Source organism: Dreissena polymorpha, chromosome 12 (genome assembly GCF_020536995.1).
Source record: "Dreissena polymorpha isolate Duluth1 chromosome 12, UMN_Dpol_1.0, whole genome shotgun sequence".
Lineage (NCBI taxonomy): Eukaryota > Metazoa > Mollusca > Bivalvia > Myida > Dreissenidae > Dreissena > Dreissena polymorpha.
The window spans coordinates 50,813,394-50,885,482 of NC_068366.1; the positions used below are offsets into that span (position 1 = coordinate 50,813,394).

At 31.9% G+C, this 72,089-nt stretch overlaps 1 protein-coding gene and 2 long non-coding RNA genes across 4 annotated transcripts; all 3 read left to right on the forward strand.

Moving 5' to 3' along the window:
- The first annotated feature begins 16,247 nt into the window (after positions 1-16,247).
- Positions 16,248-34,922, forward strand: LOC127852599 (neuropeptides capa receptor-like). Its single transcript, XM_052386550.1, has 5 exons — positions 16,248-16,459; positions 32,034-32,104; positions 32,851-33,372; positions 33,775-33,906; positions 34,666-34,922. Exons 1-5 carry the CDS (start codon positions 16,248-16,250, stop codon positions 34,920-34,922), a joined length of 1,194 nt encoding a protein of 397 aa, XP_052242510.1.
- Positions 34,923-42,145: 7,223 nt separating this feature from the next.
- Positions 42,146-43,994, forward strand: LOC127854316 (uncharacterized). 2 transcript variants are annotated; one of them, XR_008037025.1, is made up of 3 exons: positions 42,146-42,346; positions 42,647-42,740; positions 43,163-43,994. It is a non-coding gene; the product is annotated as an uncharacterized LOC127854316 (long non-coding RNA). The 2 variants fall into 2 exon arrangements; XR_008037026.1 differs by having other exon boundaries at positions 42,146-42,740.
- Positions 43,995-55,889: 11,895 nt separating this feature from the next.
- Positions 55,890-63,327, forward strand: LOC127854028 (uncharacterized). Its single transcript, XR_008036878.1, has 2 exons — positions 55,890-56,019; positions 62,195-63,327. It is a non-coding gene; the product is annotated as an uncharacterized LOC127854028 (long non-coding RNA).
- Positions 63,328-72,089: the final 8,762 nt, after the last annotated feature.

Genomic DNA, 72,089 nt, shown 5'->3' on the forward strand with positions numbered 1-72,089 from the left:
TAAGGTAAAAACAATACAGTATTGTTGAAAACAGTGCCACGATAATTCAAATCGTTTACACCCATTATTTTTTTTGCAGTCGAAGTTCCATTGTTCATTAAATAGCAGTCTGCCCCTCTTTCTGATAAACTATGTTTTGTCTTGTCTGTGTTAACCGTAAGTACCAATATTGGTTCGCACTTCATCTGGCAATTACTCATTTGGAAAATACAGTTCAAGGTCATTAAAGAAGAATGAAAACACAGTAGGCGAGATAACCTCCCCCTGCCTTAATCCAACTGCATATTAAACAAAAATCGGAATATGTGTTACATGGTTTAACACATGATTTTACTTTATGATACATATCCCGTATGCTTCTTAACAATTTACCTTAGTTTTCGGATTTGAACAATTTCATACAAAGGGCATCCCGATAAAATTAGTCATAGCATTTAAACATGTCCACAAATATAACATAATGACGTGTATTTTGGTTCAGATATTGTGTGATAACAAGGGTATAAAAACGGCTTCAACGGTTGATCTCCTTTTCCAAAATCCGAGCTGAGCGTCCGAAATGCTATTATTTTCGTTAGAAAAAGATTCAATCCGCTTGTTTATTACAGTGGTAAAAAGCGTAGACAAACAGCTTACACGTGTTTACTAGCATTTTCAGCATCCCCCTTTGTATGTATAGGCACAATTGCCCCCTTAGTCCACTTATCAGGAAAATACCCCGAGTTTAAAATAACGCTAAATATATCAAACACATGAGATCTTTAAATATATACGCTTTCTATAAAATACCCATTTAGTAGATTATCATAGCCACATGCTTGACCTGATTTCAAGACCTAAAGGCATTTAAAATTTCGTCAGTGGTGATTGGTTCTGGGAACGGGACATCACAGTTATTAAAATTCTATGAGCGACAAAATGTTTCGCCCCGTCATTTGAACATTGTGAAACATCATTACTTAGTATAGAGAAAAAGTTATAAAAATCATCATTTGAAATGTTTTTACTCGTTCTATTCTCATTATTTTTTAAATGCTTTGAAACCTCTCTAGATTTAGCATGCTTTAATTTCTCTAAGTCGCAAAGGTGTTTTATTTTCAAATAATTGTTACTTTTATTTATTGCAGATTTATATTTTGATTCTGTTCGCAAATTAAATATCTACTCTATTATGTTTTGCTTTAAATAAATTGTATCAGAGCTTGTAAATATATTTTTAGATTGAACACACTAATCACCGCACTAGTCCGCATTCTTGACATGCGCTACATCGTTATACATTCGTATGTAAGGTATGGTTTAAAAATAATGGATCGGCTACTTCACGCATAATGGTTGTAAAAGAGTTCAGCAGTGTATTAATAGACTTCGTGTTTTGTAGACTATTACTATGGCTTCAGGCCAATTTAGTTAGTTCGGTTAGTCAACTAATAATAGCACTTCTGAATTTATCCCGTTCAGATAGATCAAATTTTATTTTCACATAATTTCCACATATTTCTTCCGGATAATCAAAATGTACATGTATCGAAAAACTATTTGGCGTATGGTCGCTAATATATGTTAAGATCTTCAGCCATAAAACTATACATTCGCTACACATTGCATTCCTGTGTGATCAACTTATCAAATTTCGATATGTAGATCAAGTGGACGTAATTGGTTAGCACTGTCTCAAAAATGCATTTAATTTTGTCTAAATAAGTCTCTGGATGGTATGGTATTCACAATTCATCTGAGAAAACTAATCAATATTTGTAACGCATTTTAGTCCGATTAAATTTGGAAAATTGTATAAAACATTACTGTTCATACAACACATAATTGACTGAATGACTTTGATAAAGGTTTCCGATGATTTATGCATACTACCAAAAGATGAATGAATATTTTAAATTAAAATACAGAATACAAGCACGAAAGCAAATTCTCTCAGCACAATGTTTTTATTATATATCATACTTCAATCAAATACATTTTTCAATTCGTTAACATCTCTTTTCACTTATTGATGCTACGTTTCCAAATCTTGTAAAAATGAAGGTATTAAGTTGACAATTGTTTTAACGTTAGTTTTCTCATTACTCAGAAAGGCATTATTAAGTTGTACTAGTGTGTATTAATACATTGCAATTACAATTAAACTCACGATCGCATTTTGAAAGTTATGTTTTAGTTTTAGATAGGCCATTGCCATAGACGTACTACAAGAATTATAACGAGCATACAATGACCAATGCACGCAACAATGTTAGAGCCTTGCTCAGCTGTATGAACTATACTTAATTACCAATGTAATAGCTATTAAACCCATTAATATTTGAAATATTGTTTGAAGTAGGCAGCTTTTCTTTAATCATAAACCACATTTAAGAATTATAACAGAAGTGCGAACGTTAAAATTGATGTTTACGCCAACCATACAAAATACAACACGAGTTCAAATACAACATTACGATATATTTTAAAGGAGTAAAAATTTTGAAAAATAATAAACTCACACAAAAGTTCTGAAGAAATAGTGCACACCAACAACAAACTAACAATTTATACAGCCTTATATAATTTTGTCTGAACTGTCAAAGCTATGTAAAATTACATGTTCACAGTTGGGTAATACCAAACGTACTGTTTATATTTTTAATATAAAAGTGTATACGGTATCGATGAAGAGCCAAAAAGAGCTTTATTGTGCAAATATTAAGTTCACGTACTCAGAATGTAATTATTAATACGTCTTCTGCCGTTAAACAAATACATTCCCTTACTCACCGCAGATATATAGAGATTACTTATTATTTTAATTAACGGTGGTGTAGATTTGTTTTTAACAGAAAAGCAGGTTGTTCTCATATTATTCTGTAGTATGACACAAATTTTGTCTAAGATCCTCATGGCATATTACCACATGGTAGGGCAGTAACATTTTTGTATCTATATCGCGTCAATGCGAGTACGATAATTGGATAAAAAAATAATATCTTAGATTATATTTTAAGATCTGCTGAGAGCATAGACATAATAAAATCTGTATAAGGAAATGTATGGTCATAAGTCATTAATTCATTTAGAAACTTTCACAGCTTGGCTTTTGACAGCCACCATTATATAACTAATTATTTTGCTTGTATCTATAAAGCCGTGGGATAACGAACAAAGACGTTTTTTTAGGAGGTTCGTAATTATACAGTACAGAAAGGGTAATGCCGAGGAAAATGTACCATTGTTATCACAAACACTAGAAAGTTATACATTTAAAGCGAGTCTGAATAACAGAACAAGGATACTGGACTTCCTGAATGCATATTTTAATACTCTGCGTTGTAATATTGCTCATTAAAAAAAGGTCAAATACTAAGATTAAGGGAATTAAAATTAATGACAAAGAATGCAAATTGTCACAATTTGCCGACGAAACTTCTATACTCCTTGATGGCTCTGCATATGCTCAATGAATATTTTGATTGGATGTCACATTTTACAAACTACCCAGGGCATAAAGATAATTTCAACTTATAGGTATAAAGAGATAGGTAAAAGTCAGTTTATTTAAGTGTCACGACAACATATTAAAGTAATACCATCATTTACATTTTCATTACACGCATATCCACGTTGCGCTTTATGTCAATGCACGATTAAATGCATGTTACTGTGCAAAAAATATTGATAAGTACTTGCGTAAAAAGTTGAACTAACTTTACATATTGGTAACATTGAGTCTTCAATTTGTCATATTATATTAATAAACATCAAATTCAATGCCTACATTTAGTAATGTTTTTACATTAGATGGTACACAAATACCTATAACATTACATTGTGTACTTCTGCTACATAAAAAGTGTCAAATGCGTTACATGTAAGATGATATACATTTCAACTTCAATCAATTGATGATTAATTTTCCCTAAACAAAACACGCCTCAAAACTGTCTTAAAATGTGTAGCGTGTGTAAGGTTAAATATTTATTGGAGAACACATTTGAATTACTCTAAGGTTTGATTTTTTTAAATTGAATATTGATATATTTCTTATCATGGAAAAACTGCGTACGATATAAATAATTTAAATTGATCTTAGACGTAACATATCTTCATTTAATGAGCATGGTTCGGTTATTTGGATTTTAATTTGTATATTATAATGCGTTCCATGAATTTTTTGTTTGTGTATCCTTATGTTGATCGTATGCGTTACATACGTTAAATATTTGTAATTGCATAATTCAAGTTTTCTTGACAAGTTGTCCGTTATGGAGGCGTTACAAACATACTTATTATATAAAATCCGTTGCAGCGCTAGTTTCACAATATCAAGGCGAATGTCAGTAGTAAATTATGAGAACGACGTGCGGTCTTTCAAGATCGGTTTATGATGCGAAACATAATCACAATTAATCATTACTAAATGACATAGTACGAGTTATTTAAAATAGAATGTGTTATCAAACAGCATGCGATAGAAGGTCAACAATTTTCTAAAAAAACAAACAAATGTGGTGATATAGCATAAAATAATGAACGCATTAATAAACCATAGATCATGAAGATCTGGAAGGGTTTCGCAGAAAACAATCAAAGTACTGACAGTACTGATGTGACGATGCTTTTGAAGAGGATGGATATAAAAGCATCAATTTAAGTTTATCTACATCACCAAAATTGTGTATGTGAGTACGAACATTTTGGGTACGAAACAAAAATGGGTACAAAAATTGTGGGTACAAAAATTATGCCAAAAAAATGGGTAAAAAAATGTGGGTAGGACAAAAAATTTGGGTACAAAAACATTTGGGTACGAAAAAAATTGGGTGCGAAAAAATTTGGGTACGAAACATTCTGGGTAAGAAAAAAAATTGGGGGTACGGGGAAGTAGTACCCGTGGGGAACTTGACCCATTCAACGAAACTGGGAGGCGGGTTACATTCTCGATCAAATATAACAAGAAATATCTTTAAAAAGATATTCGACGTGTATTTTCTGTACAACTTATCTTAAAAAATGTTCTGTTACAATAAAACGTTTGTGGGTTATAACATTACGTATTAGCAGATATATTACACCATGCTCTTTAATTTCACATGTATATCATACCAAACTTTATATTTCTTTGTTTTCTTTCCTTAGTTAATGATGTCAGGTGTACGGACGTGATTTCACATAATTTTTCTCTTTTGATTATTGTTTTTCCTCTAATTCAATAAACTTGGGCATGTTTGTTCGTTAAGTACGGCAATAATTTCATGGTGATTCCCGACAGTAGGTATGAGAACATAGTCGTAAGAGTACTTGAATACGTGAGTTCGCCCATGAACACATGGTAAGGTTGACTAAATCTCCGCGATATGACCTAATATGTGTAAAACAGCAAACAATATACAACAAACGAATGAATTATCAAACATAGTATGTGCACTGATGTGGCTCTGTTTGAAATGTTTATTAAATATGCAAAATGAGAAAGCACGCATAAGAGCGAGTTTTATAGAGACGGCTATTATGCTGTTTATATACCATACTCGCTACAACGTTTACAAATGGCAGGTTTAAAATAATTCGTTTTCTTTACACTCATGATCGCGTTAAACGTTAATTATACACGTTTTCATTCGCAATTTATTTACAGAATCACTACAAATGTCAAATACAAAACAGAAAATGCAAAGCTGTTTCATTGATCTATAAACATATAATGGATTGAATATAACTGATTTAAAATTAACGTTTTCAAACTATTATTAAATATTTTTCCCAGAATATGCTGTGCTATTTATAGCTGAGCTTCTTTTACCTTTATCAATGATAATCAGCGAGGCATGCCGATTAGAAAAATCGAGCTATCTCAATCGGACTGGCTCGGTCTATTACATAGGTCGCCATTGTGAAGATTTTTTTTTCATGGTATGATAACTTAGACGAGCTGCTTCGCATCATCGTCAAAAACCAATAGGTTAGGTGAAATAAATACTCATTAAGAAGAATTGTTGTCATGAAAATAGTTGCATGTATTGTCCCTGGTAAAACAGCTTAAGGATCAGTCGAACTTGTATGGCATGAAAGTATAAACAAGGGATTGGTTTTGATTTAATCACGTTTGTTTAAAATGCCATACAGTAATCAATACATCATTTATACATAATAGTATGAAATATACAACGATAAAGTAAGTTCTTGTGTGAATGAAACAACCGATGAATATATACCCACCAAAAATATTTATACATATAATAGGTTTTGTACATGGATAAAATTACGTTACAATAAATGATAATAATGGGCTGCCATCTATTCTTAACAATCTATTCTGTGTGTGTTTATAGGACGAAAAAAAATGCTTTTTGACACTAAAAAAGATAACACTAGCGTTTTAAAAGAAAAATCAGCTCGCATTTCAATAGCTTTATAATTTTCAATGTGATAGTTTAGTTCAGGAATGGCTTTATCTTTATAAATTATATCTCAATAAATTAAGACACATTATATAGATCGCAATTGTATATAACTGATTGATTTGATTAACACAGCCATACTGCTGGCTTCCATCAAATGGTGTAGTCAGATTTATTGTGAATGATTAACTTGGTGAACAGCGTAGTGCATTATGTGAACCTTTGGAAAAATGTTACTTCAATACACAAATAATCGAATATAAGCTTTAAGATGGGTATTATTAATCAAGGATTGATAGGCAGTTTTTAAGACGAACTAATGACTTGGTGTAAGTATACGTACATCAAACCTGTAAGTTGATGTACATGAAAAAGGAAAAAAAGCAAGGTTTGTAGTACTAATTGTGTAATTGCACGGGCATTTGAACTAGGTTTATTTTAGAATTTCTGGATTATTTTTTATCAGTGCACACTACTTGTTATCCACATCTGACCCATAAACAAAAGAATCATTCTTAACTCAGAACGTGTTATTAATACAATTAGAAAATTAAAAATAGAAAAAGTAGTTCCGAAAATTTGTTATTTTCACCGGTGAAAATAACAATTTGTTTATTTTCACTGCTGTGATTTCACTGCAGAAATGTCATATTTTATCGTTAGGTATAAACGAAACGGGTTTCCGTCCATAATCATATCTTATAATTTTCGCTTATCTGGTTAGGGTCATAAAATCCTGTAGATGAATGCTTGAGGGCAATGTACCATTTCATTTGCGTTATTAAGTAAATAACTGTGTATTCGGGTAATAAACCCGAAAGTATTACAGTGATATCGCAAAAACGAAAGAGTATATATTATGTTTCAGTTTTCAGTTTTTATATACCGTCATACTATTAGGTAAAACACATGATTAATCACAGAAGAGTTGTACTAAAGGAAAAATTTTATTTCATTTTCTCGCACTCATAAAGTTACAACTCAGTCATTCTTTCATGCATACAACTTTTGAGTACATGTATTTAATGGTAATTCAAGTGATATATTTGTTTTATTTCATTGTACTATTTCAATTGTAAGTGTACGAGGTAGATTTTTATTTATGTTTAAGAACATATATAAATAAAAACTACCTATTTTATTAATACTATAAATTAATATGACATTAGAAGACCGCTGTCACTTTATTCCATCATATATGACGAATAACTGGTATACTTTTGCGTCACTTAGATCTACATGTGACGGCTTTGAACCCCGTTGGATTTATCGTCAAAACTTTACGGGTAATCCAGTGCAATTATATTTCTAAAGTTAAATATAATGTAATATTGACCAATAAGTGTGATAAATAGTGAAAGAGTATGAACCATATATATATATATGTATTATGATCTCTGATGGAAACTATATGTGATATATCTGAATTTGTTATTAATTGTGTATGTTGATTGTATTGACATGTTATGTGCACAAATAAAATTGTTATTATGTTTATTTTAAGTAACTTTAATTATATTTTTAATTACAAAAGATGTTTAGAATAAGTGTTGTCAATTAATTTTTAAATATGGGATATTAAGAGCATTTGTTTAAAATGACATGAAAATAAATACAGTAGTTGTTTCATGTCATAAATAGTTAAAAAAATGACATTTCTCTTGTCGGATTTTCATTCCAAAAGAATTTGTCAGACAAGAAAATCGCATTTTCTAACAATCACAACGATTTGATTAGAACAAAACTTACTATATATTTATGTAAATGTTACTGTATATGTCATAACTTTAACGGTATTAAACTATCTAGACGCTAAAGTACATCGTTTACATTCAAGTGTCATTAAGACAATATCGTGTATCTTTGAACGCTTTAATGGTTCTTGGCAAAGTGCTGGGGATAATTGCATCAAGAAAATGAAATGGAAAGTGATGCTTTTCTATTCTATAAACGTTTTTGCTACGAATACCACAAATGTATTATATTTGCGTTACATCCGAACGATGAAAATTGACATAGAATTGTCATTTGACGTCACGTTTATTTGAGTGGTTCCTCTTTATAATTTATAAGCTTCTTAAAAATTTATTTTACAACTATATTGCACAGCAATAAGATAAAAAAAGCAAAGTATGTACAATAATTCGATTATATTTTACATTGTGTAAGTGTAAGTTTTCTCTTACGTATTGCTCTTTTAATATTTGCCTTTTTTCATTGCCCTACTTGGTGACTTATACGGTTAGGGTTTATCAGGTTGTAGTTAACACCTAACTTACTCACTTACAGCATGTGGATTGATATTCGTGGATAGAACATTCTTTTTTTCATATTTTTACCAGCATTTTATACGTCCATTATTTTTCCGTACGTGTATAGAGACACATGGCTTCAAATATATTCAACTGGTAATTTATCTTATATGAAAAATGTGAATTCAAACAAGCAATATACTTTGAAATTGAATTACGCAAACATATAAATAAATGATTGATTATCTATAAATTACAATACCAACGCTCACTTTAATAATAAATCAAAGTGTAACATGCCATAAACTGGTACTTTAATAATTCATGATGGCCCACCTAAGTGTAACGCAACAATCAGTTAAACCGAATTAAATCCATTTGGTGACCACGTGTTTTCTTTCGATCTAATTTATTCGAAAAACAATCATCACACAAACAAAACAACAACGAAACAACGTCAAATGAACAACGTCTGGTAATGGAAACTGATAATTAAATAATATATATCATTTGGTTGTTACACGACAAACCAACTTAAGGTCGAATGTCATATACTCTCTGAAATTCTGGCACAAGGTATTTATAAAAAAAAATAAGGTTTCATCACGCTGATTATAGCTCTTTGGTGTTACATGTACATTACTTGTTGTTCAAAGCACACATAGCTGGGTTATGTTTTTTTTAGTATTCATGATATACTCGAATAAAAAAGTTTTTCTAGCAATAATTTTAGTATTGGTATTTACCTAAGTATTTTGTTTAAAAAAACTATATGTCTACGCTGTTAAATCTGAATAACTGATGACATAAATTGACACTCTGTCTCAACATCATTCTGAATATATGTTTTGAATACTTGATTTTCTTTTTTTGAATGTCATTAAGTGTCTGTTTATTACAAACATGGTATCATTGACATTTGTCATCCTATGTCATTTTAATTTATTGCGACGTTTGTATAATTACTTGTTTTTTTTATGTCTTGTTGTTTAAAATACTATTGATAAATATGCATGAGAAATTTACTACAAAAGCCATTTTTTAAATCCAACATTTAAGCATAATAAATATTAACTTGTTTAACACCTTTAGTATATGCTTAATGATAATTAACATTAAGTGGGAACTAATAGCATATCTTGCCTTTATTTGTTCTTACTACCGTAAATCGGGCTTATTTATTAATATCAATTTAATTTTTATTAATTAAGCTATGATGCATGTCATGTCACACTTCATCGTAGTCAATCATCAAATGGAAGAAAATATGAATAGCCATATTTATAATATAGTTACAAGTCATTAAAATTCATCAACACTTAATACTAAATTATAAAATATTAAAATCATAACACAAATTTTGACTACATTTTGTATTATAAGTTTTTTGTTTAGCAAATCTTGCAAAATTGCATTTTTGTTCTCTGGCTGAAACTTTATATACACATATATAAATAACACAACGATCATTAATTACAGTATAATGTGTTTCACACATTTGCGAATTCTAAGACACACCGTTCTAATGACCTCATTAGTGTTTTGATCCGAATAATCAATCAAAACGAAGACACGTCGAACAATAAGTATTCCCAAATTTTATTGTCACTTATTTGTTGACGCATCAGTTAGAAAACTGACACGCACCAGTGTGTATAACGCAGATTGGTTCTCGCCCACCAGCTCACTTGAGCCTGAAGTTGGATCGTTGGATATTAAAGTGCAAGTCCCATGGTTTTATGTATCAATAAAAAGTTGGATATTGAAGTGCATGTCCCATTGTTTTATAGATCAATATTAAAGGCTGAATCAACTGTTTCTGTCTAGTAAACTACGGTAAACGTACTGTTGTCAATACATGTATAACTGTCTCCTATACCTTCGATCAGTATTTCAATGCTATTTTTAAGTTGATGCTTAACATCATTTATGCCAATAACTATGCACTGACATTAATATAACTTTGTCAATTGTATTTATAAATGGAAGATATATTCTCCCTTAACATCTCTAATAATGTTTATACCTAATAAGTTTTTGTGTCAGCATTCTTTTGAGAAATGTTAACTAACAGATATTTGAGTTATTTCCCAGAAACAACGCTTTTAGACAAAATAATCTTTTAGAATAATTAACTTATCATTGCGTACCTGTTTGGAACACCCAATGCTTCATAAACGCCGAACTGTCGAAATTCTTATGTAATCTTCAATGGGGTACGTGCACATTTAAATATACATTCAGCGTCTTGATAAACAAAAAGAACTTTATAATAAAGTGAGCAAAACACGTCACTTTATAATTGTCTCTGAGAACAAAAGCATACCTATCTCAGATCCGGTACAAAGATAAGCATGTTATATTGAATACTTGTAACGATATAAACTAGTTGTAAACATATGGTGATTTGTAACATGTATACCAGACTACCAGAAACTGATAGAACAACTGCACATGGAGCACAGCATCTATGACAAAAGATAAGTTAGTTCACTTGTATACAGGGCAATCTGTTTAGATTGATATCGTGTTTTGATTTAAAACTTTAAAATTCATTTATTAAAATTAGGGATGGCAACGAATACCGATTTTGGTATTCGAATATTCGGTCATCCTTCCGAACGAATATTCGGATATTCGGTCAACATCTGTTGCAAAAAAGTCAACTTTGTTTACCGTACCATTACTCCAAGAATTCTACTTTCGTTTTTACCGGAAGTGCACCGGAAATGACTAAATATTGACACAGCATTGCCGTCGATAATTCGAAGCTGATTTTGTTGATTACTTTTTATTGTTAAAATTGAATGACAAAAACTGTTTTTAAACTAATAATATTGTACATTAACAATAGAACGAGAAACATAATATTACATGACGACAAAATAATTACATGACAAAACAGAACTTAAACGAATTATGTACATAGCCGCAACACACTTTGAACCTGTTTAACAGACTAAACAGTCAGTCTTTTAAAGTTGCCACGTTTAAAAGTCACTTGGATCGGCGACTTCTTATCGGATGTTGTCGTGAAATACTTCCAAGCATCGGAAGGCGTAGGTGGCATTTTGCTTGGACAGAGATTTACTTTGTGCGTGTAGCAATTATAACATTTTCAATTAAATTAGGGCGTACTACCAAAAACATTTCTTTAAGTATAATACCTGATTGAATATTGAGTAATAAATTAAAGTTTGGACCATACGATACGCAAATACTCGTTAGAGGTTGATTAAATTATTTTCTAAAAGCTCTTTTGATTGGAGAACGTGATTATAACCATACGATCTCTTTGTTTTTCACACCAAGTCGGCACTTCCTTCACTCATTTAATCTTGGATCATTTTAAATGTAATTCGAGTTATTAGATCAAGACGGGTCGGTGGTTTAATTGCCATACGGTCTTATTCGTTTTTACACCAAGTTGGTTTTTCCTTTACTCATTTAATCTTTGATAATTTTAAATGTAATTCGAGTCATTGGATCAAGTGCAGGTCGGTGTTTTGATTGCCGACGCGATTTGCACCTATCATAATTTTGACACAAAGTGTCTGTCTTTGTTAGGCAATTAGCGGGATTTATGACCGGTATACTGTCATCACCATAGCGACGCATTATCGCGCGTAGCAGGAATAAACATTATGACACGAGGAACAACTTTTTTTAACAATGTTTGAAGCAAATTTCACGAAAACAAAGTCTTTGAAATTACTCGATTTTTTATTTTTTCTTCCGAATATTCGATTCGGAAAACTGTATCCGAATATTCGGTCTGGGACCGAATATTCGGATATTCGGATATTCGTTGACATCCCTAATTGAAATGTAAAAAATAACGAATTTGTTTTGCTTTCTTGTTTTTTGCCTTTCTTGACAGTATGAAAGAGGGACCATTTAATAATATTGCATAAAGTCAAGGCAGTCAATAATTAATCATTGTGTATTCAGCGTCATGATGGCACACACATACGATGAATTCCGGATTTCACACAATTGCTCCTCGAATAGTACAGACTAATCACTTCCTTAAACTTACTTAATTGTATTATTGCATTATATTTGATTGTGTCATGGACGGAAATATTCCCGCTTTAGCGGTAAATTCATTTTACGAAGGCTGTCTAAGCGAGGATATGTACATTCTTGATCTATTAACACAAGCTATAAACTGTGATTTTCATATACGCAAAATGTGTTTTAATTGTTCCCCTTTAACTGACCGTCCTTATGGGTCACATGATTTATAACAAAGTCTCTTAAATATTTAACTTGTATTTCAAATGATCCGAGATAATTCAATTCCTGCCCATCGGGTCAGAACTGGAAGTGCCTGAGTGTCACATAATATATATACACTATAATAGTGAGACAACGTAAAATGATCTTCGTATTGTAAGATAATTTTGCTGGCTAGATACCAAGTTTGTGCAAATATAACAGTGGGGTTAAATTTGGCTACGATGGGGTTTGAGGGTGAAATATGCTTCTAATACTACTTCTACCACTAGTATTTCTACTACTACTGTAAAATAACACAATTAGAAAATGTAAATAATAAATAAATTCTTAGCGTATCTTAGCGATTATTTTTGTATGTATGCTCAATATTTCCAAATATATATATTAAATTGTGCCACATATTATATTTAATTTATTAATTTAATGCAACGCATGGAATTTCCGTAAACTAAATCACTATGATGTCAAGCCATGAAAACTGCCATTTATTGAAGTGAAAAATATTCTCAACGACGTACTCGTTAAGTGGTATTCCCTCCATTAAATGTAATGCAAGTATAACGAGCGTCTATTTTTAACACATTGCTTAGAATCTTGATCGCGAAAATTAACCACAGGGATCTTTTTTATATGCAATAGTTTTACCGCATTGAAGACCTATACAAGAAACAACAACCTAGTAGCGCGGATGTTGATGTCAGTTGTATGCGTCGGTTTTTTGCATGTAATGTCGGACCCTGTTATTAGAGCTTACGTTTGAAACGATGTTTTGTAAAGCATGGACACATCTTACATGACAAATATTTATTGGAGATCTCCGGAGCTTCAATCCGAATGATCTTGAAGTTTGTAAATACTGCAGCTTTACACACATTTAAACAACAAATACACCTGTTAAGCGCAATGTCATATTTGAATGATGTTATTAGAAGATCAGATGGTTTTTATTCTGAACTCAAATATTTATTAATACATAAATAAATAAAAAGTATATATTTACTTTCAACTATACGGTGGAATAAAATAGGAGAAGACTTTATTTTTTATTTAAATTTCTAAAGCTCGCCTCATTGAAAGAGTACAATAAATCAATGTAATAAAAACTGTTCATTTCAACGATGATTTGACTGAAAACTAATGAACGATTGTTTCTACTATGCGTGTTCATAAATAATAACAAACATATTTTGTTTTATCCATATAATAACATGTACAAGTATTCTGATTGACGAAATATTCCGGATCATGTTTTGTCTATTTCTTTTTATAAATTCTAGTATCTTGTGTCTAATTGCAAAATGTTCTTGCTCTTGATGGATAATATTAAAGATTATGTAAAATACTAAAAGAATAATAATTTCAAACTGAATATACCGAGCACACGTGTTTATGTAGAAGATACCGAGCACACGTGTTTATGTATGAAAACATCAAGCAATTAACCATTTAACAAATTCAGAAAATTGCAAATAAAAGCGCAGAAAATGAATATAGACATACATTTTTTTATGTATTGTAATACATTTTATTGTAAGACAATAATCTATGTTAACTGAACATCCCCTATTTCAGACAAAGTTATCTTTAGTATAAATAATCTAATGGAAAATAAGTGTTATCAAATAAATATTCAATTCGAAAAACGTTAAAATAAAAGGATGAACTATTCATTGTGTAGCGTCGCTTGATCAGACAAATTAGGCATGTGTACCGTGTGAAGCTATTCCCCCGATACATGTAAGAAAGTTTATCAGAGCAACAAAACAATTTTAGAAACACAATCAAACCGACACTCAACACCATAAATCAAAACACACTTTCTGGACGTCCTCTTACATCATATTCGGTATACTGCAAAGGACATACACTTTCCGCCTACCGTTTCAGTTTTTCGTAAGTTTTTTTTTCTGCCAGCGCTCGTATTGTTCCTTGTCACTATCGTTTAGACATTTTAATCCCTCTTGATTTAAGTAAACGTCGCACGCGAGCTTACGAAGCGTCTCCGATAGCAAGAGAGCGGCCTTGTCGGGTTTAGTTATTCATTAAGAACGCCGTCATAGACTGGTTTGTGAAATCAGGCATTGGCGCTCTTCTGAAACAGAAGCATACTCAGGATCCCCTTGAAAGTAAAGTCAGAATTGGAAAACAACGCATGCGAATCTGATCTCTGATTGCGAAGATTGCTCAGAAGAATAAATACGTGCAATTCTGGATGTTATTATTTAATCTAATTGGTTAACTAAATGCTGTCGTCATCTTTGTTTTAATTTATTGTGCAAATAAGTTTAATTATGTTTTGCTATTAACAAGGATCAAAACCGTGGAAACTGTGCCATGTTTGTTAATCAGTTTGTTAGTAGAATATTCACATAATCGTATTATAACTATCGACAATACGTTTCGAAATGACTGTTAATGCTGGATGTTTACATCAAATGTAAATAAATAGTAAAAATGCGTTATTTTTTCGGACAACATTTCAGTTAATTTTAATATTGGAAAATCGAATCAAATCTGTGGATTGTGACAATATCGACAAAAGCGTGGTACATTTAACATATATGATCAAAGTCATTGTTTATGGTAAACATTGTATGGTGGAAGGGCCGTGATTGTTACGAGGAATAAGGAGTGATAATTAAACCAAATTTTAACATCGGATTCATATTTATGATGCTATGTGAATACTTTGAAAATTATGAAATTTCGCGCTTAATACTTATATATGTCACCGGAATGGTAATTGAAACTTGCTAAATACATTTGAGAATATTTAGAGATTATACCGACAAAACATATTGTGTGAGTATTATTAATTTGTATATATAGATTTTCTCCTTTATTCCATTCAGCTTATTTAACATTTACAAATGTTTTATAATTAAATTGAATTTATTTAGTATACATAAGAATTTGTTGACAACTGATGCTATGCGTACGGTGTTTTAGTAAGATCTTAGATCTTATAACGATATAATATTTCATCGTTTTCAATGATACCATTTACGCAACACATACGAACGAAGGACGTATCCATAAATTTAAGCCATTCGATGACCTTTGAATTCGGCGCATATCGCTACGACTGATTGAGATTATAACAATATACAATTTTCGAGCGATTCTGATAAGTTTCAATTAACATTCTCCTCGAAAGTGATGGATAGCTCACAGACGTGTTAGTGATTTATGCGCTCTGGGAAAATAATTCACGTACGTCACCCGTTTCCAATTAGCAGCTATTTGGGTATTTTAATGTTTAAACTGGTCAACATGTGTGCTATTCCCTTTTCGACATAAATCTGGAAGTTCACTCCCAAGTTTGAAATATAAACGAATCTAGGGATCACAATAACGCTTAATGGAATCGTCACTAGAAAACGTTACGTCATCGATTAGTAACGTTACTACTGTTAACGTCACCCTGTCGGACAAGGAGCTGTTGGACTTGAGGCTTGGTGACCGACATATGTCGACGGTTGCTCTGGTTGTCCTGAACGTCATCTATATTGCAATATTCGTCAGTGGTATGCTGGGCAATATATGTACTTGCGTAGTGATTGCAAGGAACAGGTATGTTTGTTTTCATTTATGCGCAAATTGTATAGAATAAAGAACTTATTTTGATATTTTTTTGCACATTCACCTTTATCTTTATTAATTCAGAAATTAGTTTAATATGTTCTTTTTGTCGGTTAGTACTAACATAATTCAAGTTGAGTTGATGACAATGTAAAATTGTGTAGAAAGACATACATATTCAGTGTCATTAAGTGTAATAAAATCGAAATTGTTCTGACACTTTTCTCGGAATATTCTTGATTCATTAAAGCCACAAACCTTGCCTCTGACTTTGAAATGAAATGCATGTTAATCAATACATATAGATGCAATTTGAAAGTGTGCAAAATTGTCATTTAAACTATAGCCTATTTAGCAAGTAACTTATTATTTTTCAAACGGTACCGCTTTTAAAACCGAAAGTAGGAGTTCTAGATGTATACGTCCATTTCAACAAACGCGATTATTTTTAAGTTTTAAAGCGCAAAAAGACGGATTCCTACCTTGTAACCACCAGATATATTCTTATTGGCATAGATAAAATATGTTTCTTATTTTTGCACAAATTTACCATGCCAAATAATGTGTGTGACTTTAAAACAGTGTTTTGTAAACGAACACCTCTTATAAGTATTTCGCAAGGGTTCGGATTATGTAAACTGCCATTTAGAACAACAGAACATTGTTTTACGTCTGTTGGCCATATTTGCACATTCAAAGAGGACGATTATTTTAAGAATGTTTCGCTGTTTATTTTTTAACGTATTTTTCGCAGTTTGTTTAAAAGAGCTTCTTTTTTTTTCTTGCCAACAGTTAAAAAAATGTAACCTTACACTGACCTATTTTGCTTACACGATAACGTTCATTGTGAGGTCCGAGACGTTGGCATGATTTTGTTAAATGAAATTCATTTGAACATATTGCCGGGGAAAATGGCAAACCATGCATAAATCGTTTCAGCTGTAAACTAAGCATTACGTATTTTCTTTGTATAGGGTTACTGTTTTAAGTTCTGTGATATTCCGCTGATAAAAATCAATACCTTTAAAATCTTATTAATAGCATCTTAATCCAGCTACTTTGATATCAGTATAGACAGTTTTAAGTTTGTGTTTTGTCTGACGCACGTGTTTCCTAAAGTAAGGCTGGACTGTTAATCATAAATATTGAACTACTTACTTTTCCATCATGTTTGATCGTGTTTAGCATTTCGCACAATAGTCATAGAGAGAGAGATTTAGATTCGAAAAAATTTATATGAAAAACATTCAAAGTATGTACTGTAAACAGACAGGGCACTTATTAATTCATCTGTGCACATCCAAAGATTATATCAAACTTAATAGGAGATTCTTTTTGGATGTAGTTGTTGGTCAATTATAAATACTTAGCCTTAACCAAAATTAAATCAAAATACAACTTTCTGACACTGGTTCACATTTACTTCAAAGACCTAAACAAAAACATTGATTATGCAGATAACCCCACATAAATGATTTTCCTGGACGATGCTTTCTAATAATCAAGACATGTTATAACGAATCAAAAGGCTGTAGGAGCTGGAGGCCTGTGGCTAGATTTAGTGTGCTTGGGAAAAAGTATTGTCCGAATTCCTCCCTTTATCCGAATATATACGGATTGACCCTAGCGGTTGAGTGCAGAAGCTCAGAGACTGTAAGAAAGGCAATAGTTGTGATATACTACAGTGTACATATACGGTGGAGGACTACATGATACTGGTGGTGGGAACGATAACATTTTGTTCAACTCTACAGAGCTGGTAGAGGTTCGTCTACATAGGCTGTGAAGATATACAACAACAACAATAACAACATTGCCGCAAAAAAATGTTATTGTACGCGTAAAATAAATCACTTTCAATAGCATAAAATAGCTTTTTATTGCATAATTAACAGATCAGGAAAACACTCATACTTCCTTTGTAATGTATATACAAAAGAAAATCCACTTACCCTGATAAAGAACGGTGTACAGATTGTGTACTTTGTCTCATTGATTTGCGCGCTCGATCTGCGCAGTGAAATACCATATCTGGTTACTTGATCTATTTCCGAGAATGATCGCTGATATTTGTTTGTTTTTTTATTTTCTTTTTTTCTTAATGTCTTGTTAACGCAAACTAACTTCTTAATTTGTCGTAAGATTTTATTACATGAGTGTGGTACATAAGAAGTCGTCTGGTAGTTTTGTTGAAGCCCAAACTAGGTCAGGTTTCTTGTCTTTATGACACATTTTTTACGCGAAATACAACAGGGTGCAGGATCACGTGACTTAATGGGGTTCACAAATGGATGTTAATCCATGTTTCAAGTTTCATGAAAAAATATGAAGAACGTTTAAAGTTATCGCAGGATCAAAAAAAAAAACACCATTTTCAGCAGTATTTCTAGTCTATTTGTTGCCATAGCAACCATAATGTTTGACGTAGAAACAACATGAAATGACGTGCATAATGTCCATATTGCCATCTATCCATGTTACAAGTTTCATGAAAAAATATTAAGAACTTTGAAAGTTATCGCAGGATCCAGACAAGTGTGACAGACTCACAGACAGACACACAGAGCAAAAACCAAAAGTCCCCTCCGGTGAAACCGGTAGGGGACAATAACACGTATACAAATTATTACAAAATACACCGGTAAAATAGATTTACATTTCTGTAATTCATTACTATACAAGTGCAGCCTCTTAATACAAACTGCATTAGCTTTTAAAGGTTTTATTATTATATCAGCAAATCGATATGAAGTACGTTGGCTCTTTGCAGCACGTTTAATTCGTAAAAATACAACAACATAAAATACTATACATCGTCCAAATCGCCTCGCATGCGATTCTCATAAAGCATAGTTATTGTTGTTTATATTAATTTTGTTTAAGCCGAAAATTAAGCGACATATACATTTTTAGGTAAACATTTAATAAGTTCACAATAAAACCATTAAATAAGGTGTATAAGAATGGCAAATATGGTCAACCAATATTGTACACATTGTTTTTATTCTTGGCTTATCGCTTACCTCTGATAATTTAGAAAATGAAATACAAATATTTGTATTTTTGTTGCGCTTGCTCTCTCAAATGTGTGGGTATAAAATAAAGTCGAACAACTGGACAATGTGTTGGGGTGTTGAAATACTTCTTATTGACCGTTCAATAGCGGTGACCGCATTAAGTATTAATGTTGTTATATTTGTTAATATTTTGGTCGCTTTCCGTGAACATAATATACATCATACTGATGTAGGAATTAATAATCTTCAGATGCTACAGAACTTTTAATTTGTGTGCATTAACGGAGCCCTTTTTTTTACACACATGTTTATTTGAAATGTGTTACCTTGTTAAGTATTTTTCATAACACTTGTTTCTTACTCATAAAATAAGACATCTTAAAATCATCGCATTTTTAACAAATTGAACCTGCTGTTCCAAATTGTTGGGATGTTGTTTGTTTGCCATTTAAATTACATGCCTCATATTGAAATTTATATTGACCTCCTGCTGATGCGACCGAATTTTTACTATGTTTGTATTTAAGACACTTAAATGATTTACACATATGTTCATTTGTTATTTGCAGGCTTATGACAAAAGTCACATATTTAATGAAACACTTTCAATTAGATTAAAATCTTACTGATAAATTCAATGATCTTAAACACTATAGCTTTTTTTTTAAATTGCGCCTCTAAACTTCTTAAATAATTAATTTGTTTGTGTGTTGTTTGAGATCTGCACGATTTAGATACATAGACGTGCATTCTGGACACCAGACCATAGCAAAATATAGAACACATCGTCCTAATGACTTGCACGTCCCATTTAAGACGACGAACAGCAAGATGAAGACATTATTCCTTAATCTAGAGCACGTTGTCCTAGTGACCTGCTCGTTAAGTTTTAAACGGCGAACAATCAAGACGAAGACAACATGAATTACCATGAACCATAATTACTTGTCCTTATTGAACACGCGACAACGAGCAGACGAACACTTGCATACAATAACGTCTTGAACGGGCATTGATACACGTATAAAAGCTAATTAAAGCCTTGTGATGGCAAGATGTTTTACATTATGTGACAAAACGGTAATTGAAACGATAATGTCCAAAGAACACCTCTTACATTTGGCAAAATGAAACGCACGTATGGGAACTAATCCGATTTGAAGAACATGCAATCATTATTAATGGACAAAACATACTTGTGTTAAGATATGTTTGCCTATATTTAATCATTGTTTAAGATAACGGTTAATGATTCCATCGTAATTTACGAGTATTTTTGAATTACAGAATAATGCTAACACATTTTGTTTTATTTTACAAAGTCTGGCATGAACCAGCTAAAACTTCTAGCACATGCACATATTTATACATGGCTTTTATTGAATGCATACTTTATGGTACTCTTAAAATATCGTGTACAATGAGCTTATTGTTTATAAATAATTTTAATGGAAGATTGCAATAGCAAAATGAAAAACAGATAGAACAGAAATAACGCAATCAAATATTGATTGTATTCACCAATTAATAGAAAAGCCGTTAAAGATAAAAATCGTATTTGTATTTGGTAACAAATGGACATGTTCCATGTTCTACATACGGTTAGTTATACTGTTAATACATTGATGTCATCCGTGGCTTCTCATCTAAATGGTCGACATATTGGAAATACAAGTAAATAACATACACATACATGTACTATCTGAAATAAAGTCAATTTGCTGCACACACACGGCTTTCGGTGCATCATTTACGCATACGAATGCTATAAATAATACAATTATTTACCAATTGGATCCATAATACCATGCAATCACCTTCATTTTATTTCCGTCTTATGTGACCAGGTAAATAAAAAAAGTATTATCTGTTTTACATAACATATTGCACGCATATGTTAACATATACAATAACTATCTACCAAAAAGAACAAAACGTCTTTGATGGATGTTACTTCAAACTCATCTTTATACACTGAACGCTTTGAATACCTACATAAACGAATACATGTTTAATCTTATTGAACACGTGTGTTAAAAATATCGTTAAGGATGAAAATAATTTAATGTACTCCATTAATTGCAGATGTTTTTTTAGAATATGTAGAAATGTATAGGAATTATTGTACACTATAACATCCGCGTGCTCATAATAAAACAACAGAAAATTACTCTAAGAATGCCACATAATTTATCACTGTAAGGGTTTAAGAATGATAATAATATTATTCGAATGTCTGGAAGACTCTCTTTTAATTAAGGATCACATCGAAAAGATATAGTTGATAAAGGCAAAAGAACACGATTAACACAACTTGATAATATTGAACAAATTAAGGTCACTGTAATGCGCCTTTTATGATGTTAAGCTATATTTAATTATATTTAGATATTTATACCGATGGGTTAATTTCGATAATGCACGCATTTTGGTAAAAATAACTGTTTATAGTGTATATTTCCTACATACAACCGGCATTGTCCTGTAATATTATTCCCTTGCTGGTCATAGACAATTTGTTAATTTCACACATCGCCAGTGGACAAGGATTTCGTGCGTAGTCAGTATCCTATTTAGAAAGTCCAATGACATATACATTATTAACGATTTTAATTAAATAACCCCTTTCAATTAAAAAAACATTACACATTACTTAGGCTACCGTTGACATGAAGTTATTTATTTATTCCTTTTGTGTGTGGATCACCCTTTGCGTTATAAAAAGCCATGCGATAACAATTTCCCAATTATAGACGCCTATTAAAACAAATCTTATACGATGCACTTATACTTGAGGTTGATTTCATGCGTCGAAAGATGACAGCTATTTTGTAACAAAGAAACCATAGCAACAATAAGATCAGTAAATATTAATATGGTAGTGTTATGTTTTATTCTTTTTATACACGCATTTTTTTCAACAATTGTAGACATTAATGATTCAAGGAATAAGCGGATATAATATATATCTCGATATACTTTTAGTGTTATAATAAAACAGCAACAACACACTCATGTTTTATTTTCTTCCAAAGTGAACTGAAATAACTTTTAGTGAGAGCGCATGATATTGGAAAGAGGACATTGAATACATTCCGTTAAATTTAAATACAATAAGATGTTCAATGTTAAAGGAAACTTGTCATGTTTTGGTAAATTGACGAAATTAAAAAAAAATGTTTTAGATTTGCAAATGTTTGTTGTTGTTATGACATTTGCGAGGAAACAGAAATACTGAACATTTACCATGCTTAAAAATATCAATTAGACGATTTCAAAACCTGAAATTATTAAGCGTTACAAACGCGAAGCGATTGAATAATTTAAAGAGTCGTGTTGTAATTGTTATATTTTGACATACCGAGGATTGCTTATATACTGTATAAAACAATACTCTTATATTGTGGTGGTTGGTTCAAGTGCTAGACTTTTACTCCAAGAATCAGTGGTTTGAGCTATGTTAAGATTTCCTTTGTTTATTTTATACTTGTTTTTTTAATGGAGCGATTTAGTTTCAGTATTTTAATTTATTAATTTAAAGCATTTAATAAAAATTGTCAAGGCATGCCAAAATCTGTAAAAAGGTCCCTTTTAACACATTTATTTCAACACGCTTATGTACTAATTGAACTTTTTTTTTCGAAAATGTTTAGCATGTAAAAAGATGGTTGCTGAATGCCACTTTTTATGTACAGCTAAAATCAACAATGATTAAAACCATTTAATAAATTGTCGTGTTATTGATTCGCAGTGTATGATGACATTCTCGTCGATTTATTCTGAAATGTTCGGGGCTATATTATAATTTCCACTTGACCTATTATTTTCCTGAGACACATGCTTTCCCACTCAACTGGACCGTTATATGTTATAACTCACACATGTAAAGAAGTGTATGCACGTCAATTGTAAATTTAATACATAAAGTTCAACTGTACAAATTCTTTCTAGTTTAATTATTAAGGGGTTGTCAAAGAAGTCTATCTATCTATCTATCCATCTATCCATCCATCCATCCATCCATCCATCTATCCATCCATCCATCCATCCATCCATCCATCCATCTATCCATATATATATATTTAAACTACCATTATATTTTTACTGATTAACTCAAATTAAGTAGTCTATAAGTACTAAGTCCAGAACTATACTGTAAATGTTCAAACGAAATGCTCACAACAAATTTGAATGAATTTGAAGAAAACCTATACACAATATTTCATTTAAAGGACATAAGGCAAAATATATATCATGTATTCATACATTAATGTCGCTTTTTTGCATTCAAGTATAATAGAATAGTATGTTTGTGAAAAGCGTTCGCGATTGTATATTGTTGAAAAAACAACATAATTTTACACCAGAAGTAATTATTGGTGAATATGATTATACTAAACAATGCATATCATTTACGTTCAATACAAATGAATTTCACATGAGATGAGGAGAATTCGTATCATGACAGATGATTTTGTACTTTTAAATTGTGTAATTCAACTAGTTAAGATGAACATGAGTATTCTGCGAGTATTCTGCGAATGAATATTATTGTTGTTGTTTTTTATATAATTTACGTTCTGTTTTTGAGTCAGCTGCAAATTCGCTAACTCGTTGATTAGGGCCATTTATAAACAAGTTCATCGTTTACAGCGTCTAGAGACTCATTAAGTCATTATTGTGCATTTTGCGTCTGTAGGTGAATATGGCATTTTGATTTAGTGTGATTTGAAACATGTTTTACCTTTAAAGTCCGATTATTTCACATAGTAATCGCCGCTTGCTCAAGTGGATACATTTTGGTTTATAAACGTTTATTTGGCAGCACTAAAATATTATCTCTTTTAATTTATGTTACGAATAATACTTCAGTATTCACAACATGCAAGATTGATTTTGTCCCGAGTGCCTATTAAAAGCAGTTGGTATTCAAATCATCAAGTCTGTTAACAACAAGACGTACGTTTCATGTTTGTTTGATGTTTGCCGCCTTATCAAAATGATTAGGCGTTGCTTATTGAGCAAATTAAATGGCAACTTTTTAAAATGTCAGAGCGTTATGTTTTTAACTGTTACATCAAATTTATTTCAAAACAAGGCATAATTCTTCAAGAAACTTATTCAGATCAATCGACGAGTGTAATAGTGTATCCCAGAGCATATGAAGATGTCTGCTGACAAAAATATGATAAAATATAAATATATGTGCGTCGGATTTCCAATATATATTTCCATTAAACAGCTTTCGGATAAATTTAATATAGACCAATCCATAAGTGTAATTACTGTCTTTTGTATTTGTTCATATCATATTTAAGCGCAGTTTAAAACGATCACACGCACAATTAAAACACTTTTTTAAAACGTGATAGTGGATATTTGTTTTACAACATTTAACGATTTACAGAAGAATTAGTGTCTTTCTCATCACCATTGATAAGATAATATAATAGGCGTTGCCAAGAAGAAACACGCTTTTCAAAGGGAATTTCGTTTATCTAATGTTTTGAATTTTGGTTTCAACGTATTACTGCTTAATATTGGTTGCACACACGATCATGTGAATCATGTTGTAAGTACATTATATAATCTTAGTTAATACTATTTAATCCTTGAATATGAGTTTAAAAGGAACACTAGTGTTACTTAAAGAAACAAGTAGTGACTAATATATGATACATTTAAAATCTCCTGACATTTTGGAAGGTTGTTGATTCAATTCGCATCTTAAATATAACAAACGACCAGTACTCGCTTTTTGCAGATATATTTCGAAACTCCTAACAATCGGTATTGTAGAATATGATAAACACAGAGACGATGAGATTATCTAGCGTAAGTCGATGCAATGACAGAGCATTAATTGGGGCTTTCAAGATGAAATACGGATGTCGTAATAATCACTGTAATATTCTATGGCATTTCGCACACAAATTCACACGCAACGTTGACTCTAAAGTTGCCTTTTCCCCATAATGAGATTTTTGTTGATATATATCGCAGACCCACAAGCGATGATGCCTTCTTTATTCATCTCTATTGAAGGCTGATATTTGTTTTATTACGATTACTGTTTCTGAAGTTTCATAAAACAAATATTGGCAAACATTCGGGTCCTTTTCGGTAAAAAAACCCATCGTAATACGATTTGGACGTTCATAGTTTAGCTATGATCGGCGATGGTTACCGACCGATGTTTGTAGGTATCACTCGAATAACTAGCACGTTCGAGAAAGGTTTTACATCGTCAAGTCTAATTATGTAAATACATGTAAGATAAAAACAACAGAGCATTAACAAAACTAGAATATTACACAAGTACTATGTACAAATATTTGGCATTGTCTTTTTCGAATATTATCATTTGTTATGTTGTCATCCAAGCCTCGCAAGTGTATTATATTGCAGTAATACTATCGTTTCATTTGTAGAATGAAGGCAAATATGCAACATACCCATCGTAAATATTTAGTTATTTAGTGCGTTGAAATAAAATTGCATAATATATAATATAAGGTTTACTTTCACTTTCGCTATTCGCTATGCGATCATTTAAATTATTCCATGTACTTAAGTTATTTGTTACTCTTGACCTACTTCACTTGTTTTCTTTATTTTCTTGGCAAGACAAACATATGTAAACTATGAATACATGTGACCCATTAGATATATTAAGCCAAAAGTCTTGATATAGTTTATCAATGTATTTTCCGAATTAATACTTCGAGTATATAGAACTCAAGGCCTTGCACAAATAATAAACTATATTATCAGGCAAGATTTTGGCAAGAAAGCCAACATATCCGACACAATTTTTTCCGGTACGCTTAATTCAATTTGAGAAACAAACAGCTAAATTCAAACAGGCTTTACCGTTGATTCGCCGAAAACACGAAATCATTAACATGTGTAAATGAATGGAGACGTTTTGTTCTCGATGAAAACGAATGAAAATATCAGCACTAGCAACACCAACATTATTATGTTAGCGAACATGTTGAAAGCGTTAAAATATATTAACATGTTCATTGTAAAAATACCAGTTATTAAGTTAATAATAAACCATGTGTTTATTTTTGATAGTTGATTCAGACTTGCACCAGTGGTTCTATATATAAAATAACTGTTTGAGATATAATGTACAAATTTCTGACTTAACAGTAAACAAAGTGTTAGACGTATAATATTCACATATACAAGAAAGAACAATACTTATGAACGTTTTTAATGATTTAAAAATATAATCAGATATTCATTTTTAGAGAAAAAATACTATTCTATTTAGCCTACACAATCGACTTCGTCAAGGTATTTTCAATTGTTAAATTTACGTCCATGTTAGTATGTTTCATATTCTATGTGGGTTATGTATGTTACTAAGCAACACGGTAATAGAAAATGTGATCGATATTCAATTTTCTCTAAAATGTTGTGTACAAATCGTATTGCAAGTGTAAAAACAACTTGGGGAGTACACAAAATAAAAAAAATAAAAAACATGTGTCGTTCTTCAAACAAATTTAATTGTTTTACACGTGTATATACGCATTTCATGAGTTTATGATGAATGTTATAGTTTAATTGTGGTTGGGCTGTACAATTTATGAAATTGTATTTATAAAAACACTCTATGATTATCTTTTTAGTTGATTGCCTTCCTTTAAGTTTTAACATTTGGCTCTCAACCATACCTTAAAGACCTTTTGCTCTCATACGCTTTCTCTTCTGCTGGTTCAGCAAATATTTCGCTTTGTTTATATATTCAATGGTCAAAATTTAGTTCGTTATTGAATGTACCTATCGTGTTAATCAAGTTGGAATACGAATAATTGTATAATATAGTATGTAACATAATTTGACTAAATTAAGAACTGTAATTTATTCCCGCTTATATTTGAAACAATTTTAATTTAAAAAATGGTTAAATGTGTCTGATAATTCATATATTAATGTAACGTTCTGTTTAAGAAAATTTCCTCTTTGGGGCAGTATTAATCGGTAAGGTATTGAAAATGATGAGTTAATCTCAAATGAATAATGGGTTGTGGTCTCCACACAATCATGTTTTTGAGAAGTCTCCGTTATAGCTAGGGAGCAACAAAAAAATTGCTTATATTAACAACTGCATTATCTGTTGAAAAGACGAGAACACATTTACATTAAGAAAAAATAAAACTTTATACACAAGTGCTATTTCAAGTATGAATTCTTAGATTATTTCTATTCATTAAATACCAGATCTTTTAAATGCAGTGAAATATATATGTATTTATTTAATAGAAGGCTCTTTAAGTAGTGTATATAACTATTAATGAACAAAATTGATAAGTGAAAATGCCGTCATATATGGCGGACAATGAACTTAATATCTGCAAAAAATACACTATGCCATTGAAACGATACTAACTTATGTGTATTGTATACCCATTCTTGTGGGTATAGAATGTTGATTTTGTCCAACAATAATATCGATTGCACACGTTGCATTTCACATGATTGCCTGAATACAACCACCAAAACTCGTTTCGGACGTCTACAAATTGACTTCAAACCAGAATAATTGTAGAGCTCTCTGTAACGTTCATTTGAGGATTTAGGCTTACCATTATATTTTACAATCTTTGGATATTGTTTGAGCCGCCTTCTGCGTAATCGTACCATCTATTTCGTAATAGCTGGGATGCCCATCGGCAATACAGTATGCGTGCACCGTCGAATTTGAACCGTGTTCAGATGTCATAACTGTACGCTAATTTGTTAGAATATAGCTTGCAGTAATAACAATGTCTGCGGTAAAGAAATATTATATAGCATTTAACATGCCACATTTCGGGTTCTTTCGTACTTCTCTGATTTAAGCAATTAAATGCGAAACTCAATCATAATATTTGAAATTGATGTATCCAAGTGAACGTTTTCTCATGAGAAAGAAGTGTAATTAGGAATTTGTATCACGTATATGCTATTTATTGCAGACAAAATAAATTATTGTGTTTTCAGATTATTGTGTTCGCCGAATGCACCAAACAAATCGTGTCTAGGTTTTGTCTTTTGAGAATACTTAGCGTGTATAATAGTATAGTACAAGGGGACTGACCTGAACAGCTACAATAAAACCATACGGTATGAAGGAGAAGAAATAATCCTAGTTATAGTGCACTTATATATTACATCACACACATACGATTTTATATAGTGTTTATCATAAGTTAAATGTTTAATATAAAACATATCAACTAAACATGTATCATCCTACCTCTATCATTTATCATCCTGGTAGATAGTATAATATATCTTCGTTCGCATCCTACTCAATGGCAACGAAAACCTCATAACCGTCGAACAAAGTTGGATATTGAAAACGCGGAGTATTGAATTGTTGGTGGTTCGTCGTCAACAACGTAAAAGCTAGATCACACGACGCAATCTCTCAATCAATCAATCAATCAATTTCCAAACAGTTGTCTTTGACCAATGCTCTATACAAATGTGTTGTTTTATTAATATGATCACGAATCTTCGTGTGTAATGTATTTGCCATTTCGTTAACGTGGCGTTCAAATTCTGACTTTAATGGCTTGGTACTAATGTATTTTACTTCGATATGCCAATATCTCTTAGCTTTAGACGTACGAAAAACAGTATTTCTTGGACCTTGACATTCAAAACAATACAGAACTATGACCATTTGTTCTTTGTTCAAGACAAAATGTTTGCAGAAATTTAATTGGTCCTTTACAAACTCTGATTGTGATTTTGCGTATCACGCAATAAGGCTGATATATGCATCAAGAATATTCTATAAAAGATTGATTTAATATTTCTTTAAGCTCACAATAGAAAAGCTTTGGCACCAGCAGCTATAATAAATTGATTGTATGTATTACAAACTAATCAAACACTATATTTTGCAATGTTCTAATCACCATTACAGAGATAAAGCAATTCATTTTAAGATAAAAATAACTGGTTATCACCACTTTCAATACATTGTGGTAGCACTGACGCAGCACACTTAGATAGAATAAGCATGATGTACTTGTGAAATAGATTCAATATGCGCATTATCAAATTTAGTAATATGGATTGTGTTTTTAATAGTGCTCACGAATTAAAACATAAAACTTAAATAACTGTAAACATTTTAACTTGTTTTGTATATAAAATATTCCATTGTGTTTAATTATAAAATCCCATTATGTAATACTTCGCAAATCAAATTTGACATATTTAACAATACAATAAAGAGTGCACCAACTGATTTCAAGAACATGTTAATACGGATCAGAAGACAATCAAGATTGTCGATCAGGGGGCCGTTTCATAAACGATCGTACGACAATTTTAACTTACGAGAGAATTGTGTAATCTAAATAAGTAGACGAACTAGCTCGCCATGCTCGTCAAATTTATACGCCGCTTGAGATGCCAATTTAATTATTTAAGTACTGAAAATTTATAATCATATGATATGGACTTAAGCAATGTTGTATCTTCGAAATATGTATCGTATCGTGAATGTGTACTACGATGTTTATTGAAACGGTCCCCTGGCTTTTTACCATGTCTCCGTAAAATGTACGCAAGATGCGACTCTGGTGAAAATACTGAAGAACCCACTTACAACAATAACAGCAAACAACATCCTAAAAACACTCTTATATGCAACATCATTTAATCAATTTTTGTTTAATTTTATATATGCATTCTGTTTAGTTCATCTGAAACCTTTCATCATTTGCCTGTTCGTATTATATTAGCAAGTGGTAAGACCTCTTAGAAATAAATATTTATGTTTCCTTCCTGATGAAATAATATTTATATTATATCATAAATAAAATGTCATTATCGAAACTAAATTCGTGGCAAACAAAAAAATATTTGAATACATAGACATGATTATTGAAAAAAGTTTATATGAATTTAGGTACAAACAGTGCACTGGTTTCTATCGATTCACTTCCAATTGATATTGAACATCTCTTATGACGATACGGTCAATCTCAAGTATGCATGGCCCTATTACCAATCCTGGGGTGCCCCCTGGGTCAAACATGCGGCGTGGGGATACGCGTCGGCCTCTGCCGCGCCATTTCTAGTTGTAAAATTATTATTATGGCCATGAATCTCAATTATAATTTCATTTGTCAAAACTTTAGTTGTGCAATATTTACAACGAAGAAGTCCAGTGTAATTTTAAATTGCCATTTGTCGATTTGAAAAACACTGATATATATGACATATTATATTCAAATTTGATGTATGTTTCCATAGGAATGCTGATTGAAGGTCGATAAAAGGGTGAGAATGCAATATGCATATGAACAAACATTACATAAACCGCATATGTTTGAAAGTTCATAAAAAGTTAAAAAATGAAGTTTCCATGATAAGTGAGGTGTTGGAATATTCAATAATGTGCAATGTTATAACTTTCAGCAGACACAACAAAGTGTTGGTTGCTCACTTACAAATGGTTTTTAAGCTTCATATCGTGATAGACGTTATCGAAATAAACTAAGAGTAAATTGTGCTCATTTAGCAGAATATTATTCAGATACAGGACAAATATAACCATCTTTGTTGGCCTCTACCGGGTTTTGGGAAACGTATTTGTTAGGAATCTTGAATTTATCTAGAAGCATTTTATCATTCATGAAACAATATATATTCAAAGATAACAATTGGTAGAAGCAAAAACGCTTCGTCATGATGGAAGATGCATTATGACGTATTAGACGTGTAGGGACGAAGTAATGAATGAGTTCCGTGCTTTTATTCTTCGCTTGTCGGGCATAATTGGCAGAGAGATAGAGAGAGGAAAATAGTGTATCCTTCCCATGGGAAACGGTCTTAATTAAAAAAAATCTGGACGACTAGCATGCTTTATAAAAGAGCCATGTATCAAGAGTGTTCGTTTAAAGGCAGTAGAAATCAAGTAAAATGTTATCGAGCCGACTAAAGGTTGGTCGGGAATCTGATTATGAGTTCGAATAATACAAAAATAGATACATATAAGCGTGTTCTTATTGTTAAGTACTAAAACTGTAAACTCTAATGATGTTTGTGATTGGTTAAAAATGGAGAAATACTGCATGATTTCAAAAAGTTTATATATAAAAGCTAGGGGATATTGTCACATAAATAGCATTGTACAAATATATCGAAATGCCATTTGCTAAAATGTATTGACATAAGAGTTGGCAAGACTAACAAGTTGAAAATTTAAGTTACATCACGGTTATTATTATGTTAATGTACGCGAAATGAGTTTAACGCTACAGTAAACAAAATATTCAATATCCAGAAGTATACTCTACTCGAGTAGAGTTCGCCAATGTTTTAGCAGAAATGCGTATTGGTTCGTAATAAGTAGATGTTGTTTCTTTGCCAATTACTTATGCATTAAATATCGAACTTTTATACAGTAGAAACACAGAAGGCATGTTTTCGGAAATTTGTAGCAATAAATGTAGAACACAAGAGACATCCTGTCGTGAATCATGTTTTACTGTATGCAGTAGTGCTTATATTTTTGTTATTTTCAGGTCCATGCACACAGCTACGAATTACTATCTCTTCAGTCTGGCCATTGCTGACTTACTCACACTTCTTCTTGGCAAGTTACTATAAAAATATGTATTGAACCTTTAAACCATTTTTGTCGTTAATCGATCAGGTAACGTTTGTTTTGTATGGCTAAATAAAATGGATTTCATATAAATACATATATACAGTCTAAATGTCTTAAATATTGCGTTGCCGTTGCTATCAATGTTAGAAATTACTAACAATTGCATCAGGGTACAAAACGTGTTTGTTTATATGTAATATCAATGTCATCACCTAATTAAACATAAATGATACCTGTCTGTTCAGCAAGGTTTGCCATTTAATAAATACTTGACTTTTTATCAACCTAGCCATAGGAGGAGGGATATTGTTTTGGCGTTGTCCGTCCATCCGTCCGTCTTTCCGTCCGTCCGTCTTTCCGTCCGTCTTTCCGTCCGTCCGTTCATCTGGCACTTTTGTGCCCGGAGCCATATCTTGAAAGTGCTTTGGCGGATTTCATTGAAACTTAGTATGAGTATATATATGGATAAGAGGATGATGCACGCCAAATGGCATTGTAGACCATCTGTTAATAACGGAGTTATGGCCCTTTTTATCTTGAAAAAATGCTTTTTTGAGTGTCAATTATAACACTTTTGTGTCCAGAAGCATGTTGACGGGGGAAATCAATTCAACGAATTTGCTTTTTAAAAATTTGTTTTGAATAATTTCATTCCGCTAGGTTAACGCATATAAGTCAAAACCAATAAGTTGAAATAACACATGATAATCACGGTTCAACGTTTGTTTTAGCACTACCGCCAGAGCTTTACACGTACTGGGAGGCATATCCGTGGAGACTGGGACAAGTGTTTTGTATTATTAAGTCCTATATACAGGAACTGACGTCATACGCATCGGTGCTGACCATCGCTGCCTTCACGATCGAAAGATACCTCGCTATTTGTCACCCAATGACCTTGCAAGTCCTCAATCATCCCACCCGAGCCGTTAAACTGTTAATAATTCAATGGATCGTGGCTGTCATTAGCGCATTCCCTTACGCCCTTTACACAAGGACCTTTTATTTCGTCTACCGAAACGAATCCAGCGAGCCCATTCCTGACTCGCTGATTTGTAATGTTCCCAACGAACATAGAGAGACAATGACATACTTTTTCCAAATATCAACATTTGTGTTCTTCGTGTATCCAATGTCTGTGATTTTAATTATGTACATTCTTATTGGAATGAAGCTACGTAAATCAAACCCGGTTCCCCACGATAGAAACAACGCTGTCGTGCAGGCTCGGAAATCAGTAATCAAGATGCTTGGTGAGTTTGCAATAGTCATTGGTTTACTAACGTCGTTTTTGCAATGGTTTCAGAAGTTAATTACAATAGTTCAATACTGGTAGGTTAAGACTAGACAGAAGAAAATCAATGTGCATTGTTCAGTACTAAATAATAATGTAACCCAGCAAACATTATCATAAGTATAATATCATAATAGAAAAACATAGTCTTGTTTAATTAAAGTGTCAAATTGATTTTATGATTTTTATGGCTTAAAGAGCGATTTGTGATTATTAAAATGAGTGCCAAATGCTTACCCGACTTGTTTTATGTAATATAAATTTACTATACAATCTCTAGTAAATTTATCAGAAGATTTATTTTAAACGTAATAAGAATATGCTATTTCAAGCTTTGTTACATATGCTATTCTTATTGCAGTTGCTGTGGTAGTTGCATTTTTCTTGTGCTGGGCCCCCTTTCACGCGCAGCGGCTCATGACGTTATATATCAAATCAGACGAATGGACCCCTTTCCTTATGACAATCCAGACACATCTCTTCCTGATATCTGGTATTGCGCGGGCTGTTATAACGTTTTATTTGACGTGTATATTTTTGTTTTGAAATGTTTTACATTAGAGTTATTGTTTTATATTTTGCATATTTTAAATTTTTCTCAAACGTCAAAGTTTACGTAAAAACAAAGTGCTTAAAACCTTTGAAATAGTCTTGTCTAGTGCTTCTAGTTGTACTTCATGATGATTTTACAAATGCTGTTCGGATGACCCTCTTCAAACTTTCTCTTAGTCCGCACGGGTAACGAAAGTTGTCCGTAAAGGATACTATTCGACACTTTTACAAACTGCAATGTTAAACAATTCAGGCCCTAATTTTTTAACTGAAGCGTTGTTTTTATTTTTAAAATATATTACTGACAGATGTCCGTACCTGTTTTCAAAACTTTTAAATTATTGCATCTATTTGTATATTATACGGTTTGTTTTAAATGGAATGCTCATAGAATGACATGCAGCTGAACTTAATAAAACTATTTATTTTATAGATGGCACATCCGTATCATAATTTTTTTGAAGTTTACTTCATACACACACATACACGGCAAAGCATCAAACGCTTAAATAAGATGAATTGGCAAGTGACCAATCTTCATCTTTAACGTGCTGTTTCATTACCAAAAAAAATAAATATGTGTTTCACTAATAAATGAATTCGAGTAGTTTTATATTGTAATACCAATGTGAATGTTAAACAAAATTATGATTTCAAAAAGTATTCTCGAAACATACTTGTGTTCGCACTGTCTTTCCAGGTGTACTGTACTTTGTCAGTTCCTCCATAAACCCTATTCTGTACAACGCCATGTCAAAGAAGTATCGAAACGCCTTCATTCGCACCATCTTGCCATGCATGGCAACGTCTACAAACACGTACACCAGCACAATAAACTCGAATAGCCCTGCGTCCAAGTCATCGCCATATTTCTACAACAAGCTGAGTACTAGACCAATGATGACAAAAACTTCCGCAGTGAACGATTCAAGTCATGAGGACAACAGTCCTGTGTAACGCAATTCCGTTTCCGGTTTAACGGAGGACAACACTTTTGCGTTTGACACTTTTACTTCCGGTTTTCAGGACGTTAAACATAGAGGAACAGTGGTTTGCGAGTATCACAATCTCTCTTCCAGTTTGAACGATCCCAATTACGAGGACACAAGACCTGTGCGACACACTCCCGCCTGCATGGATGCAATCAGTTTTTCATTTCTGAACAGCAATTAAACATTTCGTATTCGGTTCATTGCGATAAAATGAGCATAAAGTTGACAAAACGTAAAGAAATGGATGTAAAAACTAGGAATGTATCGCATATTCACTCCTAACCATTGCAGACATGACGTTTATCTTTTTTCATTTTAATCTGCCAGATAGAGGTAAACAGTAACATTAAATCACATGTAACTATATTAATAAAAAAATACTTTTCAATCATACGATATATCTGTACAATTAATATGATACCGTGGTTTCAATGGTCGCAGGTTTGTGTTTTGGGGCAAGCAATAATATTTGAAGTCTTCAGACATTAAGAACGAGAGTAGTGTTACTGGTTTCTAACAATAATGACATTGTATGTAACAATGGTAGTAATGTTTGAATCTGTAAGTGATACAATAGCATTGATTTACTATTGAATGAATATTTTTTAGTAAATAAATGTACAGTATAACAGTTATCCACAACCAAGTACATTCACAGAATTGGCTTAGTTTCTGTCTATTTATATAAAGCATAAAGACACGGAGACAACAGCTGTGATTGTAGCACATACTATACTATATACGTGAATTGGATCATGCTAATTTAAATCAAATTTAAACGTACTCTTTTTGATTGAGAAATCATCCAATAGTTACATTTTAAAAAAACCGATCTTAAAAATTCCTACACGTAACAACAAATTATTTTATTATTTATTGATTTAATAAAATCGAACTTACAACTGTAATGATATAGTCAATCTCAGATCATAATCATAATGCAGTTGGATGCTACATTTAAATAATGCAAATAAGAATATGCTTGTCAATAACACAGCCACCTGGATTTATTTAAAGGTGCATTTAAAGAGACTTGTTACAACATGTTTAGAAAAACATCATCAAATGAATTATTTAAGTTGTGTCAAGTTGTGCTCCTTTGAATATAATATTAACATGCAACTTAAGTACAAACAATTGTAAAGTAATACAAATTAGGCAGAAACTGAAACTTAACACATTTTCATTTTGGGTACACCGTTAACTGTAGTATCCGAAAAATGACATAATTAACATACTTAACACTATAAACCAACAAGTTATTTTCCGAGTACTTTTCCTACCTTAAACTGCTTAAATTGAATGCCTTTTAATTCCCTTTTATTATTGTTTAAATTTAGTTGCAATGCTAGGTGGTTAAATTATATTTACAATTAAACGTATCATGAATATCGCTGGGCCAAGTGTGAAGTTGAGCGCTCTAAAACCGAATGAAAACCCCCAGTGTTTTGCATTGACCGTCTCAAGCTTTATTATACTATGTGTGTATGCTGTTTCGTATTGTGCCGTACTGGTTTGGCAATTGGTCACTTGCCATAGGTAAAGGACCACGCACTTGTGTACTATTAGAATGCAATACTACAATACTACTGGAGCAGCTGGAGATTCACTTCTTTATATTAACTGGTTACATACTTCAATCTAAACAATAATACTATTCTATTTATAAGCGCATCTTGAAAATTATTCAAAGGCACTTAATATGATGGAACCGTAATAGAGCATTTAGGAGAATTGATACAAAAATATCCATATATTCATTAATGGAAACGTCTTCACGTAATAAAAACGAAAACACATTGTTAAAGAACTCCATTAATAAATGGAAAAGTATCCATGACAAGTTAAACACATCAGTTGGGTAACATATTGCTTGTTTTTTATTTTAAGAAACAGTAAAAACACAAGCGGGCAAAAAACGTTCAGGCAGATATTAGTGACTCTCTATGCTTACAAAGGGTCTGTATCCCATTCAATCATCACTTACGTTAACAGTGGCGATTAATCTGCATATTATCATTTTATATTTTAAAGGACTTTATTTGAGTCTTTCATTTTACTTAAGTCATGATCAGTTGAAATATCGCGGCAACAGAAATGTATGTATAACTCTGCCCTTAAACTGCTCATGTAACACAAACGTTTCGAGTCTTGAAAATATTTCATCGGAATAAAATAATGAAATTGTGTTGTTCTACTTTGTGTTTGAACTATGATTGTTTGACAGAAAAAAACACGATATACCTTTTTATCTATTATATGGTCGTAATATTGTTCCGCTTACTTGTTATTATTTGTGGTGACTGCTGCATTACTTATTAATGCTCGATCGGCTTTCGGCTCAGGTTCTTCTACAAACTGCCCCAAGTATACCACAAAGTACCTTGTGTACGGAGAATGTACTAAAAGTATACATACTAAAAATTATGCCGGAGTATGACAGGGTTCCTTAAACGCATGTTCCGTACACGGATTACGTTCTAGTATACTTAAGAGGAACAGGGGTACTAAGCATGACGCGAGCCGACAACGACAAATTGAGACTACCGTTTATACTACAAAGTACCCGGGGTACGGCAAATATAATAAATATTAACCGAAGTATGTTCATGTTCGTTAAATCGTAATTTTCATACACAGAGTACAAAGTACTACACTACAGAGTACCACGGGTACTTTTAAATGGTAAATGGCCGACAACTATCAATGGAGCCTTAGTAACTACTTCGTTAACATATCATTTGTTGGCGGTACGATATAACATGCTTTCAAAACTAAAATCAGCTTTAAGATAATTATGAAGAGAGGACACTTATAGGACTGATCATTATTCTGCTTGACAATTTGATAGCTGTGATGGACCGATACTTTTTGAATAAAGAATGTGTATAAAGTGCTTGAGATTATGGGATGTTAAAATTGAATCCGAAAAAACAGATCATCGTATTATTTTTAAACTTAAACGTACACAAAACAAGGCATTCTAAGAATACTTTATTTAATCTTTTAAGCGTGAAATTCAATATAATATTTTATTTTGCGAATCTATATTAAAAGCACATTATTATGAAGTAGTAAGATTTAATTTATGGACAGTCACACCTGTCTTCTGTTGACTATTGATATATAAGACTCTTGATTATATGCATCTCAAGTTTAAGCTCATTCGGTCTGATATCGATGGTAAATTGTTGTCCGTTTTCTTATTTGTGTATAATCATATTAAATAAGGTGTTGTACATATGAATAGTATTTCAGAATTTGCTGAGTCTGACATCGGTTTATTACAAGATGAGATACGTTCGCCGATGATATTTTCATCAATCTTAAATGATATTGAGTTGCACTTACAATGATATATAAATGCGAACATAACAATAGATCAATTATCAATCTATCTCCTATTATTCGCCGACGACAAAGTATTAATCGCTGAACCCACTGATGGATTACAATCTTCCATGAACAATTTGCTTGAATATTGTACAAAGTGGAATATAACATTTAATGTCGACAAGACAAAAAATGTCATCTTTCATAAAGGCAGATTAAAACAGGGATATAACTGGGTGTATGACAACAATTCTCTTGAAATCGTGAACTATTTTCATTATTTAGAAATAGTTAGGTCAAGCAGCGACGCATTTACACAAGCCACATATACTTTGTCAGACAAAGCGCATATGGAGATGATCTCATTAATTACTGTTACATAAGCTTTGAATGTACCTGTTAAAATAATGTTTAATCTTTGATGCCTATGTTGCCTCAATTCGTAATTACGGAAGCGAGGTGTGGGGATTTACGAAAGTTGACAATATTGAGTGCGTCCATTGAAACATCTGCCCACGACTTTTAAATGTGAAAGCTTCTACAAATTAAAGTGATTTGTATGGCCAAGTAGATAGATACCCGATTTATATATGTCGATATTTACGAGTAGTTAATTATTTCTTAAAATTATTCAACGAAAATTTCTCCAACTGTATTTTAAGCAATACTATTCTTAGACAATGTAAAGAAGCAATGTGACCCAATCCAAGTCATGGACATCAAACGTTCGCAAAAATTTGCAAGAGTAAGGTTTTAATAACGTGTGAATATATCCAGAATATGTTTATGTTAACAGCTTTATTGTATTGTTTCGCAATAGATTACACGAATTGTTTATTTCGAACTTCGCGAAACGATGTTGATTACACTTCAGCACTATTTCTTTACTTGGAATAGAAACCCATTTTTAAAAGATCCATTAACTTGGACAATATTGAAAATTCTAAATTAAGATACATAATAGTAAAATTAAGATTATTTTATCATGTTCTATTTATTGAAACTGGTAGCACCAAAACATCAAAACATGAAAGAATTTGTAAAATGTGTACACTAAATGAAATCGCAGATGAGTACAATTTTGTTTAAATATGCCCTTTATATGATCATTTTAGAAATACACTTTTACCTGATGTTTATAGAAGAAGACCAAGTATGTTTAAATTTTACAAATGTTAAATGAGACCAGAAATCTATACTGATACGTCTTGCTAATTTATGTATTAAAGCATTTAAACTTAGAGCAGAAAATATACAAATAATGTTTTTCAACATATTTAAGTTGTGTATATTTTATTAAACTGAATTTTTTTTGCACTCAATTACGGATTTGCAACATACCCTTAATTTAAAAAAAATATAACATAAACACAAGTTTTCTTATTTCGATGCATGAGTATGTATAAGTGCTTCATTGTGTTTTTGGCGATGGACTGTATACGCTTTAGTCGTACATAAAATATATGTTCTATCGGATGTTTGATTGAACTTATGTGGGTTTAAATCATATGATATGTGCTTGTAGTAGTATGTTGTGTGTTTTACATAGTATGGTGTGTGTTTGTTTTGGTATGATGTGTGTTTTGATGGTATGATGTGTGTTTTGATGGCATGCTGTGTGTTTGTGCTGATATGCTTTGCGGTCTTTCATAGTCTGCTTTGTGTTTGTAATGGTATGTTGTGTGTTTGCCATAACCTGCTGTATGTTTGTCATGGTATGCTGCGTGCTTGTCATGGTATGTTGTGCTTTTTTCCCATAATATTATTTTTGACAAGAACCGAGTTTTCCGAATGAAATAACGAAAACTAATATTTTGGCGAATGAAAAAGACATCATGTTAGATAGTACAACAACCACATAACATACCATGACAAACACACAGAATGAAACAACCGATATATTAATCGTCAACATAAGGAAGATGAGGCGGCCCATATAATTTCAATAGAATATCATACTTTGAATGATTCCATAAGTCAATGATTGTTAATATTTAATTCAATGTAATTCGTAACGACACGTTTTTACGACACGTTTACTCGCATTTGTTGCAGATCAAAATAGTGTGTCGTGTTAGCATATCCACACTTTAAAGTGGTGATTTTACACTGTGCTCACATAAAGAACGTTATGGCCCATAAAATGTATGTTGAACTGCATTTGTGTGACCTTGGTCGAACGAGCTTGAATGCAGCGGTGCCTTATATATATCTATATTGAAAAGAAATTCGCGGATGTAAATAGCATTTTCGATTGAATATGAACCCCTGTTTTGTACATGGGTTTTACAACGTCAATATCCAATCACATATGTTTGACACGTAAAATAGAAACAAACATACAAATAAAAACAATTTTCACGCATAATACTTTGTGTGACTGGCAAATTCTTTTGAGTGAATGCACACTGATTTAATCACATCCGTTGTTGTATACATTCATACTCTTAAAGAAAATGATATTCTCGGGAAATGTACATAATCATTACTTAAAGCGACAGGCTCCACTTTTATGTGTTTATGTAATAATATCATCGAGCAATGGGCGAATTGGTGACTTTATTTTTTAAAGAGTTTAGTTCTACATTAAATCTAGCTTTACAATCAGGTACATGATAATTTTTACCGTTTACAGTACCTTTTTGTTTCACACACAATTATATACGATCTTTGTGCATTATATAATACGGGTTTGAGCTAAAAGTATTTATGTTAAAAGACGTTTTTTTGCAAATAAGTATTTTGTCAACTTACAGATATTCAAACCAAACCCTTTTTTATAAATATGGTAAATCGACATATAAACAAATAACATATGTGACGATGTCAGCGAAAATCAGTCTTGTGTACGCTGACGTTAATGTCGGGAAATCGCGCGATTAAAATCTGGTACGAAAATGCGCTGGATATTTCGTCTTTTTTATACAAATTCTCGGCTCATAATTTATGTCATGTTTTGAAAATTTCAACAAAAAAGCATGAATATGTCCTTTAAGCACTGGTACAATTGGTGGTTTGTGTGATATTGTTCTATAATTAGAATCCTTAATTGTACATGACGTTGTTACTTGGCGACGTCGACGACGTTATTATTATGTATACTTCTGGTGACTGATTAAAGCTTATAATTACAATGCTAGTTTTTAATTAATTAACCGGAGACATAACAGTTTGCAATGCTTTTTTTTATTTAAAATTATTCCCCTTGAATGACACAGCTTCGTTTGAGCAGTTCACATGTAATGATGTAGCGCCACCTGTAAATCAAAGTGACATCGTGTATTGATGGATGTTTTCGATCGAAGAAGGTTCGGAAATGATAGTGCCACAAGAATAAAATAGGTAAGTGAAAGATATATGTTAATTCTGGCTTTGTAATAAATTTTCGCGACTCGCAAGTTTGACAAGGAAGTAAATTGTACAATAGCAACTGAATTGTTTACATGAAATAATGGCAGATTTAAATTTGACCTTTAAATAGCATGTCTCAATTTAGTAACACCAGCACTATTCCATATGAAACTTCACAAGACCACGACATTCGTTTTTAAATGATTTATCTAATGTTAATGATCTTTATTTTGAAACTTCTCACCCTACTACTCAAAATTTGTTTTTATGTGTTAGAAGACGATGAAAATGTCAACAACTACTCATTATTTACTTTTTATTGTTGTCTGTGTGCGTGCGTGTCTGTGTTTGCGTGTGGAGGATATCATTCTCGTCTAATAGAAATCTTTTATCATAAGACAGTTACCATGCATTATCTCAATGTTTCAAACCTCCTATTAATTAATTAGAAAAAAGGAACTATTTGGGTATCTCAATTTTATTACGGTTTATTTATAAGTCTTCTGTTTCACAGCAAAGCAGGTGTTTTAACTCGCAGACGAAGGCCAGTCACGTGGTAAAGGTGCAAATGCTGTGGTCAGCCAGGTTCACCCCTATCTCAAAACATACGGTCTTGGCGAACAGCATGCTCACTTTCAGTGTGACAACTGTTGCGGCCAAAATAAAAACTACATAGTCATCTGGTACCTTCTGTGGAGAGTTCTTGTAGGTTTTAACAAGCCCTTAGTTATTGTGTTTCTGATAGCTTTTTTCAGTGTTGAGAAATGAATTTAGCTAAACCCGTTATTAAAAATATTTGTTTGCAGTAATGCAATTACAAAATTGTGTTGATACGTAGTGAAAATGTTAAAATTTACTTTTTTACTCTGATATCAATCCCAAAAGGACAAATCTCTTAAATAAGAAATGGGTCAAAACATTTTTTAAAGTCAGTCAATTACTACAAACATACATATTCTAAATTGTAGCCTGACCTTTTTTAAAACTTATTTTTTAACATTTCAGGTTTACACAGAAACATCACACTAAGCTTTATGTTGGTAGGACATACGAAGTTTACACCAGATTGGCACTTTGGCATCTGGAAGTCTAAGTGGAGGTAAATTCCTTATCACAGTATGGTGTATGTAACCTGCATGATCCTTCTTGATAAACCTTGTTTGCATTTCCATCGGTCTATTCAGTTGTATAGTTCTGCCTTGTAATAAAATATAATGAAAATAATAAAAAATACATCAATTAAAAATAGTGTGTACGTACTTTATGTCTTTTAACAGGAAAATAAATATTTATTTGAGTAGTTTCAGCTGTTTTATTGGTATGAAATTCTTTATAGGGCAAACAAAATCCCATGCAAAATTATCCTTCAAACTTTGTAGTTTTCTATTACCGGTACTACTACAACAACAACAACAAAATAATAATTTGATAATTGGGAAACTATATTTTGCATTTGTTTCATTATAAAATGGTAATCTTGATACAGAAACTTCAATGCAAAATCGTTGTCTGATGTTGCAGCGTCTGTGGGGTAATCGTCAAGGACGGGCCACAACATTCCCCAGCTTGTGGGGGACACTTCCAATCCTGTTTTGTTCTACGAATGGAAGGATTATCTTTCGACATTGTTTCAACCCATAAAGAATGTCACCAAATTTCACCAATTCCATGTGTCAGCGGATCATTCGGGTGTTGTGGAATGCAGGGAATTTAGTGACTCACCAATAGTCAGAATCACTCTCAGGAAGGTCTCGAAAGTGAATGTTAATGTGAGCTGTGACGACCTGCCAAAAGAAATGTTTGCAAAAGGGCTTAATCTTGACCGTCAGTGGTACCATTTGAACACATTCGTGAATTCTGTCGCACAGATGAAGGCAAAAACTTAACATGTCCGAAACCCGCTACTGGTAAGCGACAAAAAACAGACTTTGCCCCCCAAAAACAGAAGATGCATTAAGAGACACATCTGATTTTCTCTGATAATGCCACAACAATTACATACATCATGTATCAGCGTTTATTTTGGCCAAGGTATTGGGTGATATATTATCTCCCAAACAGTGCAAAGAATCCTCTATTCTGAGGAAAGCTAATACATGTACATGTATATGAGTGCTAAATCTGTCAGTTGATACAGGTTTTAAAGTGTTCAATACAATAGTTTTGTTCTAATTGCACAAGCTTGTTTTCAAGCTTTTTGAATCTCATATTTACAAAACAAAAATCAACTTTTCAATGTTACTTTGCAATTGTTTTCACCTAATGGACACAGACTGCCTTTCCGAAAAACTGGGGAAAAAATCAAAGTGAATATTGTATTTATTTATGTTTTACCATGAAAATCCTATAATTTTGTTTGTTTGCTTCATTGTTTCCATAGTAACAAAAACAAACAATTGACATGTTTAAAGTATTGTTTATTAGGTCTGATTTACAATATCAGAAATAGTGATGAATAATGATTATTACATTTACTGAAACATTTAGTATCAAAGTGTACTTTCAACCAACACGTTTCAATGCTGTTTTTCCATACTGTTGTGTTTGAGGTTACATTAATCTCGAATACACATGTTACTGAATTAAAAAGGAAATTGTTCATGGAACACAAAAATTATTGATTGTTATTGTTTCACTAGTTACAAAAACAGTGCAATTAATATCGTGTTTGCCTTTAAACAAACACTTTATTGATAATACAATTCATATATTTATAAAAGGCGTGATTGTGTGCTCTGGTGATTTTATTAACATGTAGATCAGTTACCATAGCAATACAAATGGTACATTTTAAATGTCCATAAGGCTTTTTTCAGTTTATTGCATTATAATTATGTATTTGAATTAAGAAAGATTATTGTTTTAATAAAACAGTTTGCTTGTTGTTTAAAAAATGTTTTTGTTTTTTTAATTAAATGATAACTTTTTGTGACAGTAAAATGAAGGGTTGGTCACTTTGGAAGGTCATTAAATTAGATTTGAATGTGATAAATAAAAAATCTATATCATTTTTGTGAACTACAATGTTTAGAGAATCTAAAATTGCCAAAAAGTCAAAATGTGATTTTTTTAACACAAGACTAATTTTCCCAGCTTTGGTCACATATACAAGTGATTTGATATGTAACTAAAGCTTCAAACAAATGTTTTTTTATACAGACAGACAGACAGACAGACAGACAGACAGACAGACAGACAGACAGACAGACAGACAGACAGACAGACACTTTATTCAGACTTATACAAAAGTACATCGTCTTAATACACAAATATACTCATTATTTTCTGTCACGTGACTACGAATAACAACAAAGCATTATAAAACATAAACAGTCAATTTAAAATATCAATACAAATAAACACAATCGATGGTAAGGACACGGAATTTCTATCTATGGGGTGATGAAATCTATTTAACGGTATTATTAAGGATGACATTTTTTATAACTAAAGCTTCTTTAAGACTCGGAAAATATCACAATCTACCAATAAACCAGATGGCGTGTCTAAATAGTTCGTGTGTAAATGGATCTTATTAACATCTATACACATATTTACTTCGCCTGATGTGGTAAGTAATTTAAACCACATTTTGTCCCTAGACTCAGACAATGTGACGAACTACGTATAAATCATTTTTATGAAGTGAATAACGTGTCAATGGTGTCATTAAGCCAGTTGACTGAAATTATTAAGAACGCCAAGTACATTTTGGATTAAATGTAAACTTGATTTGAATAAATGATGATGTATGAGTTTGGAATTCTGATGTTTGAAAAATTTTCTCGAATGACTACAAGCATATCAAATAATATAAACAGTCACATCGCATTATCCGTATGCAAGGTTGTGTATTAATAAATAATCACCATAATACAAGTGCTCAAATGCACTTGTGTTTCTGTATAAGTTTTCACAGCTGCATATAACTTTATTTTGCAATCTAAAAAACTGCTCAACCGATTGCAATATACTATACTACTATTCTATTATATATATAATATTTGTTCTCTTTCATGCTAATGTTAAGATACATCGATTGCTGGTGTTTTGGTTTTCGTTGTTTGTATTACAATTTCGACCTACATGATATTTTTCAAGCATTGCTTGCTTTAACCAAAAAAAAGATTGATGCTTTAGTAAAAACGTATAAAGCTTGATTTGCTAATACTAGAAATATGACCAACGATGAAACATTTCTGTGATAACAATTTTTTTTTTAAATTATTATTTTAGTGTAAGTAGAATTTAGATTTTAATAAACACAAAATGAAGTTCAAAATGATTATATCTTTTGTTTTGCAAAACATTAAATTAGATGTTTCGAGGACAATATATGCATAATTCGTACCAGTTAATTGTGCATTCAAACAAGAATGTATATCATATGCGATTTATAACTGTATTCTTTCACAATTTAAATGTAAGGCATGCAGACAACCTACCTGTTACCATTCTATTTAAACAAATGAACAAAGCAATCCAGATATACTCGTTGCATTAAAAAAAAGCATTTACGTACAAACATCTACTTCGTTAACTACGTTACTATTTGGTAAATAATTGTCGAAAAGATCGACACTTATTCCAAAGGTATCTTCAAGCGTTTTGCCGAGATGCTACGCACATATTAAACAAGTCCTTGCGTTTTATGGCGTGTTACATATACTGATCGTGTCATTCATTCTATAGTTCATATTATGTTTTACAAATCAAATTTATAAGCATAAATAAACAAACTATGACCGGTAATTCCAGAGGTTAAAAAGTTGAAAATGTAAATGTATAGTCAACACTAGAAGTCTGTAAAACTATAGTATATTAAGCTTTTGATGATTGTGGTGTCTTGGAGTTCACTTGAAATGACGTTGTGAAAACGCAAATTGGTTTCAAGCACTGTATCACAAACACACACATGATGTGGTGTTCCTATTGGTTTTATCGCACGAGTGCATTTTATTACGTTATGTTCAAAAAGCCGATCAGGTACAACATCGCGACAAACAGTCTTGCTAAGATCCGTCGGTAAGCAAACAAGTTAAGAGACCTAAATCGATAGCAACTCGTACCATATAATTAAAAACCATGGCTACCGATCTGGTACGGTAAGCGCAAAGTTTTGTGACAAATACTTAGTACTCAAACAAACTAGAGCGCCGAGGGCATTGAAAGTATATTGGCAAGATACAGAGAAGTTTCAGCTGAAGTAAAAGTGTAAGGAACACAGTCAACTGAATGAAATTCTAAAAGGCTATAAAAAAAAGAACAGTTTTATATATTATAAGTACACAGACATGAAACAAGAAGTGGTTAAATATTGCAAGCCATCCTATATCAATAGAAAAATTATAAATATGTATCAAGGACGCTTGATATTTTTGTGAGCAAGTAAATGCCCGGATGTGAATGTTATTTCTGATTGGCTAGACGTTTATTTATGTTCTTGTTTTAATTAACGTTATCATAACATCATTACTATTTACGAGACTGAACGACTTTTTTATTCGGAAGCTACGGTAAAATGTATTTCTTTCTGGTTTTGTTTGTTACTATTCATCATACTGATACGATCGCTTCATTATCATTTAAGCAGAAAAGAACAGTTCGTTGTTGTTGTTGCGATGTAATATTTACCGACTTCGTAATATACGCAAAATATTACATGCACGCTGTTTTTGGAGCACATGTTTAGAAGTTTTTAATCCTTCTTAAAATAATTTCAATAATATGCAACATAATTTGCAGATCAATATAGTTTGAACCTCATTATTGCCGCCCAAAATCGCAAGGTAAATGTTTGCCGTCACAAAGTTTAACGATATTATGGACTTAATGAAACTCGACAGTCTTCTGCAAGAAACATGACAATTATTTATCCGTTATAACTATTTAAAGTAACGTACAACGTAAGTAAAAACATTGAAAAAGTATGTTATCTCAAAATCAAATACGATCATTTTCACTTTGTTAAAAACACATAACTGAGTATAAAACAAAAGTTAGAAAAAATGTTAGGAACATATTTATTGTATTTATTTGAATAATGGCAAGTCTGAAACAAGTTGTGGAACTACGATAATGTAATCAAAAGCTCGTTCCCATCTACGTTTTAAATGGAATTGTTGACATATCTGCGCATTTTGTTTTTCAAAAGACAGTAGATATGATTGCACAAATAGCTTTATTGTTTTTAGAAGACTTAACTAATTTGGATAGTAAGAAAAAAAGTTGACATAAAAGTGACGTCGCCGGTATTCGAACTAGGAAGCGGATGCGCTACCGCTTCGTCACGCCAACTTTTATCTTGAGAAGCGAAACATAATATCTCTAACAGACGGGGTAATCACGGTATAGTCAAGATGGCGACGTCCGTTTGTTTCTTTAATTTTATTTTTAAATAACGCTCATTTCCAGCCATATTAGTTCAGAGGTGATTAGCGTTAATTTTGTATCTAAATACGCTTTATTTCTCAACTTTACTCCCAGCACATTTTCTGTTAGCTGTAATTTGGTTATCCAGCTAAGAAATTTCGCAGCGAGTAAAGTCCAGATATAGAGCGATTATTTAACACGAAATAAAGGCTAGTAATTTTCTGGCTGATATGGCTGTAGAGTGAGGTGGCATTTAACATTTTTATACAAGTACTAAAGGGTATAAAACGGTGAAAATACCTGCATCGGCATGGCGTCGCCATCTTGACTATCATGTGATTACCCTTCTGTATAGTAAACGTTTTATAGCTTTTTTTCAATAGCAGAATAGTGTTATAAACGAAATGTATGTTGTTTTCTAAGAACTTTTTTTTACTTACATAGTCTAGGGCAAATCACCAAAAAATGGTGTTAGAAAAATTCCCAGTAGTAAATCTTCGAAAAAAGAGTTTCTATGTGAAACATTGTAAGAATAAGAACATTCGGTAGTTATTGACATATATATGTCGTCTGCCAATATCATACTACATCCGGGCATTTTACCGCATTTTAAAACTCAACCGACTAGACGTCTTTTTGATTCACGGTTATTAAGTCCATTGGCTAAAGCCAATGAACAAAAATCAAGTGGCGCGACGTTTAGACTAATTATATAATTGCAATATATTGATGTTTCGCAAAATAGTATGAAACACTTGTTTATGCATTCGTCTTTCAGTGAAAAATTTTCATTTTCAGAACACAGGGATGACTGTTGATCTATTTGCTGAACAAAGGGGTGACTATTGATACATACTTTCCATTACATTATTATTGTTATTATTATTATTTTTATTTTTATTATTATAATTATTATTATTATTTTAAAACCGCTATTGTTAGTGTACTTATGTAATTTTCGAGCTTAAAAAAGAACTAACGGGAATTAAGTACACAATAGTAAATCCATAAATGGTTTAATGACAAATTCAAATGGTGAATATTGTACATGTAGAAGGCATTATATATTACAAGGTCTTGCACGGTTAAGATTGCATATTTTTTAAAAAACTCAAAACTCATTCGTTTTCCACACCGCTCAAAATCTTTTAAATAAGCCTAACCCCTTCCCAAATTAAGTTTTTGTTTTCTTGTAACTTGCGTATAGGGGCTTTTGTTCATAACATTCACTCTTTATGTTCACTTCCAACAAAGTATTCGATAAAGTATCATTTGATGCACATGTCAATAAATCAGACATAGGCTGTTGTATGTCAAACTATAATATTAAATTAAATATTTAAAATATATAAACTTACAACAACATACAATAAACTAATATCTTGCTAAATGTACTTATCAAATAGTTACGCATTTGTAGAAAAATGATGATGTTTATAAAATCGAAGCACTAAACCCTTTCAAATTCAGCAACTACGAAAACTGGGAGGATATATCGATTTGAGTGAAGACACTAGACTGTAAAAAAGCATGCTCTGTAGCAATCGTATTTGCATGATGTATAAAATTACCTAAACGTCGCTAAGGAAAATCAAGCCCTACTAATTTTAACTGTTTCTTCTACACAAACTCTTAATTGATTGCTGTGGTTACACGTGTATTGTTTTAGACCCATTTGACTTTCGTATCAGTATCGTATTTGAATGTCAAAACAAATAAGTGAGCTTAAGTAACCAGTAGCAGTATGACCAAAAATATACTACCAAGAGCGAGAGTTGTTAAAACAAAATTCCTTAAAATCGATATGCAAATAAATCAATTATGAATATAGAGATATTTTCATTTTAATTCAATTGATGTCCACAATTCACATGTGTAGACTTATTTCAACACATTTACATACAAACATGTTACTTCTTAAACTACAGATCTGAAAAATGAAGCGCATATATCATGTGTATATATATAAAGTCAACATCTTGAAATACCTTATAAAAGATAATACTGTGCCTTTCCATCCTCAGCTTAGTTCGTTAGGCTGCTCAGCATACTTTGTTTGCGGTGCTTACTTATATTCTCTATTTGTTTGTTTATACTCTACTGTTTGTTTACACATGGTCTTCTTTATCACACTCAAATGTTTCCTAACAGTTTTATTTTGATATATATAATTATGAAAATTATCTGTGCAACAAGCAAACTATTTAAAACCAGAATCGTATTCAGGTCATTCAAGATAAGTTTTTTTTTACTATCAACTTATTGTATGGTTTCAACAATATGCATGAATTCTTAATGTAAAGAATTATTTGATTGGTTGTCAGTATTAATGTGGTGTGTAATGTGTATTTACTTATTATTTTTAACGGTTTAAAGTGGTGTTGCCTGCATATGAATTCCATTCTGTATTTTGTTCTTTTCAGGCAGAAGATATTGATAAATAAACAGTTAACATAAAATAGTACATGTTCAAAAGTGTCGTGGCATAATGTTCTTTTAACTCTTTTCATTCACCAGTCTTGACAAACCAGAAAACTGTTCTGTTTAATTACTTGATGGTGCAAGTATTGCAATGAAAGAAAAAATCAAAATAAACATTAAATAAAATTGTAATTACAAATTTTCACAATTCAACAAATCGAACAACATTTAATGTTTATTACTTGGTGCAGAGGTAATAAGATCTTGCAGCCCGCTTTCATGTCTGGGGCTGTTGAGTAGTTTCATTAAGTGTTTTCAGATATTCAGATTTTATTTAAAATTGAGTTCATGTATTAGTACAATTTAATATTTTTGTTGGTATAGTGAACCCCAATGTTAAGAAATTTTGGTGATGATAGAAATGTGCCTTTCCTAACATTTGGTATATTATATGTTGGTTAAGCAACATTTGCAAATTCATAAATTGACATATTAAACTTTGTGAATACTGCTGTACTTCTTTATGAAGTTGATACTAAATTACTACTGTCCTTAACTTGTAAGATGTGCATGCTTATGTTTATGTGTATGCGTAATGTACTTATTAATGCAGTGTTTATTACGATAAACTTAAGAAACCCATATAGGTATACACGGCTTTGTTTCGTTCTTTACAAAGCGTGTTATATAGGACCCTTCCCCCAAGAGAAGGGCCCTTCTCCTTAGAAAATTTCGTTAAAATTATGCAATTTAACCAAATGTAAAGCTTACTTTGGGAAAGTTCTTACCCTTTTCAGGTTTTGAAGATATTTGTCCCCCAAAATGGAAGGCAAGGCACTTTGCCCAAATCAAGTTGAAACAGCCATGGCATAATATTGAAAATTATAGAAACGAAATAGACATTAAACAAGCATCATTGGGTTTATATCGTTATTTGTTGTGAAACCCCTGTTTTATTAACATGCATAATCAGAGTTCATATGCATCTAATTAATATCAGTAATAACATAGAAACAAAAAAAACTAATTAATATATACCTCTAATAATGGATACACTTTGTATTGTTTGTGCAAAAATAAATATAAAATGTTTTATTTATGTAGTTCCTTAAGATAAAAGGTTTTTAAAAATCACCACTGAATTAAGCAGAATTGAGTCCCTGTCTGCCACTGCATTTGTAATATTAAACTTGCTGCATAACAACACCTTGCGTATCGTTCTATTGTGGTCATGTACTTCATACACAGCTTCCCACCTTAAAACGGGTACAAATCTTTCAACCAATCCTTTTTAAGTCTGAAAATCAACAGAAGAATAACACATTTTAACTTAATTGCTTTTACTTTCTTTGTCATTTATCTTTACAAAACATGTGTACAAATTATAAAGCAAAAATATGAATCATGATATTAAAAAAGACATGTTAATTGGAAGAAAATCTTATATTTTGACAAAACATATGTTTGTTAAAAAAGATAATAGATAAAACTTCAATAGTGGGGTTAATTTGATACTTAGTTTAAAATAAAATACATGTAGTTTGAACAATACACAATTAATTCCGTATTCCATCATGTAAAAAATGGTAAATTTGATATATTATCAGTACAGACTAAAACATATGTTCTAGAATCTTATAATAATGTGTTACGATTAATTGCTGGATGTTATTTTAGTATACACTTGCCTTGGAGATTTATCGCTATCATGCACACACAAAGTCTTGGTGAGCAGGATCATTATCGTTTTTCTAATTTACCATGACAGTTAGGCACATTTGAAGGATACGAGCATGGAATCTGAAACAAAACATGTATGTATCAATTGTTGTCCTGAAATTAAAAAAAACCTAATGAAATCTGCTACATGAAAATGTGTTATTTCACCGCACCCACTAAGTAAGTTTATATCAGCTAAACACCTACTCCTATAACTATACATCGACCTCATATCGTTAAATTGCTGGATTTTATTTTAGTATACACTTGCCTTGGACATTTATCACTTTCATGCACACACAAAGTCTAGGTGAACAGGATCATCATCATCATCATGCTAATCTGCCATGACAGTTAGGCACATTTGAAGGATGCGAAAATGTAATCTGAAACAAAACAAGTATTTATCAATTGTTGTGATGAAATTTAAAATGCTACATACAAATGTGTTATCATACAGCACCCACTAATTCAGTCAAAATAAGCTAAAATCCTACTCTTATAAATATGAGGTCGATGTACATCATATCGTTTAACGTCATTTTGCAATAGCATCGTTCCAACATGAAGTCATGTCGGAAGCTTTAACGGCTGCAAATTCATATAACAGCGCCGAATAATAATGCAAGAATTATTGAACATAAAATATTTTTAAGTAATTGCATAAACATTTGACGAAAGTTATAAAAACTTACAAGTAATGATATGCCCTTTCTGAAAACACTACCCTCTATTCAACTTCCATTTGTTACCATACAGCACTGTGTAAATTGAAAGTTGCATAGTGTTACGTCATTGGTCGGTTATAAATACCTTATTCTTTATACAAAGTATTCGATATAATAATAATACTCACACTAATAACTTGGTAATTTACGTGGAATGTGATATTAATTTTCCATTAAAACTTTTATCTTGCCGTGTGTGTTTATTGACATTATTAATTATATTATACTTATTTTTTATTTTATTAAGAATTATTATGTGTAGCCCTTTTTTTTTACTGATTTCAGCAAAAGATTAGCGCCTTAAGACACGGACAATTGTTAAAGTGACGCCTTCAATTAAATGTTTAATGAAAACAATATAAAATGAAATCTTTATTTTTGCTATTAATAAATTTTAGTGACATGTTAAATTCGATATTTATACGGGTGTTTATTCTTGTACATGATGTGGTTTAAAAGTTATAGCCGCCTATATTGTCAATTTCAATTAATGTTAAGATTCTAAATACCATGTAATACATGGAATAGTTAATGCACCATCACATTTTCTCATATACATGAAACCAACTACATACTTTATGTGTTCTAATTTTATTTAAAAACGGGTAAACCTTACAAAGCTTTCATACTTTTTGTCCGTTCAATTGAAATCCGTAAATACGTATTAAAAGCATTAGGCTTTAGATAATAATGTCATCTTTACCAGCAATTCATCGTACAAAAAGTCAAAAGTTGAGAGTTTAATATTTATTGAACAGATAAAGCAAGAGGTCAACGACAAAACGATTAAAAAACGAAACATTCGTACGCACACAGCCCCAAATGCATATATACACACACAAGCAAACTTGCAAGTTTTGTGTTATATGCAATGGTTAAAAAAAATCCGGGATTAACATTATTTATTTCGCCTCTTGTATTTCTGCTGGAAAATCAAATGCGAGCAATAAGAGAATGGTGCTCTGAAATTGTCGCGGATATTAGCGAAGACATACTAAATGGTATGTATGCGAAGCAAAAAATAAATAAATCAAGATTGCAAGTATAAAATCTTTCATTACTCGTTAATAATAGGCGATACTAATTAAAACATTTGTTCTAACAATATTATTAAACCAGTTTTTATTGACCTCAGAATAACAACTGTTAAAAGGAGACAATGCTATTACTTTAAGATCGACCGGCACTCGTTATAATAAGTACAAAGTCTTCATTTTGTATATATGCCCATATATGGCTACATCCAGAAGATGTAAACACTTTTGCATGATTTGTTTTGGCTTAAAACAAACTATAACTGTATATATTGATTAAAAAAAGAGAAATAATAATAATAACTGAATGCAACGTTTCTTCCATGTATAGATGAATGTCGTTTCATGTTCGTGGTCGCCTTGCCAGAGTCGGTGTTGACATCAAAATGGAGGGCTATGTTCCGGTCAGAAACGTGGAAGACTTGCATATCACTCATAAGTATTGACGAGGCTCATTGTATTTCTGAATAAGGTGGAGAATTCAGATCCGATTATCAGCGGCTGTGCCAGCTGGGTAGCTTCTTTAAAGCCCCCGTTTTGGCTTTAACAGCCACAGGCACAATCAAAATGAACACATATATTTTTGAAGTTTTGCTATTAGAATCCATATTGAAATCACCAACTAAAGATAATATTTGCATTTATTGTAGGCAAAGGGAAAGTAGGGAGTATGAACAAGAGTTGAAATGGTTGAACATCTAAACGAAAAGGGCAAATTATCTAAAGTATTTTAGTATATTGTAGCTCAATTGATACAGTGTCAGAGATTTTTATCACTTTTAAGGAACTATTCGATTATCTTTATTACGCAGGGAATGTCTCGATTTTTTTTTCACTCAGAATGAGGTTCTACGCCTTTATTCATCACGTTTACGCATGTTTTGTTCACTTGTAAGTGTGTTCGTGTGTGGATGGAAGTGTGTGTGCTTGCGGGTGTGTGGGCGTATGTTGTTGTTTTTTCTTTTTGTTTATTTCTTGTGAAATTATGTTGTCCTCATTGTCCTCATATGGCATATCGGATCGAAATAAACACATCCCATATATTCTTTAAAAAAAAAGTGATATTTAGAATTAGTCCTTGTTTACTAACAAACACATATTTTCTTAAATCTTTCAAAACATTGTGCAAATAATAAGTGATTACTGCAACGGCTGGTTTTAACACACACATATAGGTTTCAGTTATTTAAATAGTACAGAAAGCTAAAATATGATGTGATTTGTGGTCCACCAACAATTAGTTATGTGTAACCTATGAACAATTTATTTAGTTCAAGATCATTCTATAACCAACAAACAAACTTCGTGTGTTGTTTATGTTAATTTTCAAAATGTACAAAAGTGGTGGTATTGCACAATGTTCACACATTTTAGAGGGAATCGCTCGCATTTGTGCCTAAGTAATGATAATTGTATGCATAAGCAAAGATTTAACAAGAAAAACCGAAGCATAAGTTTAAATCAATTTGCTATAGGAAAACGACGTAAAGCGTTTAGACGTTCTCGGTAAATTACGTCTTATTATTTAGACTAGATTACGTCTAAGTATTGGGAACACTAAAAACCCATATAAACACAATTACTTGAGTGCATATACACCAAATGTAATATAATTTCGGTAAAATATCTCACAGTTTCTGATTCAAAAACATTTTTGATACATACTTTATTCACCGAAGTTGACTAGTTCATTATTGCACTCGAAGAATCGATCTTTACATTTAACCGGAAGTCATCAGTTTGTCAATACTGCGAATGTTACCCAGACATTGTATCCGGGATTAAAATTTCTTGTGACGTCATGTCACAATGGTTCCTGGCCTGTAAGCGTAGCATTGGTTCCTGGTGAAGACGAAACATAATGTTGTCGCTTCAACCGCGTATAGATTTCAGACTTTACAACTGTGCAAATGTGAACTTGTTACATTGCAAGATGTAAAGATACGCCGTGACTAATCTAGACGTGTTTACATGCTCACAGTGAAAATTGGCAGTTCGTTTAACTTACTGTTGCCAATTTGTATACTATAGCATTCACCTTTGTAAAGAGGCGTTTGAGTTGTGACAAAATTGTGTGCGTTTTGTATGTGATTTAAAAAGAAGGGTAAATGTATATTTTACATTTTTTGTTATTTAATGAACAGTTTGAATTGGATAAAGTACAAGTTTAATTTTTGAGATGGCTCAACCTTAAAAATTAACATCTTTGAAGTTTGAAACATAAAATATCAAACCTTGTTTATTTGAACGGATATTATTTGACATGAATTTATAATATATAATTGCAACATGGATCATATCAGCTAAATACTCAAAACGTGAAACATTTCTGGTTATGATTATTATTGGCGGGCTTTCCCTTTCATAAAATCAAGCTTCAGAAATCATATTAAGAGGTAAATAATGGTTAGCTATTCTTTAAAGTGAGGCTATGAACATTTTTCAGTAAAATTCAATGCAATTCATACAAGACGTCATAAAACATAAAGAATGACTAAACATAATCTCAATCCTGGAGTTTCTCTTTTTTTTTATTTCTGGCATGTCTCTGTCTACATTATGAGCACATGTCAAACATTTAAACACATAACCGTGCAATAAAAAAACGAGACTCATTTGGTGAATTTCATGTGTTTTTGGATACCATGTGTTTTGACTTACATCTACAATATTTCTCATATCCGTAACAATCGCGAAACACAGCATGTCATTATTTTCAAAGGAGAAGAACTTCCACAAATGTAATGCATTCAAAATCACATTGATGGTTCATCCCATTTGACGGCTTCGTATATAAGACATATACTGATTTGAAAAGGATTACAATGTGTTTGAAACATAGTTACGCGTTGACTTACCTACTGATTTACATATGATAATAACGGACTTAATATCTATGACACATAGATGAGATCCGGTTCAGTCGATTGCTTAAAAACACACACAACTGTAAGTTAGTTTTTCATGCAAATTTGTACCTTTATTAATTTTTTATAATACATGCTGTCAACAACAGTTCAATCAGCGAAAAGTTTAAATGAGTCCCTCCGATAGTTTGTTTAATTAAAATAACTTCATGACGGAATATGTTACTTGTTGTAATCATACGTGTACTGTCCGGTACTATATTTGAGTTTAATAAAGATTATTGTGTTGTTCTTCGTTCAAGATGATTTTGTTTACTAATTTCGAGTAATATAGTGTGTATCTCCATGTAACTGCTCTCATAGCTTTGTACTTTCGTAATGCTGAATATGTGCACTGTTCATAGTTCATTCGTAGTATCTCGACATTGTTAAATATTATTATTCTGGCAAAACTATACTGTAGGTTGCGAGCGATATTGAGGTGTCAAATATTTTGAACACAAAAAAAAGAAACAGTTACTGTTACTACGTGGCTTTTGTATTGCTGGACCGTAACTTTCAGAATATACTTATGTTACTATGCATGCATGCGCATTATTAGAGTTTACAGGTAAAATCTGTTGATGCAATGGACTCAGTGACACGATAACTCATCGCATTTGAATTTCATGGAGTTCAGAGATAGGTGATATGCACTGTGCCACTTGAACATGTCATTGTCTTTATGTTAAAAGGGAAAGATTGATAACTATTTTGCTGCAAAACCTGAAGGTTTTGAAACGCATTTGAGGCATGAAACGTGTTAACCTATGCATTACGTGCCTGCCAAGTGTAATTACATTTTTGCAACTTTATGCCCAAAATACTTCCTTAACTCAAATGTAATATGCAATAATGCAGAGTTCTGAAAAGGCTCAATTAATAATAATTGGCATTGTATTTTTCAAATATTCATGTTTTTTTTTTAAGTTTTTCGTGTTGATTTATTGTTTGATAAAATGACATTTAATACCATTAATAATGTACGCCGCCTTTACCAAACAATTCATTTGGATAAACCTTTAAAACGGTCCAATTAATAGTCAAGAACAAACAAACAATCAAGCGCATACCTTTGCCACTAAAACTACAGGGATTATTACGCGTCCAGATTAGGGGCCGCTCTCGTAAAAGTATGACCTATTTAGCTAATTAATAATGACCGAATGGAAATGGTTAACCTCAAATATACAACAGTGTGTATATATTAATTTTGTTTGACGTTTGGTGTACAGCAACACTGTCGTTTAGCACGTTCATTCTTCCAACCATCATATATATATGATGTTCATAAGCGTTTAAATAATTTGCATTGTAATCATTCATGCAAATGTAAGCAGTACATGGTAGCGCATAATTTTCTCAAGTCATATGGTTTCCCATAGAGCGCATTTGTATTTAAGGTCTTGTTGTTGGCATAACATAGTTCATTGATGTACATGTTATTACAGAGGTAATGGCAATGTCGGTCATCGTCCTAATCAAAAAGGAATTTAAAGTTTTCGAGCTTTCATATCAATTGAAGAAACCTGTTTAGTGCATCTTTGTCATAAATAACCCTATACTGATCACATCGACGATTGAAAAGAATTCTGCAGCAGCAGTATTGACAATAACTATTAGAGTGGAAAAGAGACACACATATTGATTCATACTGCTTGTCATGTAAAATCTTACTCCGTGAAATCATTTCACCATGATAACAACCAATAAAAATGTAACGCAATATTAGGTTTTATCTTGCAAAATGCCGTAGTTCACAATAATCATTCCCCGATATTCATTCCGACGTTCGTAGATCGGTAAGCGATGAACGTTGTATGTGATTTGAAAGACACAAATACAAGTTATTTATCACATGTCATACCCTGTTTTCCATGTAATATAGCCATTACATATATTTTTATCTGACACATGTGTAATATACTTTTTAAGCGTTTTCATTGGCTTAGTTTTCGTTTATTTACCAATCGCATTTTGTTATTTTGCTGAAATGACGTTGCAACGTCAAATGACGTCACGAAATGTAAACAACATTCGAGTTCATCATTATGTTTGCGTAAATATTAATTTAATTTGCTCATTTAAAATCATGTGATAAAAAAGATCTGACACTCGTTGTCATATCATACCATATTTTATTAAACTCGTCCAGGAAATTCGTTAGTAAGCTCGCCAAAGACTCGCTTACGAACAAAATTCCTGAACTCGTTTAATAAAATATGGTATGATATGACAACTCGTGCCAGATCCTATATGTATGTGTGTCATTGCACTCACAATTCAACCTATATGGCATTCCAACTAACGCCAATGCAAGTCTCCATGCCAATTAAGCATCATCATTAACAAGCGATGTAAGGTTGGCTCTTTGATTAATTTTATTAATAAAATGATGTTTAACAGTGATCAATACATTTCTTCCCGACACATAATTTATTTGCCCTTCATACTATTATTATTTACATTTAGATTCTCACAGTTTGTTAGCAATGGTTGAACTTTTTTTCGCTAATAGGATAAAACAAGGACTACAGTGGCCATTTCTTTTTATTTAGAATTTAGATTCAACTTTTAGTTTTTTGCGCTTCAATAGCCCGTTTTGCATTTTAACTTAATATATTACCTATAGCCTTCATTTATTTAAGAACGTTTTTATTAAGAGCCTGCATCAGTTGATAGCTGGTATTTAAGTAAATTAGAAAATAATGCACTTACAAAAGAAATTCTTTAAATTTAAAAATCATTACTTCAGAATCTGGGATAGAAAATAATTGTAAATGAGACTTCAAATCCTTATCTTTCAAGTGTTACGTGAAATAAACTTTTAACCATTCTAAGAAATACATTAAATAATGTTCATCTCCAAAAGGAGAGTGAAATATAAATTTAAGTATGCAAGTATAAGCTATGCAATAAATACTCTCCAAGGATTTTTTTTATAAAGGTCGGTGATATATTCATCAGAATCAGACGCTGCACATTTTTGTTTTCAAATTGTTGTGTATTGACTGGAATATGAGGACTTTCTGATAACGCCGTGTCTTAAAACGATCAGCGTTGGTCATTTGAATGTCACATCAAATCTGTATTTAAATAATTAAATCAATATAACGTTTTTAAAACCAGATGATTTAAATGCTTTGCATTTATCTTTCCAATGCGGTCATCCAAGTTTTTATTTTGTAATATTTATACTGAGTGTTATGTTATAAAACAATGGATAAGAAATTATCTTCTGATATATTTTGGAAGCATTATTGTTTGCTTCATTAATGTTGATTGATCAAAACAAAGTAAGCATATAGATACCAAATTGTGCCGTTGAATATTGATGCCACGGGCATTATTTTAATAATATCATTTCACGTCAACGTCTTAACTTGGCTCGCAAAGCTGAACAATAATGATATTTCCAAATAGTGTAGAATAAACAAGAATCAATTGTTACGAACAAAAGATAAGCATAAATACTGCCAAAGGTATTGGATTTAACTGACATGTTATATTCATTCACGTTTCAAGTTGCAAGCGACGATCATAGGCAGCCATATGCAAGCTCATTTATTATATTTAGATTTTTGAACAGTAATGCGCTTAACATGTTTCCGGATTTTTACCTGACTAACTTGAAGATGAGGGCAATACACTGATTTGTGAATCGTTACGACCGTTACAGGACCCATCATCTAGAGAACTATTAAGACTTATTCATACTTAAGACATCAGTAATTAATTGTCCCTACTATTTTTGACTCACATCGACGTGATTTCCAGTATATTTATATAATAATAACATAGGTCAATGTATTCATCAATATTCATCTTATAATTAAAACAGAACATGTACTAGTAAGAGCGGTATTATTTAATATGAACTATCGTTTGAAGCTAGAAATCAGTTTAACGTTGCTAATTCTTTGGTTGTTCTTGTTAATATTACTTAAGATGACATTAAGATTATACGGTTACAAAAACTGCTTTCCGCATGTTATATCCGCTTGGGAATATCGCATTTCTTACTATTCAAATTTATCGTGAATATATGTTGTTTTACCATGGAGATGATAATTTGTTTTTCTAAACCTTGATATTCAAACATTACTCAAGGGGCCTACATTTAATTGAATGACTCTTCTGTGTCTTTGAATAAGGCTTTTGATGACATTATTAGACAGAAGTCTAGATTTGATTTGTGATATGGGAACACTACGCCTTTTTATTTGCATTTGCGACTTTCAGTATAGCCAGAAGAACACCTATTAGTAAACATATGTAAAATGAACATATATATGAAAAAAGTGGTGCAATATGTACTCATTATGTAGGACCTGTTGTTAACATGCTATGTAAGGTACATACAAATGTTAGTATTTGTCATAAAAATCATAATGAACGCTTTGATTTTAAAACCAATAGCAACAAAAAGAACATATTTGCATATCATTTCACTCATATCATTTCACTCGATGGCCTTGTCAGTTTAAATCAGTTAATTTAACGGATAGATAAATCAGTGGTACGCTTTTAGGTGTCTCGCATCTATGATTATTATTAAAAATCGACAAATGATTGCAATATATATTATTTTCTTTTTAACTGATGTTTTGGAAATATGATTTGAAGCATTACGTGTATTTATAAACTAATTGAGTATAATTTTATATACACATGTTTATCTAAACATGTTATCGAACTATATTGTTTCTGTAAATAAAATTTATATTCTTGGACTTATGTCATTAATTGTTTTCATCCAGAAAAATTTAAGTTCATTCTATCTTCATATAATCATATTTGGTAACATCTTCGGTTTACGATACAGATTCATATCTCATAAAAGAGCTTGTTAATAGATCCAAAATATGTAATAATTTTATATAAACCATCTTAAAACGAAAGTCTATACGTTCCACATAAAATTTAGATAAAGTAATGCAACGTTTTATTAACGCTCACGTGCGTTTGTAAGCAAATGGACACGTAATAACGCTTACAAACCTATTTTAATGTTGATAAACGTGGAATAACGTAAATAATAAATATTAATTTATATAAAAAATTAATTTCATTTATTTGAAGTAGCGAATAAATGTCTTCGGTAAAGAAAGGTTTAAATCTCGTGCTTTTATAAGATACTAGCAGATGATAATAATCCATGACGAAATCGATTTTATAGTGACCTTCCGACGTCACTCAGTGACTTTCTGACGTCACTCATAGGTATATAAACCAGAGCACCATGCCTTCTCATTCTTTTCGAAATAGCTGTCGCTGAAACAACACACCCACCCGCCCAAATAGATTGCTGTTAATTATGTTTATTTTATGTTTTTGTTATGTTCGAATGTACTACCGAGATATCTTTTACAGAATGGCTGTCAATCTGTTGCGAGCAACCACGGCACACGTTCGGCTTACGTATATTAACTGTACACGACTCGTGGGGAAGACGTCGGTTTAATCTTCGAGCCTCCAACCGAACATAGCGTCTACGCCATGGCATGGATACATCACCATCGACCAGAAGTAGGTCAATATCCAGGATATCGCTGGGACACGACTTCGGTGAATGGATATTATTTGGAACAACGTGTTATTCAGTGTGTTTAAATGTTTCTGCTACTTAACGTGCCGTGTACAAGTGCTGTGATTTGTGCCTTTTTTGTAACGAAATGAATGTCTCTGTATATGTTATTTAGTTGTAGCATAATTGAGTTAGATATTGTTTTATATCACTACAGTTAATTCTTAAGATCTATAACGATCTTACAACACAATTTATATGCCATTAGTAATTCATTTTTATATGTTTGATAATTAATTAATATGTCATTTAGGCGGAAATTCTATGTCTTGGAGGTGATCGGAAGTATTAAAGGTATAAATAATTAACTATAGGATAATATACATATGTCTAGGGGAGGTAAACTTTGCATTTCGTCGTCATCCATCACGTAGTGCTAGTCTGTGTGAGGATGGCAGGAATGCTTTCAAAATTATTTTCGGGATAGTATGGGTGTTCTGATACTCGCTCGATGGCACTGCGTGCTTAGGCGTACTTGGAATAGCTCTTTTTGGCTTTGGAAATTGTGGCATTGCGAATATTGTATTATATGTTGCACTTGACAATCGCAGGTACTGCGTACCTAGAATTTAGTTGGCCGGTTGCGTTGGCCTTAGCAATTGAGCGTGTATAATGATATATATTTCCGAACCAGTCAGGTATTCGTTGAAATAGGTATTGCATAAATAAATGTGAGCACGTTGCGGAGCTCTTGCGAAATAGCATAGAATACGGTGCATTATCTGGTGGCTGTGATAGCATAAACGAGAAGCTAAATTAATAGTGCAACTGGGTTGGGGGTTACCTTTAGGGCAGTACTTCCGGTGGCCTCCGCGACATGCCTCAGTTGTAGTGCTAGTCTATAGGTGTTATTTACTCTAGTGCTAGTCTGGTGTAAATTATATTTCGCCATTTGGCCAATAAATTCCATTTATCTTTTTGTATTGTTCCTTTGATATATTGTATGGTTCAACAATAGAATATCAAGTTGTGTTAACGTTATGTAACACATTTAAGAATTGTAATAGAAAAGGTTATTGACAAAGTTGGCTTTTGTAGTAATTATTCAAATAACTCTAACCAGATGAATGAAACGAATCTTGGTTAACAAATGGGGTAGTGAGCTGCTTTCTGAAATAAATATGTAATAAAGTAAACCAAGGAGTTAAAACGTGAAATAAAGGCATATCTATTCGAAATAAATGCATACAAACGCTAAAAATTTCGTAAAAATTCGTAAAAACGCCCAATTAAAAGGCTTACACACGCAGAAAAAGGCGCAATAACGCCTAACTAAAAGGCGTAGAAACGCTATAAAAGGAACAATTAAGTCAACCGTAAAGGTGTACACATGCTTTACACGTCGAAATAATGCAAACTTAAAGGCTTACAAATGCTAAAAAACCCATTTAATAACGCAACTCAAATTCTATAGAATAAAAACAGTTGATTTTAATGACCCTAAAAGGATTTCTTAACAGAAAGTAAAGAAATGACAATACAAACATACATATGGTATTACTGCCTCATATTTATTGTTAGATATTTCGTACGTATGTACATTACGTAATAACGCATATCAATCAATAAAAGTCACCTGAAGTGAAAAGGGGACAACACCTGTAATCACACTATAAACTTTAGATACATTTATTTCAGACCTTTGCATCGGGATAAGTTCATGATTATTTTCTCTGTAAAGCGAGACATACTACACATTTTCATTCTTACAAGCGCTCGTAGAAATATTTTTACTGCATGTGTTCATTGATATCAGCCGTATAAAAATTTATGTATTTAAAGTAAACACATATTACGGGTGATAGATAAAGTAATTGCTAAAGTGTTACTGTTTAACAGTAGTCTGACATCGATCGTACAAAATTAACATTCTTTATTTACAAACAACTTACTTTTTCTTCACTTATGTGCCATAAAATATAACAGCGCAACATGTTTTGTTTACAGAGAAAGGACCATACACTACTAAAATTATTCATGGGAATCACTTTTTGTTTTAGATAAAATAAAACATTCTGATATAGTCTTTAAACAAAATAAAGATCAACAATATGCCATGAATATGCAACACATATTAGGTTCCGTTTATTATGATGCACATATTACGGCTTTGCTATATACTATCGAAATTAATGAATGATTGTTAGAATGAGTAAACGATACAGTAGGAAAAAAAACAATGCTCCAAAGCCGCCAACTAATTGGATTATACGGCGTTCTATTTTATCAACGGCAAGGGTTACAAATACCAGATGACACTATTAACAAAATAATTCCATGTTCAATTAAATGATTATGACACCGTATTGACCATATTGTACGGCCTACTTGATATAACCATTTTGTTACCAATGATTTGGGCCTTGTTTTTTACTATTGTTCCAATGAACAGGTTATGTTCCTAGAGCTTGAGAGTAAAGTACAGGCAATAAAAAACGAATATCGTCAATAAACGAATATTAGCATGGTACCCGTTAACCAGGTATTTATATTTTCGCAACTTTGTACTTCTGCTGTTTAGAACATGTTTGTTCAAGATAACTATTTTCAAATTGTACAAAAAAATAAAAAATAAATACATTCTACAACTAAAGAGTCTAATAATAATAAATTTAGGGTGAGTTTAAAGTGTGTATAAGGAAACCAATACCAACGTGTTCAATATTAAGTCATATATTAGAGACCTTACAGTTGGAAACATGGTTCTTATATGGAAAATTCTAACGAAAAAGTAGATAGATGATGTAGATCGGTTTGTATTTAAACAACACAAATCGAACACAACCTATTAAAGTGTTTGAATTGAAAAGAAAACAACGCATTGATTAGAATTTCAAAAAACGTTATTTCATATTGCCCATATATTATTTTTGGCCTGGGGCGAAGCCCTAAGGCCATAGTAATAATACAAATTTCTGAGACAGTCAGAATTGGCTGGCTGCCAAAACATCCACGAATGAATGAATTCTTAAAAGTCCGACTTACCACTTGGCGGTCATTCATGCGCAATCAAAGAAAAGGGACCTATACAAACAAATAGGTACCTGCAAAGAAGTTCTTCGCAGATCTCAATAACCCGCATTGTAAATACAGAACATCACTATATAACATGACAGTGTCATAAAACGTGTAAAAAATATTATTGAAGCAAAATTGCTAAGCACTGGGTAAGACATAGTTTTTATTACTGTTTGCATATTCATGCGAGAATAAGTTCCTCACTTGACGGTCTAGGCCGAAAATATACGAGTGTCTACGGAGACAGTAAGAAGATTTTTTCTGATACATTTTTTAAGGTATTAGCACTCTAATGAACTTCGTGCAATATCGACTTCTTTTGTACATATCCGTCACTCCGAACGTTATCCGGGAATGTGCGGAAAACTACGAATATTCTCTAAATACGCTACGAAATACTAAATGTAGGACCCGTTAGCTAAATACAATGACAACAAATATGGCCGACATTGTACCTGACAGATTGGGTCGTTTAAAGAAAAAGCAATTTGCTATATTGAAAGCGAAAGATTAATAAAAGTGTTATTATTGTTCATATTAATGTGACTGGAGTTAATGATAAACGTCAACTAATGCATGGCAGTGTTGATATTTATGAAGAAAACGATTCCTGGAAATACGTATGTCAAACGCTTGAAAATTTTGACCACTGTGAAGAAAAACGTTTAGAACCCGTGTCACTTACAAAATTTAATATTGTTGGTGAGTAGTAAAGGGGGATAAAGTGGATTTATGCTTGTGTGATGACTGTAGCCATGTGAACGGGTTATCGTACGGCAAAACCCATCACGTAAAGAAGAGTCTTCAACTTTTCAAGAAAGGAATGCCTTGTTTTGCTATCAACACAAAGCTCGGAACAGGAAGGTACATGGATTATGCAATTTTTTTTCAAGTATAACAGTTTCATTATTCATAATTGGAGTTAAGTAGATTTTGTAGGAAAAGTGCACCCTGTCAGTGATTTTTACCACATAATCAGGTTCATATTTGCTTTCATTTTGAAATAGAAAATATGCCATGTAAGGAAAAAGTTGTGTTGTAAATGCATGGAAATCGAGGACAGCATATTTGAATTTTATGACCAAGTAATGATGTTTTCCTCAAACAAACAACAAAAAAGTATATTATGTCCAAAATGCTAAAATTACTATTCTGAAAATGATATGCCAATGACTGCTACTTGTGTGATCACCTAAATTATGTATTATGGTTATTCAAATTAAAATGCTGCATGTTTATTATCTTTTTAGCAATGATCAACAACATTGGTGGTCCAGGAACGGTTAATTACTTTTTGTCAACACTGTATGTTCCAATGATCAATTGAACTTAAAGAAAATGTAAATACATGCGGGAAGGACCATTCATCAAGCTTCAACTATCTCCTTTATAGCAGACAGGCTTATAAGATGGAAAAAGTAGGTATTTCACTGATTTATGTGCTTGTTAATGTAGAACCAATGTTTTAAGTAACAAATCAAATGTAACGTTAAAGGGATCTTTTCACGTTTTGGTAAATTGACAAAATTGAAAAAAGATGTTTCAGATTCGCAAATTTTCGTTTTAGTTATGATATTTGTGAGGAAACAGTAATACTGAACATTTACCATGGTCTAATATAGCCATTATATGCATCTTTTGACGATTTAAAAACCTGAAAATTATAAAGCGTTGCAACGCGAAACGATTGAATAATTTGGAGAGTTTCTTTTTTTTTTAATTTTGTGAAACTACGAAGATTGCTTATCTGAAGTATAAAATACGTCACCTATACATACTTGGCAGGATGGCCAAGCGGTCTAATTGGTTTTTACTCCAGGACTCCGGGGGTCACTTGTTCGAGCCCTGCTGCGGGCTACTTTTTTTCCTTTTTTAAATTTTATTCTTGATTTTTTACTGGAGCTTTTTAGATCCAATGTTTACATTTATCATTATATGGCATTTAATTACAAACGTCAAAACATGCCTAAATCTGTGAAAAGGCCCCTTTAATAGTCAGTTTCATATCCAGTAGGGATAATACATGTATTTGGTATAAGCATTTTGATGAAGAATGTATATATGTGGTGTTTACACTTACTAACTAATCCAGTTTGAAAGGGTGTATCATATACAATACTAGTAATGACATGCTATGTCGTGAATGTCTGAATAAATAATCAAAGCGCTGAAGGCACTGAATTTGTTCGCTATTGCATAATCTTAGAAGCAACTCAGTTTTCAAACTAATGTTATAGCTTTTTATATCGCAAGTTTGAAAGGAACACAACCCATTCAAATTTTAAAGTGTGTCTTAAAGCATATGTCGAAATGTGTGTGACTATTTATCCTCATATTTATGTTAAAGAGATAACTTAGACAAAATAACAACAATATGTCTTTTTTTTCACAACTTGTCGCTGCACTGGCAACCATCTTCAGAATTGTGGTTGCCTTGCTAAAGAATAACAAGCCTATAATCATGTACATGTTGTGATATGTGTATCTAATACTTTATCTATTTTCTTTACATTATTGAGAAACAATTTTGCCCACATGACAGACTTTTAATGCAGCATTAAGCCCCGTTTTCCCTGAAAGCAGCCAATATGTACAGATTTCAATGATAAACTTACCAATGTCATCGCACAAGCTGTTTTAAACACTAGACTGGCCAATACGTCCCACAAGCTCTTAAACCTATTGTTTACATAATTACTAATTACAGGCTGTCGTCTGCTGCAGTGTACCAGTTAAGCATAAACAGAAACGCTTTAAGCATTAATTTTGTCGTCTGCTAAATTTGACTGGAGTTATCAACACAGGCAGTCATGGGTTACGGGCCCTTCCGTAGCTAAGGCATACTGATTTGCAAAATTGCGTCTGCATTATTTGTGAGCTTCGCTCACAAATAAAAATGTATTGGTATTAAATTCTCAAGCAAAACACAAAAAACTTGAGCTACGCTGGTCGAAAGACCATAAGACCATGTTCGGAAAGAAAACTGCATGTTAATCAAATATTAACATACGATATATTGCGATGATGGAGGACATAGCATAATTTGTATCTACTTATACTAATGTAGATCTATGGTTTGCCTATTATAACACACATTTCATGCGGTAAATATGCGACTAACAAGTAAAAAAACAACAACACAATAGTTAAAAGTGATATTATGGGCATCTAGCAGTTTATAGGTGTCTATCGCAACCGTTGTTTATTGTTGGTGTGTTCACTTCATATACACTTACATTTGTTAATGCAGCATCAACATACTAAAACAATATCCCGGAAAGAGAAAAATAATGCATTTCAATATCAACCGTACTTTCGTTTGACAACTGATCATGCATGTGAACCTAAATTGAGCTTTAGTGCAGATTCGTTCATACGACACAAAGACACAATTTTGTTTTTCGGATCATTTCGGCTTAGAGGACTGGGTGAGTCACGTAAGAATATCAAATATAAAATATATTTTTATAAACAACTGGTAGCATGATGAGTTGCAGATAATTAATCAGTAACCACATTTTAACTAACTCTTCTAACCTGTTAATTCTTTTCAGCTCATTTCAAAAGTGAAAAATGCCCATAATATAACTTTAACTTTTGTTTTCAATTAAATTATTTAAAAACAAAATTTCAAACTTTATTTAAAAAAACACATCAAGACTACCTTTTTAAAAGATAATTCTTGTTTTATTTAATTGTTTTTTATAATCGGTTTTGGCGATAATGAAGCATTTTTGATGTTGTCAATCGTATCCCTGTAGTAATTGTTGAATTCATGTTCAACGTTTTATAAACTGAGAACTGTGAATACAAACAAGCGTAACCTATTGCGTTGTTATCACCCGTGCAATTGGACTCTCCTTTGTTTATCGTCAGGCGCATCTATTAACAGCCTCAAATTATGAATGAACTGAGCAAAAATACTACGTCATGAAGACGTAGCAGAAAGTGGACTATTTTATTCATTCATAAATAATCTCTTCCGCGACAGGTATAATACAATCATTGTTTATTGATTCTTTTCTATATAAGCTCCGTTCGAAACTATAACATTTAACACGATATTCGTATAATGTGTTCATTTGTGAATGAATATAGTTGGAGAACTTTAACCTCTTTCATAAATTATACAACTCTTTCTCGCGCGGATACGGCATGTGTAAAGCGTAGTTAGGCTCCCCGTAGATAAGCCGAAGCGATTAGAAATTTTCGTCCGCATTATTTGTGAGCAAGCTCACAAATAAAAACGATGACGCATATCATAATGGATTATGTCACACTTCGCATGAAAGACTAATGTCAGTTCTTACTCCTATACAAGTGCTCATGTATTTGACATCTGTATACAGGGATGGCACATTGACCGGTCAATTGAGTATTGACCGGGCGGCGGTAAATACCCGGTTAAAACCGGTCAATACTGGTCAATACTGGTCAATTGAAAATTGTAGCATTTAAACATGATAAAGAAGAATTTAAGCTATTCTATATTAAATCAATCATTATTCTGTAATTGATAAACTTTTTTTTAGTTATTTATTGTATTAAAAAAAATCTTTAAAGCTGTAAAAAATTACTTCTTTTTTATTTATGGAAACGGCCTCAAACACAAAAGAACTAAGGCAATATCTTTATCTTGGTGTATCACATCTGTAACTAAAGTTACTATATTATTACTATTGTAGTTACCATAGTATTTCACTGATCTATCGATATATTTATTTGATAAGCAGATGGACAAACAGAACTCTTGTGGTTTCTAGGGTCATAAATCTGGCCCCTAAGCCTTAATTGGTAATAAAATGCATGCAGTGTTATGTCTCTGATAGTGACAATGAAGCAAATCTGCCCTTAGGCTATTTCATTTCACTCAAACAAAAGGAGATAACTTGCTATTAATTTAATAGTTACTTCTAACTTGTCTCCTTTCTGTATTATAAGGGTTTTCATATTTTAAAGTTCAATTGGTCTTCAAATGAATAAGCAATCAAAGTTCTTGATTTTGCCAACAAATTATGTTTACCAATTGTGGTCTACTCTAGACTCTTCTTTTCAATTATTTCTTTCTTGTAATATTTTTTTTTTCTTTTTTTTATTCAATATAACACATACAATGTATACATGTATATGATCATACAATAAAGTGAAACTATGTAGCAGCAATAATTTTCAAAACATGTTATACAAGATATGCTAATATATATTTTTGACCTTGTGGTTTTCTTTTGGTTTAAAAAAAAGGTTAATATGTATTATTTTTCTTTGGTTGTTTGTGATAGGTGTTTAAAAAAAAGAAAAACAACAGGATAGTTATGAATAAGGATGGGTTGCATAAAGTGGGTAGAAAGCATACTGGACTTGTTTATGAAAGTTTAACGTGATTTCATTTTTGTTCAAATATATAAAGTGTATCATTGTTTAGGGCTATTTATTTTTCAATTTGAATCTTCAGTTTTAAATAATTGATAAAACAGTTCATTGTGGGTATTTGTTTTCTGTTTTTCATGCTGAATATAAAATATTTCATTAATATAATTATGTAATTCACAGCATTGTTAATATCTTCAGTTTTGAAGGTATTTACTCCTAAACTGATGTCTAAGAGAGATAGTTTAACATTTAACTGCTGTTTCTCTAGAAAGGTTGTCAATTTATTCCATAGAGATTGAGTGTGTTTACACTCTCAGAAAATGTGTTCAATTGTTTCAATATGTTCACTACACATATCACACATATTTGTGTTGGATAGGTTGCATTTAAAAAGATATTTATTCGTAGCTATTATTCTCTAGATGCGTTTATATTGAAAATTTCTTAGTGTGCTATCAGTAGTTGATTAATATGGCATGACAAATATTTGTTTCCAATTCAATTCTTTTTCTCCAAGAAGGTTTTGCCATTTAGTTTGAGCTTTAGAGCTTTCGGTTGGGTTTTTTTTTGAAGTGTGTAAAATATTTTGCTCGTTTTTTTTGCAATTATATTTTCTACGAATGTTTTTTGAGTGCATGGTGTGTTATTTGTATTGGTAAAAGCTTTAATATGTATGGGTATACTTTTGATCAATGTGTAGTACATCAGGAAATTACTTGTAATAATTATTTCTTATTATGTTTTTTTATTTTTATATCAATGGAAAATAAAATATTGTTTCACTATTTTGTTTAAAAAGTACTTAAAGAAATTCAGGCAAAAATACATGACAAGTAAGGGTTGTGTCAAAAAGGTGTCATTTAAGGCCCTATTATCAGTGTTGGGTGCCCTAACCTGTATAGGTGAGAAGACTGTGGAGACAGTGGGGCATGAGAAACAACTAATACACAGTAATTGACAGGTTCTTGTTGAATCAAGCACATAATTTGTTTAGCATTCATGATTCATTAGAATTGAAAAAAAAAATTCAATCGACCAGAAAAATCCAATTGACCAACTTTGACTTTTTTGCAAATTTTTGAGAGATTGGTCTACAAATTGCATGAACAGGTATAAAATAGTGGGTATTAATAGCTTAAGACATTATTGGCAACATGTCTGTTTAATTTATATTATCAATATTGTTTAATTTAGCTTGGAATATTAATCAAAATTGGGGGTAAAGTTTAATCGACCAGTATTGACCAGTAATTACCACTTTGGGAGTATTAACCGGGGCGGTTTTAACCGGTA

What these genes read in the sequence shown, in the direction of transcription:
- LOC127852599 (XM_052386550.1), top strand. Translation starts at nt 16,248, where the DNA reads ATGGAATCGTCACTAGAAAACGTTACGTCATCGATTAGTAACGTTACT. An exon ending in GTAGTGATTGCAAGGAACAG is followed by an intron (nt 16,460 to 32,033) that starts GTATGTTTGTTT and finishes TGTTATTTTCAG; the next exon opens with GTCCATGCACACAGCTACGA. An exon ending in CTTACTCACACTTCTTCTTG is followed by an intron (nt 32,105 to 32,850) that starts GCAAGTTACTAT and finishes CGTTTGTTTTAG; the next exon opens with CACTACCGCCAGAGCTTTAC.